This window comes from Solanum pennellii, chromosome 12 (assembly GCF_001406875.1).
Source record: "Solanum pennellii chromosome 12, SPENNV200".
NCBI lineage: Eukaryota > Viridiplantae > Streptophyta > Magnoliopsida > Solanales > Solanaceae > Solanum > Solanum pennellii.
In genome coordinates, this window is record NC_028648.1 from 11838616 (window position 1) to 11910704 (window position 72089).

Below are 72089 nucleotides of genomic sequence, written 5' to 3' on the forward strand. Positions count from 1 at the left end.
ATTTGGCTATGGAGAAAAAGATTGTTGAGCTATCTAGCCAAGCCAAAGAATCACGGGCTAGGGAAAGGCGGTTGAAATTACAGTTTGCGGGTCTTAAGGCTCAATTCGATGCTTTACTTGCTTCAGGAGGGATTCCCCCTTGTTCTGGTGATGTCACTTTCCCTGCTCGACCTCCTCAATCTCAACCTACTCAATATCCAATGTATGGTCAACAAAGAAATATTACACATGATGAAGAAAGTGATGATTATGTGGCAAACACACTACCACATTAGTGAAGTTTAGACTTGTGATAGTTAACTTATGGATCATTTTGTTAACTTTATAATTTTGTGATGGGAATTATTTGTTTTGTGAATACATGATAACGTTGCAATGTATTATATAACTTATGGATATCATGGTTTTTGTTTAATATATAATTTTGTTGAAGTGAGTTGCAATTGAGTTGATAAGAGAATATTTAGTAAATGTATTGCTTCAATTGATTTTTTGAAGCTCTTTGAGTTTGATTTGGGTACTGAATTAAAATGACAGGTGATGAGAAGCCGCAGAAATAATAATTAGCTGCCAGTTTTTTTCCAGAAAAAGAGACCTCATGAGGTCTCTTTTTTGCATTAGTTTTTCCACATATTTCATAATAGAGACCTCATAAGGTCTCTTTTTTGCATTAATTTTTCCAGATATTTCATAATAGAGACCTCATGAGGTCTCAACTTAACATTTTCTATTTTATAAATGCAGAAAAGAGACCTCATGAGGTCTCTTTTTTGCATTAGTTTTTCCACATATTTCATAATAGAGACCTCATAAGGTCTCTTTTTTGCATTAATTTTTCTAGATATTTCATAATAGAGACCTCATGAGGTCTCAACTTAACATTTTCTATTTTATAAATGCAGAAAAGAGACCTCATGAGGTCTCTTTTTTGCATTAGTTTTTCCACATATTTCATAATAGAGACCTCATAAGGTCTCTTTTTTGCATTAATTTTTCTAGATATTTCATAATAGAGACCTCATGAGGTCTCAACTTAACATTTTCTATTTTATAAATGCAGAAAAGAGACCTCATGAGGTCTCTTTTTTGCATTAGTTTTTCCACATATTTCATAATAGAGACCTCATAAGGTCTCTTTTTTGCATTAATTTTTCTAGATATTTCATAATAGAGACCTCATGAGGTCTCAACTTAACATTTTCTATTTTATAAATGCAGAAAAGAGACCTCATGAGGTCTCTTTTTTGCATTAGTTTTTCCACATATTTCATAATAGAGACCTCATAAGGTCTCTTTTTTGCATTAATTTTTCTAGATATTTCATAATAGAGACCTCATGAGGTCTCAACTTAACATTTTCTATTTTATAAATGCAGAAAAGAGACCTCATGAGGTCTCTTTTTTGCATTAGTTTTTCCACATATTTCATAATAGAGACCTCATAAGGTCTCTTTTTTGCATTAATTTTTCTAGATATTTCATAATAGAGACCTCATGAGGTCTCAACTTAACATTTTCTATTTTATAAATGCAGAAAAGAGACCTCATGAGGTCTCTTTTTTGCATTAGTTTTTCCACATATTTCATAATAGAGACCTCATAAGGTCTCTTTTTTGCATTAATTTTTCTAGATATTTCATAATAGAGACCTCATGAGGTCTCAACTTAACATTTTCTATTTTATAAATGCAGAAAAGAGACCTCATGAGGTCTCTTTTTTGCATTAGTTTTTCCACATATTTCATAATAGAGACCTCATAAGGTCTCTTTTTTGCATTAATTTTTCTAGATATTTCATAATAGAGACCTCATGAGGTCTCAACTTAACATTTTCTATTTTATAAATGCAGAAAAGAGACCTCATGAGGTCTCTTTTTTGCATTAGTTTTTCCACATATTTCATAATAGAGACCTCATAAGGTCTCTTTTTTGCATTAATTTTTCTAGATATTTCATAATAGAGACCTCATGAGGTCTCAACTTAACATTTTCTATTTTATAAATGCAGAAAAGAGACCTCATGAGGTCTCTTTTTTGCATTAGTTTTTCCACATATTTCATAATAGAGACCTCATAAGGTCTCTTTTTTGCATTAATTTTTCTAGATATTTCATAATAGAGACCTCATGAGGTCTCAACTTAACATTTTCTATTTTATAAATGCAGAAAAGAGACCTCATGAGGTCTCTTTTTTGCATTAGTTTTTCCACATATTTCATAATAGAGACCTCATAAGGTCTCTTTTTTGCATTAATTTTTCTAGATATTTCATAATAGAGACCTCATGAGGTCTCAACTTAACATTTTCTATTTTATAAATGCAGAAAAGAGACCTCATGAGGTCTCTTTTTTGCATTAGTTTTTCCACATATTTCATAATAGAGACCTCATAAGGTCTCTTTTTTGCATTAATTTTTCTAGATATTTCATAATAGAGACCTCATGAGGTCTCAACTTAACATTTTCTATTTTATAAATGCAGAAAAGAGACCTCATGAGGTCTCTTTTTTGCATTAGTTTTTCCACATATTTCATAATAGAGACCTCATAAGGTCTCTTTTTTGCATTAATTTTTCCAGATATTTCATAATAGAGACCTCATGAGGTCTCAACTTAACATTTTCTATTTTATAAATGCAGAAAAGAGACCTCATGAGGTCTCTTTTTTGCATTAATTTTTCCAGATATTTCATAATAGAGATCTCATGAGGTCTCTTTTCTGCATTATATTTTCCGTAAATTTTATTATAGAGACCTCACGAGGTCGCTAAAAATAAATACAGAAAAGAGACCTTATGAGGTCTCTCCTTTAAAATAATATAAAATTAAATTAAATAATATCTTAGCGACCTAATGAGGTCTCTTTATTAAAATATAAAATTAAATAATATAACAAAATGGTGACATCATGAGGTCTCTATATAAAAAATATAAAATTAAATTAAATAATTCAATAGTGACCTCATGAGGTCTCTTTTTTTAAAAAAAATCAGATAATTTGTTGGTGACCTCGTGAGGTCTCCGTTTGGCGACCTCATGAGGTGTCTTTAAAAAAGTGACCTGCATTTTACTGACCTACCGTTGAGGTCTCTTTTTCGATCTCTTTTTTCCCGAAAAGAGACCTCGTGAGGTATCTTTTCTAGGTCTCTTTTTGGCCTTTTTTTAGTAGTGGTATGAGTTGAACCTTTCACGCTTAAGTATCAGATATTGACAAAGTGGCAACCGAGGATCATACCTCTCCCGAGAATTATGTGTTGGGAATTAAACACACAACACACACAAATAATCTAGAGAAAAGAGAAACAGAACACAAACGGGACACACAAGAATTTAACGTGGTTCGGTTTCCCTACTCCACGACTGTAACAGGAGGATTTTATTTCACTTGTGCTACTCTTGGAATTACAAATACAAGGATCATATTTATAGGAAAACCAAATGGTTAACCTAGGGTTTCAGTAATGGGTCGGGCCGGCTCACAAGCCTCCACAAAGCCCAACAATCTCCCACTTGGAGGCTTGAAGAATTTCAACTGTCATCCACTTAGAACACTTGTATGTCTAGTAATCTTTTTCAACTCTCTCCTGCTACAGCGGCCTTCTCATCAGTCAACTGAAAGGCCCGTTGAAGCTCCCCGAAGCTTCAACACATCAGTCACGGCTGAAACTGCCCTTGACTCGTCCTCGGTCCCTACCGGCTCCCACTTGAGACACGAACTGCCGGATCCTAGAACTCCCTGAGAACAAACACTCTCCATACTCAGCAAGAAATTTTCTGGAGACGTATCAACAGCTGGAATACTGGTTCTCTTGACCCACTGTCTTCTAGGAGCCTTGGCTGAAGCACGGCCGGTGCTCCCACTGCCACGAACGCCTCTGACTGGTCTTCCTGAACCTTTCCTTGCTCGTTCATCCTGAATCTGACCTGTGGCTCTGGGTTTCTTTCTTGCAAAGACAACCTTCTTCTGCCCACGAGATTCTGTGAACCGGACTTTGTTTTTCTTCTGAACTGGGACGGTCACTCCCTCAGACGGTAATCCGACAATATACAACGATCCTCTTTTTGTTCCACGAGCCATGACAAGATTGCCCCTCACGACCTTCCACTGCCCATTTCCGAACTTCACATGATGTCCCTGTTCATCCAACTGCCTAACAGAAATCAAACTTTTCGTCAAGCTTGGAACAACTCTGACATCCTTCAAGGTCCAGAAACCGACTGGCGTCTTCAGCACCATGTCACCCATGCCCGTAACATCAAGAGCTCTATCGTCTGCAAGCCTTACCTTTCCAAAGTCTCCAATAACCAGATTCTGCAATGCTTCACTGCTGTGGGTAGCGTGAAAAGAAGCACCAGAATCCATGACCCAGGAATCCACATTGCTCTCCGCGCAACAGATAAACAAATCCTCGTTGACGCTGTCTTCTGCAATGTTGACTTGTTTGTCTTTCTGGCATTGATTCCTGAAATGCCCCACCTCCTTGCAGTTCCAACATGTTACACCTGAGCCATCCCGAGCCTTTGACTGACTCCTTCTTCGGTTCCTGCTCCCACTACCTCTGTTATTTCCTCTGCCTCTGACGACGTTTAGCATATCACCTGATGATTCTCCAGAACTCCTTCTTCTGACATCCTCGCCAAGAACGAGATCACGAATCTTCTCAAAGGTGAATCCATTAGGTCCCACTGAACTGGCAACTGCTGTAACCGTTCCGGACCAACTGTCAGGCAATGATGATAACAGTAGTAAAGCTTGAACTTCATCATCGAACTTAATGCCAACTGACAAAAGTCTGGCTAAGATCGAATTCAATGAGTTGATGTGCTCGGTAACTGAACTGCCTTCCTTCATCTTTGTGTTCACCAACTCTCTAATCAGAAAAATTTTGTTTGCTGCAGATGGCTTCTCGTACATGTTAGACAAGGCTTCCAAGATGCCTTTCGCTGTCTTCTCCTTAAGAATGTTGAACGCAACATTCTTGGTCAACGAGAGTCGGATAACTGACATAGCTTTCCGATCCAAAACTGCCCACTCTGCATCAGACAATTTTCCTTGCTTGTCACCCAACACTACGTCCAAATCTTTCTGAACCAGCAAATCTTCAATCTGCATCTTCCACCAACTGAAATCTGTACCATCGAACTTCTCAATTCGGAACTTCCCATCTTCTGCCATCTCAAAGGACTTCGGCAATTCCCTTAACGGCGTCTACAGACAGCGGGCGGCGATTTGGACGATGCTCACGATCTGGACGCTCGCGGCTGGATCTGAGGCTCCTCGACGCGGCGGCCACTGGAACGGCGCGACGGACAGCACACGGACGACGGCTGTTCGCACCCTGCGCGGTTCTCCTAGCCGGCTGCTGCTTGAGGTTACCCACACGGTAACGGCGGCTACTCCTCCCTGCACACAGTTCTTCACACAAGAACCCTAGGTGACAATTTCTCACAGTTTGTGTTACAATGTTGTTGAAACCTCGCTCTGATACCAATTGTTGGGAATTAAACACACAACACACACAAATAATCTAGAGAAAAGAGAAACGGAACACAAACGGGACACACAAGAATTTAACGTGGTTCGGTTTCCCTACTCCACGACTGTAACAGGAGGATTTTATTTCACTTGTGCTACTCCATAATTACAAATACAAGGATCATATTTATAGGAAAGCCAAATGGTTAACCTAGGGTTTCAGTAATGGGTCGGGCCGGCTCACAAGCCTCCACAAAGCCCAACATTATGAAGGGATCTTAAGCTTGTCAATCTTCATCATCCTTTCAGTGAGTGGTTCAGAAATTCAAGTATCACATGTATGTTGTACATTAACAATGAAAACAAAAATGCAAAAATTAAATATTGTTTATTTTTCTTGAATTCACATATTTTATTTAATCAACAAACTCAAACCAAGAATTTCGAACACTTTTAATACCTCTTACATGACATTCATTTGTTGGATAAAATTAATGTGCAATTTCTTAAAGTTATTCATTTACTTTTATTTACAGGATATAGAGCTCAAGAATTCATTAGAGGAATAATGATTATAACAACAATTATAGTAAGGATGAGATGAAGGTTGCAATGCGGATGTATTACGAGATCATGGATGAGTGATGAAGAGAAGAGCTTATGACCTTGCGTCTCAAGGTAACACATGTTAAGACCTTAGGTTATACTTCTAATCGTGATGAATTTCACTCTCAAGCACCATATAAGTTAGCTTTGTTTGATATAACTCTACTTTGTTAGTTGAAAAATGATTATGAACATTGTTCAAGCTTTGGAAGATATGTAATTTTTGTTCTACTTGTTAATCTAATGTTATTATTATATAAAATTAGGTTTTTCTTATGCTAATTCAATCTATAACTTTTCATTTAATTGTTCTATTGGAATTTTAGATGATATTAGTAAAAAATAATGATGATTATTTTGCAGCTAAATATAAAATAAAAAATAATTTAAAAATAACATTTTAGAATTGCGACGGAATAACTACGGAATATTTGAATCTAATATTTATAGACAAATTCAATAAATACAGTAGTGATGGATATTTTATGTATTAACTTCGAAAATGTTTTGTCGCTAAATATAGCGACATTTTGGTTTGTCGCTAATTCGTAGCAAAAGTACCGACAAATTTCAGTATTTCATCGCTAAAGGCTTACCTACGCGCATTGTAGCGACTGATGATAATCTATCGCTAATCTGTCGCTAAATGGCTTTAGCGACGGATTTGTATTGTTTAGCGACAAATTTCGTCTGTCGCTAAATCCAAATTTTTTTGTAGTGAGTATAAATGTGTCTCTGAAATTTCAGGCATATGTTGAGGAGGTACTGTGCGTTTTTTCTATTACTTTTATTTGGAGTGAGTTTTGTTTCATATTCTTCAAAGTAAGTTTGTCAAAAATAGTCATAACTCACAAAAAAAATATTTAGAAGAGCTGAATGAGAAAGAAAAAAAGAAAATCATTAAAAGAACAAAAAAGTTGTCCAAGTGAGATAATATATAGACCAAAGAAAATCATTAAAAGAACAAAAAAATTTGTCCAACTGAGATAATATATAGACCAAACGAAAAATAATTAATATAATTTTAAGGAACAAAAAAATTGCGAGAAAAATATATATTAAAGGGAATAAACTATGAGATATCCAATCATGATAACAAATCATTCTAACCAGAAAAGTTTCTACGTTTTGAAATAGCATACCACAAAAAATTAACGAACAGTTCAATCAACTTTCAATCCTTCATGTACTCATAATATTCGCTGATAAAATTTTATGATCATAGATAGCAACAACATAAAAACAAAAAACATATGTGCATGTAAAGTTATTAACATCCAGAGAATTTTTTAAAGAACACCAAAGCGCATCCTTATATGTGAAGAAATGACGTTGCTGATGAAATTATACATTTGTAAGTTTTTTTAATTGTTCCTTCAACAATTTCAGTAGAGAAAAAACTTGCTTGAATACCCAATTAACGTTTGTTATTTAATATGTACTAACAAATAATTATAAGAATAACTTTTCATAAACATAAACAACAAAGTTTAAAGCATGTACTTAAAAATAATAATTTATAATATAAGCATATATTAATGATCGTAAAAAACAAACCAGGATCCTCAAAATTAGAATGAAACAGAATGGAAAAATTCGAGCCCATTGAATGCACAATGTCCCCTTAAGGAAATTATTCCCTTCTAGTACCCAATGTCTAAAGGAATAGATCCTCTCAAGATAAAACAATTCTATTCACCGGTGTATTGATACAAAAATAATGGTGTCGGTGATTCATTCAATAGGAACAAATACATAAATATTTAATTGTCCAGAAAGAAGCAGAAGAAGAATGTTGTTTTAAATGAGAGGAAAATCCTATATTTATAGATAACAAAGGGTAGTACGAATAAATGATTATTGTGTCTTACCAAAAAGGTTACAACTCTTTGGAAAAGTTACAACCCTTCAAAAAGGTTACAACCTTTCATAAAAGTTACATTAGTTCATAAAAGTGACAACTCATCATAAAAGTCACAACTTTTCGAAAAGATTTTACTCTTTCGAAAAGTTATAACCCGTCGGAAAGATTACAACATTTCACAAAAGGCACAACTTTTCATAAAAGTTACAACTCTTTATAAAAGTAACATTTTTTTCATAATTCACAACTTTTCATGAAAGGAGAAAACTAATTTTGGAAATAAATTAAATTAAAAGAGAATTTTGGTATGTGGTGGGGCCACGTAGGCGTGTTTAGCTAGGTTTCTTATATATATATATATATATATATATGCACACCTTATACCTAACACCAAAAGACTCTTGATGATATTTTCGTTATTTCAGCTTACCAAAGTGATTATCCTTTCCCATTCGCCTATGTCGTATACCTGTCTTTTGGTCTAAAGTTGAACAAACATGTAGGGATAGTCTGATAGGGTGTATAAGAATAATATTAAATAAAATGTATCAAAATAATGTTTGTATTAATTATGTTTGCATTAAGGGAAAAGACATAATTAAATTTCCCCCTGAAGTTGCAGCGAAAAGTCAGTTACACGTTTCAACTATTAGAACGACTTATTACACACATCTATACTACTCAAAAGTGTGTTTATTTATCTAGTATGTCACCCACTCTCAGACACGTTTCAATCGATATATTAGAGCATGTCAACACATTAATAAACCCAATTTTTTTTATTTAATTAAAAATGCCCCAATGGTTGTTTCTCTTATAACACACCCACTCGACCCGTATTATCATCAAAGCTAACTCAAGAACTCTAAATTTTCACCCAAAAATCTGAAGCCCCAAATTCAATTTCAAACTTGATTTTTTTTTAAAAAAAATAAAAAATTATGTAACTCTTTTCATTATCATTCATTCATCTTTTTTCCATTTTGATTTGTTTCTCGCTTTTTCATTTTGATTTCTTTCTCTCATTTTCGTTTTTTTTTTTTAATTCTTTTTAATTGAGTTATTTGATTAATCAAGTCACTATAATTATTATAGAGCTTCTTAATGGCTTCTTGACTAGGCTCTGTATGCGAGATGAAGATCATGAATTAGAAAAGGTGCAATGCAAACATGAACCTGTTTTGTATTTACTGACCTCTTGGACCCCAAGAAATTCTAGCAAAAGATATTGAGGTTGTCGTTACTATGGGGTAAGTTAAATATTTCTTTTAAGGATTGATCTTCAAGAGGAATAGATTGATTCGTTTTGTTATTTTTAGTATGCTAGATAATGCCATTTTTGGCATTGGAATGATTATTATATTGATTCAAGATCCAAATTTGTGATTCCTAAGTTATTGGGAAGAATTGTTGTTGAATAAAAAGTTGAATCTTTTGAAATAGTTGAAACTTTTTAGAAAAGGTTGAAAACAAGCCTACTAGGTCGATCAACTATGTGAAAAGTAAAATAGGTACAAACAAGAAAGAGTTGAGGATGGACAATTTTGATGATGATTTTTGAAGAAGATAAAAATAATTGAAACGAAATAAAAAAAAATAAATTGGCTTTGTCCGAAAAAAGAGAGAAGCAACTTTGATTACTCTCGTGTGTTTGTATTTTAGATTTAAGTTTTTGTATTTAAAAAAAAAAATATTGTTTCTGTTAGGAGATTCAAGAAACTTGCCATGATATTTTTTCCTTGCTTTCCATATGTTTCTCCTTCATGTGATAGTTTATTACTTATGCCTCTTGGTTTTGAGCTGTAGGTTCGGCTTACCTACTAATAGGACGTTAGTAGGTGTCATTATAATCTACCTACTAATAGGACGTTAGTAGGTGTCATTATAATCTAAAACTTCGGATCATGACAATTGTTCTTGAAAGTGATTCGCTCGTGGTAACTAAAATAATAAATAAAAGGAAGAACTACCTTAGCATGGAATCATTAAACAATGTGATGATGGATGTTAGGAACCTTACTGAGCTTTCTTTTTAGTTTAATATCTGAATATTGGAAGTGTACATTTTATCATAATTAACAATAATTTATCAAACTTTTGTTATAGTGGAAATGTTTTTCCACTTGAAGTATGCCAAAAGACACAATTTTTAAACAAAAGATAGTGAGTAGTATACATACCATCATATATTAGCCGAGCGGGTTTCGCTCAATATTGAGCGAGTTTACATATGTTCTGTTTTTTGATAATGCACAAGTACTCTTTTAATTTATGCTTGAAATCTTAGAAATATACTTATACTATACTAAGGTTCTATTACCCCTGAATTTACTTTATTAATAATTTTCAACCCATTTTTGGCCTACGTGACACTATCTTGAGGGTCCAACGCTGATTGACTTTTTATTTTAAGATAGTGGCACGTAGGCCGAAAGGGATAGAAAATTACTTATAAGATAAGTTCAGGAAGGTAAAAGGACCTTAATATAGTATAATTGTGTCTCTTGAAATTTCGGGCATAAATTGAGAGATACTTGTGCATTTTTCCTTTTTTTTTACCCTTTAAGGGTTTAACTCTTCTTTTTTTTGGGCCAAATTCATTTTCCAAGCAGAATTCAAGTTTTAAACTAAAGATAAGCAATAAAGCAAATAGGCGTAATAAATAAATATGATCTTTAACTTAGTTTCAAATTACATTTATGACCTTCAACTTTGGGTGTGCACAAGTAGACACGTAAACTTGTATAAAATTGAAAAAATAGACACATTTGTCCTACATGGTATCCTACATGTATTATGCCACGTAGAATTTATATGTTTATTTGTTCTACTTTATACAAATTTAAGTGTTTATTTGCGCATATTCAAAATTAGAGGACATAAACATAAAACAAAACTAAGTTAAAGGACACATTTATGTACTATATCATTATATTCATATGATTACATATATTTGTAGTTTATAACCACGTGAAGCACATAAGAAATTGGTGTTACGAAATGAAACGAAACGGAGAGAATATTCTAAAATTATCCATTTGATTTTTATTTTGAATGGTTTAGGGTATTTTGTAGGCTTTGGAGTAGATAGAAATCGAATGGATAAGGCTGTTGGGGTCCACCAAAAAAGAAGTTATCAAGAAGCAACCAATAACATTTCAAAGCCAAATACTTACTATTATCCCTAAAACCACATAAGAACATTTCTTGTTTTTTCGTGGTATATGTTCTTGACTTATAGAAATGTCCAATTCATTTAGACCAAGCAAATGCACACACATACCAAAATCATGGCTCAGTCAGTATCCCCTACAGCAGCAACTACACTAACCTCACTATCAACCAAGAAGAATTCCCGTTTGAGCTCTTTTAAAGTCTTGGCTTTTCATCAAGGCGAATTGGCCGCAAAGATTAATGTCACTCGCAGGTTATCTATCTATATGTTTAATTTATTTAAATATAACATTTGTTTTGATTGTTATTTAAATTTTATTATATCGTATCGTTTAAATCTATAGTTAGGTAAGTAACGATGTCAGTCTTGTTTTTGTGTGGCCACTGATTTGTTCATTGATGTCATTATCTTAATATTTTCTTCTCTTATTATTATTAAATTATCATTTATTTTACTATTTACCCAACATTTTCATAAGAACTCTTCTCCCCAAGGCCTATACATTTTTTATCGCGTAGGCTTATGATTCAAATTGTTGATGTGACACGTTATATAAATGGAGAATGATACTCAATACTATATATTATAAACCATAGGTAATTACAATCATCAAAAAGAAAGTTGGAAGGTATAAATATGAAATGAGACAAAGAAAGTTGGAAGGTATAAATATGAAATGAGACAAGTTAAACGAACATATTTATGTATTATGCTGATATTCTTGAAAATATATGGCATTTATGGATGCAGGACTTTGTCATTGAGCTTGGCTGGAGTTGCGGTGGCGCTGAATGCAGGTAACAACAATGCAAATGCCGCAGCAAGAAGGCCTCCACCACCTCCGCCAACGGAGAAAAAAGATCCAAATGTGAGTGGTGTGTTGGCTAAAGTATTAGCTAGCAAGAGGAGAAAGGAGGCTATGAAAGAGTCTATAGCCAAGCTAAGAGAGAAAGGGAAGCCTGTCAAAGAAGTACCATCTGAATAGTTTGTATGTTTGTTCACCATGTATATTAAGACAATTTATTGCGCTTGCTCCTCTTTAATTTACATAGTTGAGTTAATAAGGTTTGCAAAATTACAAGTCAATTGTATCAATGATAATGAGATCAATGGTGAAAAACCAATCATAAAAGCTACTCCATCCGTCTCATTTTATATGTCATTCATTTTTATAAATAGTTAGATCATAATACTTGTCATTTTATAAAATTTATGCATGAATTACTATATTTTGTCTATTATACCCTTGATAAAATAGTAAATTAATCTTGAAAATATATTCATCATTTATTATAAAGTTGACTTAAGAAAATTTTAAATAAGGGTAGAAGGGTAAAGTTACATCATTTTTAATAGAAGTGCAAAGTAAAAATGTGACATATAAAATAGAACACAAAGAGTAATCATTTATTTATATTTTTTGAACTTCCATGGGTGTATGTAGGGGTGTCAAAAATAAACTCAAACATAGGTAACTCGTCCAACCTGCCAGAATTTTAAGGTTGGGCTCAAAATATTTTGAATTCGTTTCAATCTCAACCCATTCAAGCTTAACCCATTAGAAGAGAATTCTGAATTGAGCCAAATTCAATCTCTAATTTCAACCCGTTTTAAAACCTTTTATTAAGATATGTTCCTATATTGAAGATATGAATTATTAACTATTTAACATCTTTTAAGATTTATCTCCTCATTTCTTACTTTTTTAACAAAAAAATTTTGAGCGGAAATTCACATTGTGATTATAAAAGTTAAATATTAATATGTTAAGTTACTGAGAGTAATCGGGTCAAATTGGGCAGGTCAAGATCCAACCCGTGTTTTAGCCCATTTGAGCCCAACACATTTGAATCCAAAGTAAACTTGGGCGGGTCAAGACTCAACCCAATTTTTATTTAACCCGTTTTAATATTTTCAATTTTAATCCAACCCAATCCGTCCATTTGACACCCTTAGGTGTATGTGTTTGATTTAGGAAAGAGTCTCTAGGTTTAAAAGGAAGGATATGAACAAGTCACATACAACTTTGTTTGTCTGAAAAATCATGTAGGTACAAATGAAGTTAGATTATAAAAATAGAGTAAAAAGACAGTGATCTAGGTTTGATCGAGCTTTCTTTCTTTTTCAAAAGCTTTTGGTGAAATAAATAAACAGATTCCTAAACTTGTTGAGTTTTTTCCCTCAGGTACCTCAACTATGTAATTTTCCTATTGAATAATTGAACCAACCATAATTTGATCCTTTAAAACATTGTTGGTTGATTTTGATCGATTTTTCTATTGTAAATGCCTTCAATTGTGTTCGATTGTAATGATTTTGATTGAAGGAATAAAGACAAATCATGTTAGTCTCATTTATTTTCTTATGTGTTCAAATGACTCAAGTAAAATACAATTATTCTCGAACATTTTCACTATCAATTGGACTAATGAGTTCTGGAACAACATATGTATCCTTTATAAATACCCCTCACAAATCTGGTTCCACACCAGGCAACAGTGTTTGTTTAAACGGAAGAATTATGGGTGATTCAATAGGAAAATGACATAGTTGAGGCACCTGAAGGAAAAACTCAACAAGTTTAGGGATCTGTTAATGTATTTGGACAAAGCTTTTTGATTCAGATTGACATCTCTTCGCATTAAATGTTTACAATCACCATGTCAAGTCATATTGTCATCATCACTCTTTCGTACTAATTTCCTTCTTCTTTGAGGCCCCTATTTATCGCATAACTCTCTTCATTTAGTAGGCGTTTTGTCATGTGATATTATCACGATATAAAATTGTGAGATAGAATCAACAGTTGGATATGCAATTTTAGGTTGATTTCATATTCTTCAAAAATCCTGATATGAGAATTTTATATCATGATTTTTCTCATATCATGATTTAAGATATTTTTAATACAAAAATTGATCCACAAGTTAATATTATGTTAAAACAACCCATATTTATATCTACACCATTTATTTCATATGTGAAAAAATTATAATCACATCATTACTTTTTTCACCGACATAAAATTTATTCTCATCAACATAGAGTCATTTTGATTCACACCAACCAATTGTTGATAAATTTGTTCTCTTTTTTATTTTTTGTTCTCTTCATTTACTCCAACACCTAATTTATTACTTTAACAATTTTGAATTTTTTACAACTTATAGTTATATCTATTTGAACAACGTAAATAGCAGATCAAATTGATATGAGCATATCAACTAGTGTTAGTGAGTCTGATAGCCACATTTCAGATGTTATTTTCTGTGTTGCAGTAATTGAACATATCGAACAAGTCAGACGAGAACAAAAGTTGTTATGTCGAACACAATAACATATCTAGGCCTGATATGGTATGAAAATTGTCATATCTTGTGAAATGTTGCATAATTATTTGCGAGAATATCAAAGGAGTGATGAAATTTTTTATGGTCTATGAATATAAAAATATTTGCGGATGATATTGACTAACAAATAACTCAAAGAAACAATGTTGGTTCATATTTTTTGTCACATGATCGAGAAATACAAGTTCACCATGAGAAAATTGTCATTATTATGTGAGAGGATTATGTTAAGACTAGTTCGCTATAATGTATGTTCAATTTTTTTTAATTAAATTAAAATTCGATAAAACATAATCAAACAATTATTTAAGTGGGAAATAAATAGCTTTGTAATAATTTATTATGCGATTTTATAATTTTTTGTTTGTTTGGTTAGATTAAATAAATAATTGAGGCTATTCTAATAGTTTTACAGCTTATGAGATTCATATATTTATGAAAAAAATATACAACACAAACATTTCATAAAATTTTGATTTTATCTCATAATTCCATATTATAGTACCATATCATGATTTCATATCACGATACTATATCGCATGACCAAACGAGCCCTTAGAGCAATAACTTTAAAGAACTTGGCAAGAAACAATAAAATTTAAAAATTATTTTCAAAACTAAAAACTTAAAGCCAGTTAAGAAAGTAACATCAAGGATCAAATAATCTCAACCATCGGAGGCTCCGACCATTTTAATCATTTTATTTTAAAAAAATTGAGTAGTTGACATAAAAGTGGGTGGTGGTAGAGTGATAAACTTATAGGACCTGATCACATTTAATAGAAGTTATGAGGATATGTCTGTAATTTCAGAAAATACAATTCCTCACAAGTCAAAATTTCCTAGTTTCGAGAAACTCGTAATAATAAATGCTAGTAAGAGTATAGTACTCAAAACCAGAAAGTGCACAAGGTTTTGCAGGGGAAAATGGATGGAGGAAAACTGATTTTGGTGTTGAGTTATCTACAATATGTGTATCCTCTATTTATCATTTACCTCTTTTTTCTTCCAGTGCACAGAACTCCATCTCCACACTTTGATGTATCAACTTCTTCAGTCAAGTATTTGCCTGGCTTCGGTTTTCTTCCTTTTCAACTAGATACTGGGTAATGTTTTTTTTTTTTTTTTTGTACAGAATGTTGTTTATTTCTAATTTGTTTGTGTTGTTACTGTATATATGATAGATATATAGGAGTTGGTGAAGGTGAAGAAGTGCAGCTGTTTTATTATTTTGTGAAGTCAGAGTCGGATCCTGAAACCGACCCGCTTATACTATGGATAACCGGTGGACCTGGTTGCTCTTCACTTGAAGGATTGACTATGGAATTTGGTAACATACTTTATCATAATATGTATTAGTAATAGTTGTAGTATTCACTTTTTAATTTTATTTACTCTGGAATTTTTTTTTAGCCCTTTTCTTCAGTGTGGTCCGAGAGGTTTGATTTTTTAATCCGTTATGAGGTTTGGAGGATATGAATTAAGATTAAAAAGTAGTAGGTAAGAGTGTGTCCGTGCTAGTAGCTAGGAGTGCATTGTGTTGGTGCTTCTTATTAGTAGTCTTAGTGCTATGCTTGTAGTTTCTTCTTCTTCGATTTGTTGATATCTGTTGTTTTCGGTAGTTCGTTGGTAGTAGTATTTGGTTGTAGTACGGTTCTGCTACTATTTGTTGTTACGTTTACTACCTATTGTCTCTTGTACTTTTTAGTTTATTTTTGTCTTGAGCCGAAAGTCTATTAAAAACAGCCTCTTTACCTCATGTGTGAGGTAAAGATAAGGTCTGCATACATTCTATCCTCCGCAGTCCCAATTCTGTGGAAATACACTGGTTATGTTGTTGTTGTCTCTTTCTAGAACTAAAAGATGTGTTTATTTTAATGCATGAGACATATTATGTTAATAATTGAAAAACTAGAGCTGCGAGGACTAATCAATCCAATTTGGTAAACCATCCAGGTCCTCTGCACTTTGATGATATGGAGTATAATGGTAGTTTACCTACTCTATCATTGAATACCCATTCATGGACCAAGGTGAACACTTACCTTACTCTTTAAGAAAGTACATATAAATTTTTGAATGATTCTATATTGTTGAAATGACAACAAATGAAATGGTTTAGGTGGCAAGCATAATCTTCCTAGATTTGCCAGTGAAGACAGGATTCTCTTATGCAACAACTAAAAAGGCAAATCAAACAGATAATTTACAAACTGGTGAACATGCTTACCAATTTCTTCAGAAGGTAATTTCTTTCATTTCCTTTTTGTTTCTTTCTGCTCTTGAATTTGGAGTTTTAGTCGTTCTACTACTTCTCTATCAGTGAGATGAATGACAATTTGGTTTCTAAAAAATTCCATTATAGTTGAAATTAAATAGCTTTTGCTTTTAATCATGCACGATTTGATTTTATAACAATTTCCATCTTTTTGTTCTACGTTAGTGTTTTTCTACATTTTGCATTAATTTGCTAATATTTGTATTGAAATGCTGTAGTGGTTGGCTAATCATTCAGAGTTCCTTCAAAATCCAATATATATTGGGGGTGACTCGTACTCTGGGACAACTGTTCCAATTGTTGTTCAAACTATATCAAATGGTAAGTTTCTGATGGTTGAACACTTGACTTCACAATCAAGAATTTAATTTAACTTTATTCTTTTCTTTATTGATCTAGTTTCATTTCTAGATTTGATTTTGTATAATAATTATATGCTACAACATTTCTCCTCAAATTTTGAAGTTCAAAACTAAATAAAGTCTTACAGTTATGAACTAAATTTGTCTAAATGCTACTCTAGGATTTGTATGTTAGTTTGGACCTATATAAAAAGGGATCTATGTATTTGGATCAATTGTTTTATTTCCTGAGTTTATATATCTGATACTAAGAAGTAAGATGTGGATAGTATTTAGTTCATGTGTGATCTATTGTAGTTTCATTCATGTGCTAGTCAATTGTTTGTGAAACAAAGTAGAAGTTTTGATCAATGCATGGATAATCATATTTCTCCTGTTTTAGTTCCTGTCGTAATAGTAAATTTCATCAGATAAAAATTCCATCAAAATTTATTTTCTCAATTTGTCGTTATCATCAAAAGTAACAGATAAATTACGAACCCTTGGGCTAACAAAATGCATAGTTATCTTTTATTTATTGCTTGACCGAGATATTTATCGTATCAGTAAATTTTGCTACTTCAAATGTTTTAAGGTAAATAATAGGAATGACAAAAATCATAGAGTTGTCACAAAATATTATTGTTGCTGCATTACATTTGCAGTTGTGGTGTTATACTTTAAATTCACAGCGTTCATGAATTTTAGCTTTTACAGCATTTAACTTATAAAAGTTATAGTAGTGACAGTAAGCGGTGGAATCAATATGTGATCTCTTAGTTTTCTTTTATTTAACATCGATGTAGGTTCTTCATCCCAAAAATTTTGCACAATGGATTGCTATAAAAAAATTATACTCCTTTCAAATGTTTGTCTATGTATATGCATGTATTATAAAGAGCTCAATGTTCCCTCCTCTACACAAAATTCTACTTTTGACATTCATTAAAAGTTTTTATCATGCAGGGAATGATGCGAAGACCAAGCCAATGATTAATCTCAAGGTTTGTGATTTTGAAGTCTTTCGCTACTGCATTAGACATATGTTGTGTGTGTACACATGTACATTGACGAGGGGGTGCCACTAAGTGACTTAGATAGGCATATTTTCCTACCACATGAATGTGGCTGATTAAAAACCTTTTTTTTGCCAAATTTTCTCACTCAACTTGTGCAATCAAACAAGCTTGAACACTAGAGTTATAGTCAGGAAATAGACAGGGAGCAAATCATGGGCCAAAAGAAGAACAAAATGAAAATTGAATCTTATGAACAAGAAAAACAAAATTTATGTGGTTTGCCAATATGCCTGTTAAGAATGTTGTAAATGAGACTATTATTTAGGATTAGTCTGAATTAATTAGATTGATTCTTTCCTTGTGTAAGTTAAAATACTTATTTCCTATTTTTGCACTTCGATATTCACTATCTAAACCAGTAGCTTGAGGGTAGAAGTCCAACATTAACAAAAGGGATCTTACGACATGTTTGGAGGAAGAACCAGCCACGGAGGAATGGTTTGTTTGCAGCATATCAAAGATACCGTTTAGATGAGTTGAATTAGTCAAGTGGACGATCAACAAAGATGCTTTAGTTTGGAGCAACTCACTCTTCAATCGTTCATTCTCAGCAATTGACTCAACTTCTTTAGCCTTAAAAGATAGATGCATCGCAGCAACTGTAGCAGTATGTGACACTCTGAGAGCTTCTATTTCCTTTTCCTTGTCAGCTAGCTGAGACCTCAACCTTGCAAAGGACCATTTGCACCTCTTTAAAGAGCAAGAACAACAACCTGATTAAGATCACCAAGAACATCCGAGATGGTTTGCTCTTGCCATGCTTTATCTGGAACATCCTAACCCTCAAATAATTCATCCAACCAAAACCCATAACCTAGACCATGCAACTTATGATCTTAATACAGATATGATGCATATGACACAACATAAGCTGAGGTAAATTAATGGGATGTCTAGAAAGTAATAGTTCCATGATTGTAACATCTAAGTCTTTGTAAAAAAATGATTGTAAGATCTAAGTAAGAAGCTTCTGTTTTTTTCTCCTTTCTAGGCAGAATGATCTTGTGAACCACATCAAAAAGAAGCTAGTGCAAAGGTTGCATAACACTCTTATAAACACGACAATGTACCTTGAGAGTAGGATCATTAGAAAACTTTCGAAAATGTCAAGAGCACTTGGTAGACCATCCAGTGGTGGTCATTCTCTATTCACATAGTGACACCAAGCTAAGTTAGGAATGCCCAAAATCTGAGAAATAACATCAGGCTTGAGAACCATAGTCTTTCCATTCACAAAACTAAAGATTGAGTTAGTTGTGCCTGATGCATGTGTAGAATTGTCTTGTTTCTGCCCTACCCATTTTCTTTCTGTTTTTCCCTGAAGAAACAGGTTTGTCCAACCCTGCACTTGCAGGATAAGCAATAATTCTTTCATTTCATCACCACCAAACCCAGAGATTACACGACCCCTTATGACCCTTCTTTAGCAAAGTTTATGACCCTACTTGTATGTACATCCAGACATTCTTCAATAAGGTCAGTATTTCCCCCTAAATCTGTTGTTCCCCTGTTTGTTTCAGTCTTTTGATTTCCAACTTCATCATAATTTTCATCTACTAAACCCCTATATTCAGAAGCCCTTCTTTTTACCTTAGGTCTAGCCTGTCTCTTATTTGATGAGTCAACCCTCTTATGCTTACCCTTACGAGTTTTCTTTGAGTGAGACAACTCATCAATTATAATGGGATCTATAGGAGGCGAAAAGTTACCTTTTACGGAGCGAGGAGTTTTAGCGACTAAGAGTTCAAGGCCTCTGTGAGGAATCTTCTGAGTGGAGCGAGTAACACGTACATACACCGCAACAGAAGGATGCACTTTTTCTGGTGATTCATCCATGGGAGTAACAACTGGTTTACCTGGCACTTTCTTAAGTCGTGACCTTGAACTTTTGGGAATTAGTGTGACAATGGGAGTGTCATCGTCGTTCTGAGTACAAGATATGTCAACTTACCCCTGTCCCCTAGCACCTATTTCAAGATTTGTGTCATCCCTACTACGCGAACCCACTTTGTCACCAAAGATTTCTGCTACAGTAGAGACTAGAGATCCCCCCTAAGTGATAGTGATCTCATCAATTGGATATGCACAATGGGAGACCCCTGTGTCATCGACATATAACATTTGGGGCTTGTAAAGAATTTCTGGGGAATACTCAAAGAGAACCTTGGCAAGTTGGTTGTTGTTGATTGGTGATGATGGTGGAGGAGGAGAGTCGATGATATTTTTTGTGAAGATGGTTTTCAAGAAGGGTTTGGGACTGGATATTCTGGAATTTCTCTTTCTGGCCTATTTCCTATATCTATCGTGATGATATTGTCCATTCATGAAGAATCTCTCTAGCTCTAGGACTTCAAGGTTTGGTCCAAAAGAAAATTTCAAAAACCTCATGTTTGCTCGAAGAGAAATTACTTGTGACTGACAAAACTGTTGAAGCATGCGCACGGGAGCATATGGCTCCATATGGCGGGAGACCTTTCAACCCAATAAGTTTGATATAGTAAAACCTTCTGCATCTTATATAGGTAGGGAAATGTGAAAGTAATGAATATTTCTACTGAATTCGGTCATTAGTGCGGTAGACCAGGTAACTCTCACTAGTCATTAGTACCAATCAGAGACAAATCGTCTCATCCTGTCGTGAAAAATCTTAATCTAATTTGTGTTACGAAAGCATATGTCATCCATGTTTTTACGTTGGTAAAAATGTTCCATTGCCCACAGTTGTAAAAGAAGATTGCACCCTTCAAAGAAGTTTGCGTTTCCTCTTTTACATTTTCCAAGAGCTCAAAATATTTATACTGAAATCATGGGAACCAAAGTGAGTTGTACGCCATCTACTCCTTCGGAAAGTACTCCAGCCACAAAATATATTCAAGTGCTAATATATCCATGTTCTCGTAGAAATACCAAAATCCCTAGTAAAGCTACAACAAATACAATACGACACCTAGTTTACCAATGAACATAAGTGCAATAGAATTCTCCTGAACAATTTATAACTATTCGGGCATCCATACCTTTCATATAAGTAATCTAAAGAAACCTAATTTATGTTCGAAGCATCAAAGTTTTTTGTCGTTATTCAGTCCTAGCGAAGGATTTTCTTTCCTTATTGACTATGTGGAATAATTTGACATCTTCTTTGATATTTCAAACTGGTGAAATATCGGATATCCTCCAATGTAGGTGTTAGTTCAAAGTCTTGAAATGCGAACACAACACAATCTGGATCCCAAAATTGAATTAATGTTCCAATCACATGTTTGTCTGGGGTAATCTTGAATAACATAGGGAGGAACCCCAACCTTCTTGCGATCGCTAGTTTTTTACTTGGATTAAAATTTTCCCACCATGTCCTCAATTTGTGCGGGAAACCTTCGATCATATGAATTTTGGGCGCTTGGGGTACTGAATCAATCCCGTAATACAAATCAAAATAAAATGAACACATAATTTTCCAAACTCACTATGTCAACATTAGGCTTGGATGTCTATCGTTATCACGTTGCACAATTATGTGCTCATTTTGTTTTGATTTGTATTGTAGGATAGAATTAGTGCCCTCAAGTGCCCAAAATTAGGATGGTTGAGGGTTTCCCCTTGAGGACATGGTGGAAAAATTTCAATCCAAGTGAAAAACTAGCGATTGCAAGAAGGTCGGGGTTCCTTCTTATGCTATTTAAGATCACCCCCGACAAACAATGTGATTAGATCATTTATTCAGTTTTGAGATCCAGACCGTGTTGTGTTCGCATTCAAAGAGTTTGAAGTAACACCTATATTGGAGGAAATCCGCTATTTCACCAGTTTGAAACATCAAGGAAGATGTCATATTATTCCACACAGTCAATTGGGGAAGAAATTCCTTCGCTACTTGGGATTGAATAGCAACAAGAAACTACGATGCTTCAAACATAATTGGGTTTCTTTGGATTACTTATATGAAAGCTCAAATAGTTATAAATTGTTCAGGAAAAAATTAACCTGCACTTATGTTGATTGGCAAGGTAGGCGTCCTATTGCCTTTGCTGTGGTTGTACTAGAGATTTTGGTATTTCCACGAGAATATGGATATATTAGCACGTGCATATGGTGCATATGTTCTGTGGCTCGAGTACTTTTCAAAGGTGTAGATGGCGAAGAACTCACTTTGGTTCCTATGATTTTAGGAGAAACATTTCGATCTCTTGAAAAATGTAAAAGAGGGGAAACACATTTCTTTGAAGGTTGCAATCTTCTTTTATAAATGTGGGCAATGGAACATTTTTACCAACGTAAAAACGTGGATGACATGCTTTAGTAACACAATCAAATTAACATTTTTTACGACAAGATGAGACAATTTGTGTCTCCAATTGGTACCAATGGCTGGTGTGAGTTCCTAGCCTTCCGCACTAGTGACCTAATTCATTGGAAATATGCATTAATCTCACGTTCCCCTGCCTATATAAGATGCGTAAAGTTTTATTATATCGAACTTATTGGGTTGAAAGGTGTTCAACCATATGCTCGGTGCACGTGCAATAACAGTTTTGCCAGGCATAACCCTCTTCGAGCAAACATGATTTCTGCAATTGTCTTTTGGATGAAACTTTGAAGTCCATAGAGCTAGAGAGATTCTTCATGAACGAGACAATATCATCATGATAGATATAGAAAATGGACTAGAAAGAGAATTTCCAGAATATCAAGTATGGCTTCGAGAAGATCGCAATAACATAAGTCCAGAAGGTGAGCAAGGTTTTGAGGATGTTGGGACGACGATTTGGTGAAGAAACTTTCATCTTGGAACCAAAATAGTTACTCTAGAAATGTGGGCTCGAATGGAAAATATAATGCAATATTTGAACAATGTGGGAGCAAGGCCTAGCAACGTTGGAGTTTCATCTTCACTTCCTCCACCAACGTGATTGAGTGCAAGATTTAGGCCAAGTTTTAGATTTTTCTTTATATTATGTCATCTTTTTATGTATTTTTCGTTTATTCCCTCTTCGTTGTAATCTTTTATTCGTATTGAATGAAAACTTGGTATTTTGTTTTCCAAACTGGAGTTGTCACAAATTAATGGCTCGAATTAATCTAATCATAATTCCGTTATGTTTGACATTTAGGCCCACCTCTGGCAAAAAAGAGGTCCCTGGCATATTAGGATACATTTTCTTTTGTTTTGTGATTTACTTGCTACATGATACATGTTTCTTCTTTATTTATTTGCCCAATTATTAGTGTTAGTGAAGCAACAATTACCTACTTTATAATGATATTTCTCTCTTTTTGAAGGTTTTCTTCCTTTTGATGTGTTTCCCCCCAAAGGTTGATTTGCATTGACTATGAATTGACGAATCACCCATACTTCACGAGATCAAAAGCACGTGCATCCACATACATAAATGATTCGGGTGCATCTGATCAAAATGGTTTGGGACTTGTCACTTTCCTGAGAGATGAACCTTAGGCTTAGAAAGGAAGAGATCCAATCCTTTATGATGAACACATTGCCTATTTGATGCAAAAAATGGCCAATATGCAAAGTGAGATTGATCGACTTTGAAACATCACCAATTTGTACATCACCTTGACCACACCGCTTTTCGAGCATGGAACAAACACAACTATTCTCCTTTATTTCCACATGTTGACTCTTACTCCTCAATACTTTTCACCAAACCTCTCCCTTCACAAGACCAATCCAACTACTTCCAAACAATCCACCAACCCTCAACAACCTAACTTTCCACAAAACTATTCGCAACAAGCCAACCCTTTACCCTTCACTACCTTAGATGGCATCCCAAACTTCACTTACCTAAACTCTAGCCATCCAAACTAACTCACTGAACCAAACTACTCCACTAACCCAAACCACCTCGCTTACCCAAAAATACCAAGCGGCCCAACATATACCAGCGGCAATGCTGCAATCTCTAACATGCAATATATGCCTCAAGTATATGTAGCGGAAGCTCAACCTTTAATAAACGAGGTCCTTGATGATTGCAGCCTTCTCAGCCACTAGTTTCTGCATTTTTCAGTGTATGCTTCTTATACAACAACATACTTAGTGAAATTCTATAAGTGGGGTCTCGCAAACCTTACCCACTACCTTGTGGAGGTAGAGAAACTATTCTCGAAAGACCCTTGACTCATGTAGCAAATTAAGGTACAAAGGAGACACTGAAGAAAATATAGCAAGTAACAAGAAAATAGTGCGATAAGTGAAATACAATAAACAACATACGAGGATAGATTATTGAATAAAATAATAAGCAATGATAAATGTACAAAACAATAAGTATAATATTACCACTAGTACAATGGCAAACACCAATCACCCTAAGCAAGACAATACTACACTACTTACTAACCTTCTACCCAAATACATGGCCTCCACATCCTCCCATACAAGGTCATGTCCTAACCTCTCCCTGATACAGTGTTGTGAAAAGCGCGCTTCAAAGCGAGGCGACCCTTGTGCGCTTTTTTATCTTGAGGCGAGGCGATCTGAAAAAAGCTCTTGCTTTAGATGAAGAAGCGAGAAGCGACCCTAAGGCAAAAGTGCAATAAAGCGCGCTTTTTATAAAAAAAAGCGACAATTAGGTTTTTTTTTTTTTAAAAAATAGGTTTTTTTTGAAAAAAATAATCTGAAATATAACCTTCTCTCTCCTCACGACTCTTCTTTCACGTCTCTTTCCCTTCTTTCTCTCCTCGCGACTTTTCGTTCACAATACTTCTTTCCCTTCTTTCTCTCCTGACGATCTCGACTGAGGCTGCCTCTCTCTTCAAGCTCGACCGCGACTGCAGGTAACTTTTTGTTCATCTCTTTTTTAGCTAATGTTTATTAGTTCATCTCTATGAGTTTCTTTTCTCCTGAAATATACAATCTTCGCCTGTGCTTCATCTCTTCATCTCTCTGAGTTTCGACTACTCTAGTTTTTTCTTCTTCTTCTCTTCTTTTCTTCATCTCTGCTGCCTGCTCTGTTTCTAATTACTGACTGCTGCCTCCTCTGTTTTTTTTTCAATTCTTTTGCTTTTTTTTTTATTGTGATCAGTCTAGCAGCCTTGTTGAAGAATAGGAGTTTGAATCTTTGTGATTTAATTATGTTTTTGATTTTTTGCTTTATATGTTATGACTTATGAGTATTTTTGCCTATGTAATTTCTTTCAATCTAAGACTATATTACCTCTATTTAGTTATTTAATATTTTTTTATTTTTATACTAAATGTCGCTTTTTTTAAAAAAAGCGCGCGCTTCGCTTCACGCTTCTCGCTTCTGTGAAGCAAGCCCTCGTCGCTTTTTTCCGCTTCTCGCTTCCCAAAACACTGCCCTGATACTTCTTCGACCTACCTCTGCTTCCTTATTTTGTTGTCACATTAGTAAGAGAAGGAACTTACTTTTTTAATAACGTCTTCATGTTATGCGGTTACGCAATTTGATTTGGATGTAGCACCGCGAAACTAAGTTGCTCGAACTCTTCACTTTGGGTGCAGCACTCGTGTCGACACGATGTGGGTGTGGAATCCATACCCGATCTGGTCAATTAGTTTTGGGTACTTTGACCGAATTCGATGGAGAAATATCAGACAGTTTTGATGAATTCTATATTCAAAACAAGAAGTAAGGTGAAACTGAAGAAAATGAAATACCTTGTATTTATGAATTTCTATTGCCACTTTCTTTCCTTTTATATCCATTCGGGGTTCTCTTGATCATTGTCGGCTTTATGCATTAAATAATAAGGCCTTCGCCTTAGGCCCCCAAATTTCGGGGGCCTCAAATTTTTGTTAAGAATAAATTATGTGTTTAAAATTTTTATAAAAAAATTAATTATTTATAATAAAAAGTATAATTTATTTAAAAATAAATTATTTTTTCCACTTTAATATCTTTTGTACTTTGTTAAAAATGAGAACTAACAGTGAAAAGTGTTACAAAGTACAATTTTTTTTCTTCAAATTTTAGTTTCAAGCATTACTCTAAGCATATTAAAATGAGGTTATACCAAGTCATCAACTTTTTGAGTCAAATTCTATGGTTCTAACTCTTATCTTTATTTAATATTTATCAACTTATTACTTGTATCATTATGTTAACAATACATATAATAATTGTTTCACTTAAAGATGTTTTCAATGTTGATTTTAATAAAATCTTACCTAAAACTAGTAACTGAAAAAATAATATTAAGTACTAATAATTTTCATCTTAATAGTAAATTTTTTAAAAATAAATACGTAAATGAAGTATATTTATATTTAGGCCGCGAATTGAAATTTCACTTTAGGCCTCCAATTACATTGAGCCGCCCCTGCTCTTGATCAATATTTCTCCTCAAGTTTTTCATATAATATCTCATAATTAGGTTTTATAACTCTATTTTAGATTGAAATTATTTTAAGATGAACCCCACACCCGTATCCATACATGAATTCATATTCCCGAATCTTAAAATTTAGATCATAGAGGATCCGACCTCTGGATTCATACCCGAGTCCGAGCAACTTAGCCCTGAAATTCACATGAGATAAGCAAACTACTCCCTTGCATGCATACAACATTACAACTAACTATTTCCAAGCCAAGCTTACGTGCATATGACAAGGCAATGAAGTAAGAAAATATCAAGGACGTTAGAATTGTATGTGCGGGACTCTCTGTCTATGTTAACCACAAATGGACATGTTATTTGTGAATTGCACTTAACCACAATGGGTACGCTATCTGTAAATTGCACTATATGCTATTTTTATAAAGCATATAACATGAGATGAGTTGTATTATTGATGCCAATTCATACTTGAAATAAATTGTAGGGTTACATACTTGGAAATCCTTTGACAATTAATCCAGATGAATTGAACTATAGGATCCCATTTGCGCATGGTATGGGACTTTTATCGGATGACCTGTACAAGGTAAACCTATACCTATTTTTGCTTTGAACTTCACACGACAATTTCTTCATCACTTTCTTTCTTGTTATTGCATTTCCATTCAACTTTTTGATTTTGTGTGTTCTTTGTAGGCGTTAGTGTCCAACTGTAAAGGAGAATATCAGAATATAGCTACGAACAATTCAGCTTGTTCTAATAACGTTCGGACATTCAATAAGGTTCACACTGTTTCATTTTTCATGCAGCCCACAATTTTCCTCATTTCAAATGAAAATTAATACAAGCCATGAACTTACAGTTATGCGAGGGAATAAATAAAGAACACATTCTAGAGCCTCTTTGTGACAGTGTTTCGCTAAAGAGATACAGATCAGTTGGCCGCAAAACATCTCTTTATGCGAAGCTCCACAAACTCGAGAATTCAATGGTGCTTCCCGGAGTTAAATGTCTTGTAAGTGTTCATTATCCGTAGTTTCATTTTGATATTAAACTACATTCTAAAATCTTTTTCTATAGTTTTAGATATATATATATATTTTTTGGTTTGGTTCCTTGTATATTCAATATTGCATACAAATGTAGTGGAGGTATACAAATCTTCCATATGAATATTTTATGCGTACAATAATAACTTGAATCAGATTTGTTTATGTAGGAGGATTGGCGCAAGCTTTCTGTTCATTGGGCCAATGATGATAGTGTTCAAGAGGCTCTTCATGTTCGAAAGGTTTATCAACTGTCTTGATAAAAGCATACACGTTAAACGAAGTGATTAGTAATTCAAAAGTTCAATTTTAGGGAACCATTGAAAATTGGACACGATGCAGGGGAGACTTATCTTTCACATACAATGTCTACAATGTTGTACCATATCACGCCAATCTTAGCGCCAAAGGTTATAGGTCACTTATATACAGGTATCACAACTACATTGTGTTATATTTGCAAAAAAACAAATCTCATGATCTTATCTATTGCTGGGCATTTCCATGTCATTATCATGTACTGAATCACATACATATGGAATTGCAGTGGTGATCATGATTTGACTATTCCTTTTATTTCAACTGAAGCATGGATTGAATCACTAAACTACTCAGTTATTGATAATTGGCGAAAATGGATTGTAAATGGCCAAGTTGCTGGGTAGGTAACCAAATGTTTTTCCTTTGTTTGTCACGTAAAGGTTTAAGTTGTTTCATCTTCTTTTCCAATGTTCTGTAGCTACACGAAGACTTACTCTAATAATTTGACATTTGCTACCGTGAAGGTATGTTACTTTACTTCACTTTCACTTCAATTCTTCTCATAAACTCTCTTTTAATCTTCCAATTACGAGTTCCTTCATGGTTGTCGGTGGATTAAGTGTGTGAAGTTGTACTGTATGCCTTCTTTATCAGGGATCGGGCCATGTCGCTCCTCTTTGGAAACCTTTAGAATGTCTAACCATGCTTACAAAATGGATATCTTACAAACAACTATAGGTCTTCTCAAGAATACTGATAACTGAAATAGATTATGCTGGTTAGTTGCTGGATCTTCTTCTTCCCTTTCTTGTCTTATTGAAATATTTGATGTTTTTGAGCTTTTTGACTCACCAACCTATGTATGTTTACCCAGTTTCTAGGAAGCTTGTTTCACCATTGGATCACAAGGAGGCAACTTCTTTGTTATAGACTCTTGGGCTCGTCTGGTAAAGTGTATTAGAAGAAATAATCCATGTGTTATATGAGGTATTATTTAGTATATGAAATTAGTATATGTAACGGCTAAAACATCACAACCAATATGACTAGGAAATCTTTTTGCAACAAATTTATAAATCACACTACACCTATGTATTTCACAATTATCATAATACAAAAATTTTTACAAAATCTTGATAATATTCCATCTAGCTATTTTTTTCTCAATTTTTTTTAGGAAACACTATCCATCACCTTCGTAAACAAAATATGCTATGCTACATGATTTGTATAACAGGCCTTTATTCATTCTTTGCAAACTCTTTTCTAAACTGATAAGTTTTTTGTCAACGAATCTAGATTGTGACTCTATCCTTTAGGCTTCAATTTCATAATTCAGCATTGTAATCACTGAGTCATTATATTTGCAAACTGAATTCAAAAGGAAAAAATGCATTAAATTTGAATTGAAAAATCAGTATATCTTGTTAACTTTGAAATATGAATTTAAACTATATGATTACATTTATATAAATACACACACATATGCTCTACATAATAAAAATATTTTCACCTTATTTCTTGATGACATAAAAATTTCATTTGCAATATTCTTTTGCCAGATTTTTAGCAATTGATTTCCACCTCAAATTTCTAGGAATAGAATTCGAAACACAAACAACTATATCTGCGTAACTCTTGAATAACAAAGGAATCCTCCTAATTTTTACTCTGCGACATATTTTGAATTTCGAGATTCAAACAAGACTTTTTGACCATTATTATTACACATCTTTCAAATGTTTTGAATCGTCACTTATCTCGACTTATAGCACCTTTTATTAGTTTACAAATATATAAATTTTAGCTTAAACATTTTGAAAATTTCATGTGAAAATCTCGATCTAGCTTAAACTATTTGACTCTCGGAAAAACGAAATATGTTAGATAAATTAGGATAGAGGGAGTAATATTTAGGAAAAATTATGCGGCTAAGCAAACTTATACTATTTAATTACTCATCATAGCTATAGTTTGCTATAATTACCACTCGTGATTAACATTATACATTAATTACGTGGGCTGACTTCGAGTTTGTATAATTAGTCATGTTTGTATATGTATAATTCACAAGGATATACAAATATGTATAATATACAATTTTTTAACCTATATACATGTACAATTCACTTCTCTTCCACTCTCTCGCTCGCCTCTCTCCTCCCTCTCTCAATCTCGCTCGCCTCTTTCCTCCCTCTCCCAATCTCGCTTGCCATTTATACAAATGTGTATGTATAATATACATTTATATACAATTATATACATATACAATTCACCTCTCTCCTATTCTCTGCTCTCTCTCGTCTCTCTCTCCCCTCTCTCGATCTCGCTCGCCTCTCTCCTTTCTCTCTCTCCTCCCTCTCCCAAAATTTTTCAATATATACAAATACATATATATAATATACAATTATCTAACCAATATACATATACAATTCACCTTTCTTCCACTCTTTTCCCTCTGTCTCTCGCCTCTCTCCTCTTTCTCCCAGTCTCGCTCGCCTCTCTCCTCCATATAACATGTAGCTACAAATTGTAATTATCAAATTATAGCTATTGAGAGTAAAATTATTTTTAAGTGGCTACATATGAAAGTTTCCCTAATATATATTAGGTAACTTAAATATTTTCAAGCAACTTATTATGGTAAACATCTAATCTCCAAGACCAAGGATATAAATTGAATTGTCCATTCTCAACAATATAAAAACTGTTCTTACTGATTTGTTGTTCATATTTTTTTATAAGAAAACAAACTCATTAATGATAAACAATATAGTCAAAGCCGTTATCAATATCATTTTCACTTAAATAATTTAAACTAGTAATTGGAAGGATTTCTCTAAGATAAAAAAATCAGCATGTTTTCATTTAATTCAACAATAAACACATTATTTGGAATGTGTTTCAACTCCTTATTCAAGTTGTTTTCTTATTTCGACTCATTTTATATGTTACCTTTTTATTTTGCACTCGCATTAAGAAATAATGTAACTTTATCCTTTCATATTTATTTATTGTTTTCTTAAGTCAACTTTATAATAAATGATGAGTACATTTTCAAGATTAATTAACTACTCTATCAAGGGTATAATAGACAAAATATGATAACTTATGTATAAATTTTATAAAATGACAATTATTATGGTCCAGCTATGTATAGAAAGGAATGACATATAAAATGAGATTAAATAAGAAATGTTTAATTAAAAAAGTCATAATTGGTGTATGATGTCACCTACTTGTAAATAAAAAACATTGATATGTTTCCAAAATTTACAATCATGCACATAAATAAAAACTAAATTTCAACTTCTTAATTCAACAAACAACTTAAAACTCAACTCATCAGACCTCAAAAATATCTGACATCCACTATTATATATATTTTTGTGTATTAAAAATGATATTGTAAATGTAAAATTAAAAATTAATCTTCTTTTTGCTTTCTAGAACAACCTTATTTTTCAGATTATTTTACTTAATTACATGAGGTTCTTGGTCAAAATCATCATGACTATAATAACAACCCTTTTAGAGCTAGATTAGGCCTCTACCAATCTCTGTTTTGATTTATTTCGAACATTCTCAATATGGCTTCTTGAAGCCTGATTCTTTTTTATGGGTCAAACACGTGAAAATTCTTTGTAATTTGGGTGGTCCAGAACCTTTGTTTGCTTGGTTATCAAATTGAAGTTTGTGACCATCTCATCTAAAAATTTAAGTTGTTAGAGAGAACATACATTTTTATTAGTTAATTATATCCTCAACAATAACGATGTAGAAATTTAGGAATTGTGGGGAATAGAATAGAGGATGAAGAAGACAATGACTTAAAAACTCTAAGAAAAGCATAGAAGAAAAGAACGAGACTAAAAAAGTATTTCAAAAACAATACTAATATGAATATCTTATAAAGTATCAAAACTGCTATAGATGAAAATAAGTAAAAATATATTTAAAAGTATTATAAAACTAAACTGAAATAAGACGAGGAATATAAAAGATGAAAGCAATAGAAATAGGGAGACAAAATATGAGAGCATTTCTTAATCTTCAAATGTATTCATCAAATCTTAAGTGTGTACAATATGAACCTTTATGCCTTTGTTTAATAGAGGTATACAAAATGTTAGTCATAAACATGACATTAACATGAAAATAATGGAGGAGGTTATGAAAATGGAAAGTTACAAGAATAATGGTTATAAAGTTGGAGGTTATGATTATCTTCATAATGGAAGAAAGTAATGGAGATAATGGGTGTAACTTCTTGGTGTAGTGTATTTTGTAACACCCTTCCCTTGGATGTCCATAGATAATGTGTCTTGTTAACTAGGAAAAAACCTCGTGGGAAAAAATTATAGTGAAGGAAAAAGAATACACAAATCTTTTAATACGCTTTGAATGTTGCCTCGTTAAAAACCTTACTAGGAAAACCCTATTGGGATAAACCATGGTTAAGAAAAAGAGTACAACACATATTTTTCTTCCCTTGATAAAACTTTACTTGATATCTCAAAGACGATGCATTTCAATCTTATATCACGACTTTCCAAATATTAATGTTGACAATTCATAGTGAATAAGTTTATAAGATTATCACTTGAACGAGTCTTTTGAACGTCTATCCACCATTTTGTTGAAGATCATTTGTGAAAAAGACTATTGGTTAAATATACTTTATCCGATCTCCTTTGATTGTATCCTCCTTCAGTATTATTCTCGTATATGGTGGCTGAAATATCCTTTGCCAAAGGAAAATCACATTTCTTTGATATGATAGATCATAATTCCAACCAAACACAGTCCCGATTTACTTCATAGATCATTATAATTTCTGCATGATTTGAAGAAGTGGTTATCAATGTTTGATTTTATGAACGTGATGATATTGTTGCGCTTTCATATGTAAACAAACAGTCTATTTGCGATCGAACTTTATGCGAATCAAATAAATATTCTGCAACTACATAATCAAATCATTTATGTTTCAGAGATTGATAATTTCAAATTTATTGAAGCTCATATTTTCTTCTCAAAGAAAATCACATATTTACTATGTGCTGAGTCACTTGTTTTGTTAGTTTCTTGTCATAACTTGAATGATAACATGACAATCCTTTCACATAACTTTTGTTATGTATATTAAATAATCTTCTAGCATTTGCATAACCAACAATCTGTAAGTTCACCAATTGCACTAATACATGACATTTTAAAATATTTTGATGAGAAAAACTCTTAATCCATGTTAAGCAGTCTCAAAATCATTGGGTACTCAATGAAATTGCTTTCAGGCCTGTTAAATTCTTCAAGGATTTTCATATAACCTACATGTCTAGTTAGACATAGTAATCATTCATTATGCATATTCAAATATTTCATCTATTACCAGACTGAAACAAGTCTCATTACATCCACTACTGAAGAATATATCTCCATTTAATAATGTCAGGATTTTAGCGAAAACCCTTTCTGTCCAGAGGCACAAATCACACTTTATATTTTACAATTATAGTTTCACACAATGATTCATTTGTACCACACTGACATTACATTTTGATCCATGAACTATAAAATCAAAAATCACTTTTCTAAGTTAATCAAAATATACTTGAATAGTGCCAATAATTTATCTGTCCACATTATATGACATATTTGAATTTAAGATCCCCGTAACCATTTATAGTATTGAGTGCTACTTCATATAAAATTTACCGTTGATGACCATTTTGATATCAATTCCAATACGACATAACTTATTGAGATCTCTTCATTTTTCATCATTTTCAGGTACCTAAATCTTTGCTAAGGTTTTATGAAATGTTATGTCATAGTGCTCTTTCAAAGCACTTACCTCATTAGCAATGACCATTTTGATAATCTGCTCCTCTCATTCCCTGTAATACCTGAAAAATTTATAGGTGAAACTTGAGTCTAAAGTATGAAGCGTACACGTTTATGTATAAATTAGAGATATAAAAAGGTCCAAAAGTTTGTCTTAGTATAAGTTTATGGGGGGGTTAAAAGAAGACACATCAATTCAAGGGCCTTGACCTTGGACTTTGCCTTAGTTTTATTTGGCAAGTCCTTGTGGGCAAGGGGTGTTTTCGTAAATATTATTTTTAAGTTAATTTAAGAAGAAAGTATATTTTATATTATTTATAAATAATTATTTTATATTATAATACACCCAAAAAAATCACTTTCACAAACTCTGTGACATCTCGCAAATTGAAATAGCTATGAAGAAGCTTAAAAGTTGAAATAATCAGTTATGGAAAGAATTAAAATCTAAAAATTTTCTTAAGTTAGGAAAAAATGAGTTTTTAGTCAACTTGAAATGACCATAACTCCTAGGCCAGGATGAGTTAAAGGTAGTTCTTCATGTGGTTGGAGATTCCTTGGAAAGATATTTTTAACGCCGCCGAGTTTGCGCGATTTCGATATCATATGAGGGAGTTATGCCTTTCAAAAGTTGGGTTGTTGGATTAAGGATATTCCAATTCGTATTTGGGAAGACATATTTGTCTTTCCCTTATCCAATTATTTTATGCCATTTTTGGGTAATAAATTGGGGTCTAAACTCATCTTCTTCAGTTTACACTTTTAGAAAAATAAATTAAAGTTTTGAGAGAAGAGAAAAGAAGAGGAGAAAAGAGGAGAAAGGAGAAGAGGAAGCAACAACGTTCAAGATCGTTGAAGGTCAGCTTGTGAATTTCATTGGGGGGATCCCTGAAAAGGTAAGTGAGATATTTTCGTGTTGGATTAGTTCACCCACACACCAACATGTTTAAATTCAGTGATTTTCAGTAGGTTGAATGATAAAAAGTGAAGTTCTTGAAGAACATTGTTGAATTCTTGTTGGTTGAGTTGTTGGATGCCTACTGTTGATTTGATTCGTGTCTCCGTGTTGTTTTTAGAGTAAAATCTATTTGATATTGTGGGTACTAATGATCCTAAGTGTTTGGAAAAAAACCATAAAAGTTTAGAGGGTTTAGAGATAAAAACAGAGGAGAAGAGTCGAGAATGCTTGTCTGTAGGGCCTTGGGGTGCCACGCCTCTCATAGCCCCACAGAACAATCTCTGTCCGTAGGGCCTTGAGGTGGAGCCATAAAAGAGCACCAACTTGGCCTCTGAAATTTGGGGCCTGGCGCCCCACGCCTCTCAGAGAGCGAAGGATGCCAGATTACCCCATACTAGGGGTGGGCATAAACACCGAAAACCCGAAACACCGAACCGAATCGAAATTTTTCGGTATTTCAGTTTCGTTATTTTGGTTTTAGGTTTATATTTTTGTATTTTTTGGTATTTCGATTCGGTTTTCGATACGTATTTTTTTGTTTTTCGATATTTCGGTTTAAATCAAAATATTATATTATATTATATATTTATATTATATTAATTATTTAGGTTAAATAATTTTTTTAAAAAAAGAAAACAAAACCTAAAAAGTGAAAAGTGAAAGCTACTTTAACTTTTTTAACTTTTTGTCTTTTATACCTTACTACTTTTACTTTATACTACTTATAGAAAGTAGAAAATCTAATCGGAAAAGTGAAAATAATTCATCTTCCTCAATTTATTCTTCCAAGTTTTATATTAGTTCGATACTACGAAGTTCCTTTCATGTTTCTTCATTCTTCATTCTTCCGAGAAGGTTCAGCTAATTCAGACGAGCAGCGAGTTCAGATGACCAGCCGCCAGCGAGTTCATAGTCTTCAGATGGCCAGCAACCGGCAACCGACGACCAGCGATCGACGGCCAGCCGACCACCAATCAGGTTTGTTTTTCTTCTTTGTTCTTTCATTTATTTCTTTTTGATTTTTGCTTAGTGTGAATTTATTGTGAAATAATTTTTTTTATATAGATGGCTGAACAAAATTAATTTAATATAGGTGTAGCTAATGTAACTACAATGCACTTCTTTGATGCAACTATTGTCTATTTTTAGCCCATTAAGTTGAAAAATCAAACAAAAAATTGTTAAGTTTAAAATTTTAAAAATCCCACTAAGCAGGGCATTAAAAAATCGAAATAAAAAACCGAATCGAAAAATAATGTAACGACCCACTAGGTCGTTTTGAGAACTAGGACTATTTTGACTCTTTTTGAAAAATTTAAAGGGGGTATTTTAACTATTGATAACTGCAAGTACCTAGTTGATGAAACTTTTATTAAATAAGTAATATAGATAATAGGTTAGTGGTGTTTCACGGTTAATAAACTATTGTTTAGAAAAGAAAGAAAACAAGGGCTCAAGAACTTACAGGCAAGAAGCGTGCGACTCGATCAAAATTTGCAGGTGAGTTGATGCAAATTATATTTAAGTGTTGCATGCCTAATTGCTAAGCGTTAAAAAAAATATTCTTATATTATTAACATTGTTAAGGAATTGGAAATTCAATATTGGCAGTACTGTCGGATGGGGTTCTTAGTAGGAAAAAAATATTGATAATGATGCATCATGATTTCCTAATGATTGGTATAATGATTGCTTATGATTGACAAGGTGGTAATGGCGTAGAATTTAGAGTTATTGCAGGGCATAAAATTGGAAATTTGCAGGTTCTGCAATTTGAGGCAGTAAAATTTTCCTTTTGTTTTTTTTTATTTTTTTGTTTTACTAAAATAAATGGTGGGGACAAGAATTAAATGTCAATCATCAGGCAATCACATTCCAATGACTGGCATATGGTAACATATTTGGGAATTTGACAAACTGCAGAAAAGGTTTAAGAAAAAAAAAGTCACGTTCTGGTGTTCTGTCAAGGGGTGGACAATTAGTTCTTATTTTATTTATTTATCAAATTAAGATACTAATTTTGATGTATTGAGATAGTAATTAATTATTAGGTGTATATTATATGATTTAACATTGAATTCAAGGGTATTTGGAGATGTTAAAGTTAAGTTCTTGGCTTGAAATTTAGCAAGTATGAAAAATTTGGCATACCAATATATATCAAGATTTGGAGTTTGGTTGGAAATATGAGTGAGTTTTAGCGTGTATGATAGACATATAATAATTTGAATGTCTACAAAAAATTGCTTACTTACGAATATTGCATAATTGGTAGATTGGAAACGTTCCGAAACTTTGCGAAAAGGGAAGAAACTATCTTGAAGATTCGTGGTACGAGGTTCGGCTCTTAAGGTATGTTAAGACTTTTAAACTTGTTGAAGGACGTTTTCCTAATTAAAGATTAAAAAAATGAAATAGACAAAGGGGTAAGGGCGAAAGATGGGGGTCTCGTATCAATGGTGTGACGGGCATTGGTACGAGTACCGGTGTTATAAAAAGGAAGATTACTACTATAGAATATGGATTGTAATTTGAGAATGCCAAGCATATGGGCATTAGGTGATACATTATTGACTTGAAATCCTTGTGTGATTGTGCTTTCTTTATTACATCCGTATAGTTGTGATAATCGAGGTGGTTATGTAGTATGTCGATATTTGACTGATTCAGGTGCATCATCATCCCCTTTATTGAAATAATATTGAGTACATGCATTGACATGAGATTGAGTATAAGTTGGGCACGTGGAGATCGTCCGTGCTGGGGATGTGAGATGTTAAGATTGTAATTTGCGCACGTGGAGACCGCATGTGTGAAAATTGTTTGATATTAAGATAGTGCGTTGAGATCGTCCGCACAGACACATGGAGATCGTCCGTGTCGGTATATGGACCGCGCGAGTCCCCCATGGGTCATGAGCTCTCGATGTATTTCTGAGGAGTATCATGTATATACGGATTAGTGAGTACTGGGTATTCTGAGACAATTCATTACATGGTATCATATTGCATTGCATTTCATCACATCATTCATTTTTGATGATTATGTGTTTTTTTGGTGTTTGGAAAGTACTTGATGTTTGATTACCTTTATTGATGAAACTTAAATAGTGAGTGTAATATATATATATACTTATATAATTTAAGAATTTATTTTTTTACATAAACTCCCGTCATTACTTCTTCGTTGTCGGTCAATGAGACATACAGGTACACGTGGTTTCGTACTCATACTACACTTGTTGCACTCATTGTGGTGCAGATTCGATTCCGAGTAGGAGCACATCTCGTGGAGCAAATTGAGTCCGAGCTTGAAGTTCTTGGAGTTGTGGTGAGCTGCTTGGCTATTCTGTGGCCCACACCTCCCTCTATCTTTTATTTATTCTGTTATTAGTATTCAGACAGGATATCCCTTATGTTAGATTTGTCATTTAGTTTCAGACTTGCATCAGATTTTAGAAGCTCTTGTACTAAAGACATCAATTCTTGGGGGATATATTTTTCTAGTTTCCGCATTTCGTACTTTAAGGAACACAATGTTGGAGATTCGTGCCAAGTTTTTTTTTGCCCTTTTTTTGTTTTACCCATTTGTTGGTTGCGTTTGGTTAATATGTTGGGTTGACTTACCTATTGGTTGGGAACATAGGTGCCATCACGACTCGTGTTTATTTTTGGGTCGTGATAAATTTGGTATCGGAGCCCTAGGTTTATCGGTCTCACGAGTACAAGAGCAATGTCTTGTAGAGTCTTGTGGATCGGTATGAAGACGTCCATACCTATCTTCGAGAGGCTATAGGAAATATAGGAAATATTTTGTTCTTTCATTCATTATCGTGCACAGTTGACCTTGTTGAAATTCTAATCTTGATATCTCATTCTCTCAGATGGCGAGAACTCGTACACCGGCAAGTGGTGGTCAGAATCCTATTCCTGCGCCTGCTTCTTGGAACACTATCCGAGGTAGAGGCATGAGACGAGCTCAAGGTCGGGGTAGGGGCCGTATTGCAGCACCTTTGGAAGGTCAAGTACCAATAGTTACCCATAGTTGTGATAGGACCGTACCTCCTGATGCAGAGGATATTCATGGGGATGTGCAAGATCGTGTCGATGGGGATGAGCCGGCTCAGGCTCCACCCAGTACTATTGTCACCCCAGTGCTTCAAGATACCTTGGCTCGTATGTTAGGACTCCTATAAGGGATGGCTCATGCAGGAGCTTTGCCTGTCACTTCTGATGGCTCACAAACCCGTGTCGGAGGTCAGACTCCAGATCCGATAGTTGCTCCAGATTCTCAGACTCCCAGGACTCAGCCAGCTGCTGCTGTGGCTCCTCGTTTGGATAGTATGGAGTTTCCAGATATTGCATCACATTTGGCGAACAGACCTTCTATGACCATTGATGAGCAAAAGATGTTTGGGAGGTTCAGACTAATGAATCCTCCTACTTATACTAGTGACTTAACTGAAGAAGCATATGAATTTATAGTTAGTTGTCATGAGAGGTTGCAAAATCTTGGATTAGTGGAGTCTCATGGAGTTGACTACACAGCGTTTCAGATGACTGGCTCCGCCTAGCAGAGGTGGAGGGATTATATTAGTAGTAGGCCAACTGGATCTCCTCCACTGTCCTGGACTCAGTTTACTCAGGTATTTCTATCAAAATTTGTTCCACGCAGTGAGAGGGAGCACAAGAGGGACGAGTTTGAGGGTTTGCAGCAAAATGGTATGTCAGTTGCAGAGTATGAGGGTAAATTTCATGCCTTGGTTAGGCATGCTTTGATGATACTTCCTACAGAGGCTGAGAGAGTGAGGAGGTTTGTTAAGGGGATGATTATTCCGATTCGTCTAGGAGTTTCTCAAGTTGCTGCTTCTGGTGATCCGTTCCAGAAAGTGGTGGATGCTGCTAAGGAATTGGAGATGATTCGACGTGAGGGATTTGAGCAGCGTGAGGGCATGAGGACCCGTTATTCAGGTGATTTTGGTGGTGCTCCACCTAGGAGTCGAGGTTATGTAGGGAGAGGTTATCACTCTCAGTCCAGCAGACCCATTCATGCTGCTATACCTGCGTCAAAGGCTGGTTACACTAGGCATAGTTCTTCGAGCTCAGTGCATACTTCACAGGGTTCATCTTCTAGGCCTATGGTTCGGGGAGGGCATTCTGGTCAGTCAGGGTCCTCTCATCAGCCTGCGTCTCGTAGGGGCTATTTTGAGTGTGGTGATATGGGACACTTTGTGAGAGACTGCCCTAGGACCAGACGTGGTGGCTTACATTAGGGTTCTCAGGCTTCGACTTCCAGGGCTGCACAACCTCAATCTAGGGGTGGTGCACAGAATGGTAGAGGTGGTCCTCATTCAGGTAGAGGTGGTTCTCCTTCTGGTCGAGGTGGTGGTCGTGGAGGTTCACAATCTAATGGAGGTCGTTCTCACTGTTATGCTTTACCAGGTAGGCCAGAGGCTGAGGCTTCAGATGCTGTTATCACAGGTATTATTCCGTTTTATCATCGATCATCTACTGTATTATTTGATCCAGGCTCTACTTATTCTTATGTGTCCACATATTTTGCTCCTAGTCTAGATATATTATGTGAGTCTCTTGATTTGCCGATACGTGTTTCTACTCCTGTCGGGGATTCTATAGTTGTAGATCGGGTGTATCGATTATGTACAGTTACCTTGATGGGGTATGACACTCACGCAGATTTAAAGGTCTTAGATATGATAGATTTTGATGTAATTCTCGATATGGATTGGTTATCTTCTTACCACGCAATTTTAAATTGTCATGCCAAGACAATCACTTTAGCTATGCCTGGAATTCCTATAGTAGAATGGAGAGCTTCTCTTAGTCACCCTTCTAAGGGTGTGATATCATTTCTTAAGGCTCGTCAGTTGGTACAGAGAGGAGTTTGGCTTACTTGGCCCACATTCTAGATACTAGTATTGAGACTCCTATGCTTGAGTCTATTCCAGTAGTGAGTGAATTTTCAGAAGTATTTCCGACCGATTTGCCAGGTCTTCCACTAGATCGTGATATTGATTTTTGTATTGATGTGGAGCCAGGCACTCGGCCTATTTCCATTCCTCCTTATCGTATGGCACCCAATGAATTGAAAGAGTTGAAGGAGCAGTTGCAGGATTTGTTGAGCAAAGGTTTTATTAGACCGACTGTATCTCCTTGGGGTGCTCCAGTGTTATTTGTGTAGAAGAAATGTGGATCTATGCGTATGTGTATTGACTATCGACAGTTGAACAAGGTGACCATCAGAAATAAGTACCCGATACCTCGTATTGATGACTTATTTGGTAAGTTGCAGGGTGCTTCAGTTTTCTCCAAGATTGATTTGAGATCTGGCTATCATCAGCTGAAGGTTAAGGCGGAGGATATCCCTAATACAGCTTTTCGAACACGTTATGGCCATTACGAGTTTTTGGTGATGTCTTTTGGATTGACTAATGCCCCTGCAACTTTTATGGACTTGATGAATGGAGTTTTCAGACCGTATTTGGATTCCTTTGTTATTGTCTTCATAGATGATATATTGATATACTCACACACCAAGGAGGAACATGAACATCATTTGAGGATCGTGCTTGGGATTCTAAAGGAGAAGAAGCTTTATGCAAAGTTTTCAAAGTGTGAGTTTTGGCTTAGTTCGGTAGCATTCTTAGGACATGTAGTGTCCAAGGAGGGTATCATGGTAGATCCTAAGAAGATTGAGGCAGATTGGGTTAGACCTGCTTCAGTTACTGAGATGCAGAGTTTCTTAGGCCTTGCCTGTTATTATCGACGATTTGTTGAGGGTTTATCATCCATTGCATCTCCATTAACTAGATTGACACAGAAGGAGGTGACTTTTCAGTGGTCTGACGAGTGTGAGGTTAGTTTCCAAAATTTCAAGACTTTATTAACTACTGCTCCGATTTTGACCCTACCCGTGGAGGGAGAGGGTTTTGTTGTATATTGTGATGCTTCTCGGATTGTTCTTGGTTGTGTTTTAATGCAGAAGGGAAAAGTGATAGCTTATGCTTCGAGACAGTTGAAGGTTAATGAGAAGAATTATCCTATTCATGATTTAGAGTTGGCGGCTGTTGTGTTTGCATTGAAAATTTGGAGGCATTATCTTTATGGTGTGCATTGTGAGGTGTTCACGGATCATCGTAGCCTCCAATATATATTCAATCAGAGAGATCTGAATTTGAGGCAGCGGAGATGGTTGGAATTGGTGAAGGACTACGACATGACTATTCTTTATCATCCAGGAAGGCAAATGTTGTAGCAGATGCCTTGAGTTGAAAGGCGGTAAGTATGGGTAGTCTAGCCATGTTACAGGCCGACAGGCGTCTTTTAGCTAGGGATGTCCAATCCTTGGCCAATATCTTTGTGAGACTTGATATTTCAGAACCTCGTAAGGTGTTGGCTTATATGGAGGCTAGATCATCCTTGTTGGAACAGATTCAGGCTCAACAGTTTGATGATGGTGATTTATGTAAGATTAGAGACAAGGTGTTAAAAGGAGAAGCCAAGGCTGCGATTCTTGATAGTGAGGGAGTTTTGAGGATTAAAGGTCGTATATATGTTCCTCGTATAGGTGATTTGACTAGATTAATCATGGAGGAGGCCCATAGTTCGAGGTACTCGATTCATTCAGGGGCTACTAAGATGTATCATGACTTGAAACAACATTATTGGTGGTGTCGTATGAAGAGGGACATAATAGATTTTGTATCCCGTTGTTTAAATTGTCAGCAAGTGAAGTATGAACACCGAAAGCCTGGAGGTGTGACATAAAGGATGCCTATACCTGAGTGGAAGTGGGAGAGTATTGCTATGGACTTTGTGGTAGGATTGCCACGCACCTTGGGTCAGTTCGATGCTATATGGGTCATTATGGATCGACTGACTAAGAGTGCACACTTTGTACCAGTTCACACTACCTATAACTCAGAAAGGTTAGCCAAGATTTATATTCGAGAGATAGTTCGGTTGCATGGGGTTCCTATATCTATTATTTCAGATCGTGGCACCCAATTTACATCTCATTTCTGGCGGTCTATGCAGAAAGAGTTGGGCACTCGGGTGGATCTTAGTACAGCCTTTCACCCTCAGACTGATGGTCAGTCTGAGCAAACTATTTAGGTTCTTGAAGACATGTTGCGGGCGTGTGTGATTGACTTTGGTGGTCAGTGGGATCAGTTCTTGCCTTTAGCGGAGTTTTCTTACAATAATAGTTATCATTCGAGCATTGAGATGGCACCATTTGAGGCTCTGTATGGTAGGAGATGTCGATCTCCAATTGGCTGGTTTGATGCATTTGAGGTTAGACCATGGGGTACAGATTTGTTGAGGGAGTCCTTGGACAAGTTAAAGTTGATCCAAGATAGACTTCTCATGGCTCAGAGTAGGCAAAAGAGTTATGCAGATCGAAAGATTCGTGATTTAGAGTTTATGGTTGGAGAGAGGGTTTTATTGAAGGTTTCACCCATAAAGGGTGTGATGAGGTTCGGAAAGAAGGGCAAGTTGATCCCAAGGTATATTGGTCCTTTCGAGATTGTTGAGCGTTTTGGTGAGGTGGCGTATCAGCTGGCTTTGCCACCTGGTTTGTCAGGTGCCCGTCCTGTATTTCATATTTAAATGCTTAAGAAGTATCATCAGGGTGGTGATCATGTGATTCAATGGGATTCAGTGTTACTTGATCAGAATTTGACTTTTGAGGAAGAGCCGACGAGTTCATAATCTTCAGACGGCCAGCAACCGGCGACCGACGACCAGCCTACCACCAATCAGGTTTGTTTTTCTTCTTTGCTCTTTCATTTATTTCTATTTGATTTTTGCTTAATGTGAATTTATTGTGAAATAATTTTTTTATATAGATGGCTGAACAAAATCAATTTAATATGGGTGTAGCTGATGTAACTACAATGCACTTCTTTGATGCAACTATTGTCTATTTTTAGCCAATTAAGTTGAAAAATCAAACAAAAAATTGTAAAGTTTAAAATTTTAAAAAGCCCACTAAGCAGGGCATTAAAAAATCGAAATAAAAAAACCGAATCGAAAAAATAATGTAACGACCCGCTAGGTCATTTTGAGAACTAGGACTATTTTGACTCTTTCTGAAAAATTTAAAGGGGTTATTTTAACTATTGATAACTACAAGCACCTAGTTGATGAAACTTTTATTAAATAAGTAATATAGATAATAGGTTGGTGGTGTTTCACGGTTAATAAACTATTGTTTAGAAAAGAAAGAAAACAAGGGCTCAAGAACTTACAGGCAAGAAGCGGGCGACTCGATCAAAAGTTGCAGGTGAGTTGATGCAAATTATATTTAAGTGTTGCATGCCTAATTGCTAAGCGTTAAAAAAAATATTGTTATATTATTAATATTGTTAAGGAATTGGAAATTCGATATTGGCAATACTGTCGGATGGGATTCTTAGTAGAAAAAAAATATTGATAATGATGCATCATGATTTCCTAATGATTGGTATAATGATTGTTTAATGATTGCTTATGATTGCCAAGGTGGTAATGGCGTAGAATTTAGAGTTATTGCAGGGCATAAAATTGGAAATTTGCAGGTTCTGCAATTTGGAGCAGTAAAATTTTCCTTCTGTTTTTTTTATTGTTTTGTTTTACTAAAATAAATGGTGGGGACAAGAATTAAATGTCAATCATCAGGCAATCAAATTCCAATGATTGGCATATGGTAACATATTTGGGAATTTGACAAATTGGAGAAAAGGTTTGAGAAAAAAAAAGTCACATTCTGGTGTTCTTTCAAGGGGTGGACAATTAGTTCTTATTTTATTTATTTATCAAATAAAGATACTAATTTTGATATATTGAGATAGGTAATTAATTATTAGGTGTATATTATATGATTTAACATTGAATTCAAGGGTATTTGGAGATGTTAAAGTTAAGTTCTTGGCTTGAAATTTAGCAAGTATGAAAAATTTGGCATACCAATATATATCAAGATTTGGAGTTTGGTTGGAAATATGAGTGAGTTTTAGCGTCTATGATAGACATATAATAATTTGAATGTCCACGTTCCAAAACTTTGCGAAAAGGGAAGGAACTATCTTGAAGATTCGTGGCACGAGGTTCGGCTCTTAAGGTATGTTAAGACTTTTAGACTTGTCGAAGGACGTTTTCCTAATTAAAGATTAAAAAAAATGAAATAGACAAAGGGGTGAGGGCGAAAGATTGGGGTCTCGTATCAATAGTGTGACGGGCATTGGTACGAGTACCGGTGTTATAAAACGGAAAATTACTACTATAGAATGTGGATTGTAATTTGAGAATGCCAGGCATATGGGCATTAGGTGATATATTATTGACTTGAAATCCTTGTGTGATTGTAATTTCTTTATTACACCCGTATAGTTGTGAAAATCGAGGTGGTTATGTAGTATGTCGATATTTGACTGATTCAGGTGCATCATCATCCCCTTTATTGAAATAATATTGAGTACATGCATTGACATGAGATTGAGTATAAGTTGGGCACGTGGAGATCGTTCGTGCTGGGGATGGTGAGATGTTAAGATTGTAATTTGGGCACGTCGAGACCGTCCATACGTGGAGATCGTCCATGTCGGTATATGGACCTCGCGAGTCCCCCATGGGTCATGAGCTCTCGATGTATTTCCGAGGAGTATCATGTATATACGGATTAGTGAGTACTGGGTATTCTGAGACAATTCATTACATGGTATCATATTGCATTGCATTTCATCACATCATTCATTTTTGATGATTATGTGTTTTTTTGGTGTTTGGAAAGTACTTGATGTTTGATTACCTTTATTGATGAAACATAAATAGTGAGTGTAATATATATATACTTATATAATTTAAGAATTTATTTATTTTATATGAACTCCCGTCATTACTTCTTCGTTGTCGGTCAATGAGACATACTGGGTACATGTGGTTTCGTACTCATACTACACTTGTTGCACTCATTGTGGTGCAGATTCAATTCCGAGTAGGAGCACATCTCGTGGAGCAAATTGAGTCCGAGCTTGAAGTTCTTGGAGTTGTGGTGAGCTGCTTGGCTATTCTGTGGCCCACACCTCCCTCTATCTTTTATTTATTCTGTTATTAGTATTCTGACAGGATATCCCTTATGTTAGATTTTTATTTAGTTTCAGACTTGCATCGGATTTTAGAAGCTCTTGTACTTAAGACACCAATTCTTGGGGGATATATTTTTCTAGTTTTCACATTTCGTACTTTAAGGAACTCAATGTTGGAGATTCTTGCCAAGTTTTTTTTTTTGCCCTTTTTTTGTTTTACCCATTTGTTGGTTGCGTTTGGTTAATATGTTGGGTTGGCTTACCTATTGGTTGGGAACATAGGTGCCATCACGACTCGTTTTTCTTTTTGGGTCGTGACCATAAAAATCAAACCGAACGGAAATATTTCGGTTCCGTATTCGGTACACATTTTACAAGAACCAAAAATCGAAAAAACCAAAACCGAACCAAAATAGTGAATGCCCACCCCTACCCCATTCATTCCCCACTCTTTTGTACTAGTTTCTAAGTGATGTACCCATGTTTCTTAGTTGATTCCAACACTATAAGGTACATCTAAACATCAAGAAATAATCCATAGACATGAGATCATGAATCTTTAATTCATAATCCAATTCAAGGAAAGTTAAGATTAAAGTCAAATAAGATAAGAGTTAAGTCAAAGCAAAGTTTCTTAAAGTTTCAAGAGTCTTTAATAAACGTTTTAACTTTGTTTTAAGAATCAAGTTTCAAGTTAAGTAAAGAGTTGAAGTTCTTTTTCAAAGAATTATAAGGGAACTAAGTATTCCCCGAAAATGGATTCAAGACTCAAGTTTCAAGTTAAGTATAGAGTAAGAGTTGAAGTTCTTTCTTCAAAGAATTATAAGGGAACTAAGTATTCCCTAAGAGTTGATTTAATACTTAAGTTTCAAGCTAAGAAAAGAGTAAAGAGTTGAAGTTCTTCCTTAAAAGATATATATGGGGACTATTTATTCTCAAAGAAGTTTAAAAGAAATGTTTTTCATATTTGAACAAGATTGGAAACTATGTTTTTCAAAGATCATTCAGGCTAGTTTTCAAAAAAGAGTTATAACTTTATAAAATGAAGAAAGCAAGGATACTGAGATTTCCAAGATAGCTTTGAGCTAAGTATTTGAGCACTAATCTCAAATCACATGAAAAGTGGTTTTCAAAACATATAAGATAAGTATATTTTTTGGACTAGTATTGAGCACCGATGTGGGGATGCGAGTTTCATATTAACTCAAGTCTCCATGAAAACCATGTAGCCATAATTGGTATATTAGGGTCATACTTTTAGATGAATCCTTTTCACAATAGACTAGTGGATCCATTCGGCAGTTCAGGTCCTATACTCTGGCAACGTTAGGATGGCCGGGCAACGTGGGCTGAGTAACGCTATATCATCACTATATCTATTAAGTGATGGTTGTCGGTTAGAGAAACTCCCACACCAGTAATTGCATGGTTCGTCAAGAGGTTCTTCTTAGTATGAATGGGTGTATGAGACTTTATTCATGTGTTGCACAAGTAGAGTTTGAGAGGAAGCATGATATGTATTTTATTAAGATTATGAGTTAACATCAGTTTATTTTGTATTTTACATATATCTCAGAGTTAATGGTATCTTTGCATACACACAATTGAAAACCATGTTTTAAAAAAACTGTTCTTTATATTGCACATGTCTTTAAATAGCTATATAATGAAATGAGTTAGTTATATTGAGTTATGTTATTCATGAGTTGAGCAGAGCCAATTAAGTGTTCCTTCTTACTCTTTTTCAAGCTTAAGTTGTTGTAATTGCAATCCAACTCGCATACTCGTATATTTAATGTATTGATGCCAATTGGACTGCATCATATCATGATGCAGACGCAGGTAACTAGGATCGGCATTTGGCGCACCGTTGATCCTGTGAGCAGCTCAGAGTCAATTGGTGAGCCTCTCTTCATTCCAGAGGACATCTTTAACATTCAGTTATTTTTCTTTCAACTTTCAGTTGTTAGGATGATTGGGGGTCCTGTCCCAACATCCATCTTTACTTTAGAGGCTTCATAGACAACTTTTGTCTTATTCATTTCAGTTGTATACATTTAATACTTAACTTGCCGTTTTGGCTAACTTAATACTTTAAACTTATTCTGTTACGTTTAAGTCTTCCACTGAGTTAAGAAAGCCAGGACAAGGGTTCGCTTGGGGCCAACAATGGTCTTCCACTGCTGGCCATGTCCAGGGTGTAGGCTTGGGGCATGCCAAACACCTACTTCTAAAATTCAAATCCTCTCTTCACCAATATTTCTCTCTCTAAAGTTCCTCCATTGAAGAACACCAACAACTTGAAGATTAGGGTTCAAGCTTGAAGTTTTCACTCCAATTTCATGGGAAAGCTTGAACTAAAGGTATGGGAACCTCGATTCATGGATAATTTCCTCCATGAAGCCCTTATACTCTAATTTTCAGAAACAGGTTTAAGATTCAAAATTAGGATTTTCATTCTAGTCATGTGTTCTTTCTAAAAACGTGTTTGATGTATATTATGAATGGTGTGAAGTTTTATTGGTGATTTATAGTAAAACTACCCATGAACCCATGAACCCATGAACTACCCCATGACCCCAATTTCATGAATTTTAAGGAAGTTATTGATGCAATGTGATTACAATTGTGTATTGTGGTTAGGTCAAATTGGTTATGAAACCGTTCTTATTCATGGTGATGATAGTATATCTAAAATGTGAGTGTGAGACTTGATTCATGACCTTGTAAGGGGTAAAGTGTGAAGGATTGCTTATGGTTGTTGATAGTTATTGATGAACTTGTGAACTCATTAAAAAGTGAGAATTCCTATGACTATTATGAGAATCGAGGTGTTGTTGGAAGGCTAATTTTCTATATCCTTACTCATGTTTATGTATGAATTGTCAAGGTAATGTTGATGTTGTTGTGTTGATTGAATGGCTACTTCTCATGAAAACACTATGAATAATGAGGTGAAAGATACCCACCTTAAAATGACGATTCTAAGGTGAAAGGTAGTTCTCACTTAAATGAATCTATGAGATATTTAGTGAGTTGTATTGAATGAAGGGTAAAGTATGCCTTCAGACATGTAGGTACAATTCCATCCATACTAATTATGTATAATTTGGAAGAAATGCTTTGTATCGAGTGAATACGAAAATGAGGAATATGCCCCTCCGCTAGTGCAATAGGATGGGTCATCTATAGTAAACTCATGATATGGAAGCTCCTCCGCTAATGAAATAGGTTGAGTTTCTGATGTACCGTAAGTTCACGGTATTTTTAATGCATTTCACTTAAGAGTTGTGTGTGTCTAAAGCCTTTTTATATTGGTTTTAACAAGTTTTGTGTCTTTTTCTGTAAGAAAGATGTTCAGGAATAAAACAATGGAGACAATTGAAAAAGTGCAGAAAAAGGACCTATGGAGGCAATCGACGACCCGTTGTTTGATCAATGCCCAATAGATGATGATCGTAGATGAGTAGCCCAAGCATTTGAAGAAATTAGGAAATTTTGACCAAGTGTGTAACCACAATTAATATCGATCAATGGAACGTACTGGTTCCAGTACCTCATATTTGAAGATTCTAAGTGTGGAGTCACCGAGGAGCATGACGGACTGTAGATGGAATGATGGACAATGCTATTGGTCTGTCTTTTTATTAAAAGAAGGTGCAATATGGAGATTGAAATATTTCTTTAAATCCTGGTAGACGGAAGCAATCCACGGACCGTCGATCGATCAATGGCTCACTGGAAGCCGCGTGCCTGAACAAAACTTTTCTTATTTGAATTCTTTTTTAATTAGGATTATGTTTTTTATAAGTAAGTCATAAAACCTCGTTTTTGGGGTTAGATACTACTACCTTTGTTCTAGTTTATGTTTTTGGAGATTAGTTTTTGCAACTTTGACAAATAATTGATTTTCGGATTTGTTTTTGAAGCTTTTGGTTTGAAATTCAAGTGCAATTTCTGGGTTTACTATTCTTATTACTTAAGTTCATGATTTCTTCATCTACAACCATGAATTGTGATCTTGCTAATATGGGTAACTAAATGCACAACTAGGGCTGTGGGAACCATGAGCAGTTAACAAAGTATGAATAACAATCAAGCAATTTTTGAATAGTGTTTTTCATGCATCGATAGTTCTTTCGTTTAGAAGTCTTTTTAATGAGTGCACGCGTTAGAACTCACCTTGCTACTTGTCGGACCAAGGAGGTAGTTAATTAGAAAAAAATTATCAACATCGATTTAGTGTGATATTGTCTAATAGGCTAGTTTATATTGGTGTGAAGTAATAACTAAGACATACATCGTTTATGATTTCTAATATAAATTAAAGGTATGGGTTTGTAAATTATACACTGGTAGCCATAACAAGGTGCGAGGTGATATTCTCTGAATGCCGAACCAAATATTTAGAGATACATAACTTATCACTTTGCATGTAATACACTAGGAAGGGATTGCTATTGCTAGGATTATCTTGTTATGAGCTTGTGGGAACACATATATCCTAGTTTTTCTCTCATCTTGATAACAAGCAACATTATCTTTTACTTATTCAACACTTGCATGATATCTGGAATTTGTTTCAAAACCCCCCCCTTTACTTAATTGTTTCAGAATTATCTTGACTAAAAAGATATAATCATGAGTTGAAGTTAAGTCTAAACCATATTCCTCGTGGTATCAACTCCAACCTACCCGTTGAGATCTTTACTTGATAACGATTGCTTATAGTTCTTTAGAGAGGTGTAATATGAGCATATCAAATTTTGGCGCCTCTGCCGGGTAATTTGGCTTTTATATTAATTTTATCTACATTATTTAACTTTAGTCAACTATTTCAGAATTTTGCATTTTATGTGTTTTGGTCTCTCTCAGGTCTAGCTCTAGTGTTTGGCAAGTACACAGAGCCAAGGAGAACCACTCACTCCTTACGATCTTGAATTGAATCAAACTTTTGCGAAGGATGCAAAGTGAAGGGGTCTGAGGTAACCCAAACAGAGGGAATGTATGTGATGGAGCAGGCATGAAACATCCAATACCAGGCGATGCAAACAACTAGGTGCCCATTGAGAATAAGATAGGATATTCCTTGAGAGTACAACCTCCAATAGCCCCACAACTACATGAGTATTATAGGGGCAACAGGAACATTGCAGACTCTGATGGACCTCTTGTTCTACCCTTTTTGCCTCCGGGGTACATATTCTTGGTGACAAGTAGCTTGATGCAATTGCTCACTGCGAGTTTTTTCCGAGAGTTCCATCGGAAAACCCACATGCTCATATAGCTAAACTGAGGGCGATTTGCAAAAGTTGCGTGGGCATACCATATTTGGACATGGATGTCGTCGAATTGCGAGTGTCTCTATCACTAACAACAGATGCTACTATATGGTTCATTGATCTTCCCTACTACTCAATCTATCCTTGGGATTAATTTAAAGATGTGTTCTTAGCAAGGTACTTTCCAGTGTCCAAGAAGCTCAACCACAAGGATAAGGTGAACAACTTTGTGACATTACCCAGAGAGTCGGTGAGTAGCTCTTGGGAAAAATTCAATGCGTTTGTGAGGGGCGTCCCAAATCATCGCATTGATGATGAGTCACTGAAGGAGTATTTTAATAAAGGTCAAGATGACAACAATAAAGAAGTGCTTGATACTATTGCTGGTGGTTCCCATGGAGAATGCACCTATCATGAGATTGCGGAGAAGTTGGAGAAAATATCTTGCGACAACAAATCTTGGAGCTCTAGAAAGTCAGACACTGGGCGAAACACCTTTGCTGTTCAAGCTACAAATAATCCAGCTACAGATGAGATTCATGAAGAGATGACGCAGATGAGAACCGAGTTGGGGTTGGTCTTGAAGCATGTGAGTAGGGGCGCAGAGAAGGTGAATGTGGTAAACTATCTATCTAAATCCCCACCACTAAAAGAAAAGTATTACCATGAAGAGGATGCATATGTAGTTAATGATTAGACAGGGGGTTTCAACCAAACGCTCAAGGTTCCAATCCGGATAATTGGCGCCAAGGTCAAGGAAATCAAGGTTGGAACTATGGTAACTACAACCGAGAGGGTTACTATATCCAAGATAGGAACGACAATCGCGACAACAACTACAATCGTGACAACAACTTCAACTGGAGCAACTATGGTAATATGAACGATCAGTTTGGGCCATATATCCTTCCTCAAAATTGGGAAGATCCCCTTAGAAAAGGTGGAAGTAGTATGGCACGTATTGAGGATATGCTACAGAAGATGATGAAAAGGTTTGATACAACTAATTAGAATGTCAAGGAGATGAGAGGCGACGTCTCTGGAATTGCATTGGATTAAAGATGGATGCACATGCGGTCTCGATAAAGCATCTTGAGCTATAGATGACTCAGTCATCTACTATAGTGAATCCGCGCCAATGTGGCACTCTTCCAAGCAACACTATCCAGAACCCAAAGAATGATGGGCATTGCATGACAGTCACTACTCGAGGGGGTAAGTAGACCATTGATCCAGATATGCCGTCTATAGTAAAAGGTGACATGAGAAAGAACGATGATGTAGCAGAAGCTAGTGGAGAGTTGGTTGTTGCAACATTAAAGAAGTAGAGTTATCTTAGAAAGTGGTCCCTATACCTAGACCTCCACCACCATTTCCACAGAGATAAGTGAACAAAATGGAAGATGGTAAATATCGCCAATTTATCACTATGTTTAAGCAACTTTCCATCAATGTTCCGTTGATGGAAGCTTTAAAGCAAATGCCTGAATATGATAAGTTTATGAAGGATATGGTGACGAAGAAGAGGTCAGTTAGTTTAGATGATGATGACAGAATGCAACATTGTAGTGAGATTTCTACAAGGTCTCTTGTATAGAAGAAAGAGGATCCGAGTGCCTTCATTATTCCATGCACTATAGGATTACTACATTTATGAAGGCACTGTGTGATCTTGGTGTGAGCATAGATCTCATGCTACTGTTCGTTGATAAATATTTAGGCTTGGGGGACCCAAAGCCTACCACGATGCAGTTACTGATGGCTGATCTAACTGTGAAGAGTCCCATAGGTGTACTCTATGATGTGCTTGTGAAAGTGAAGTCATTTATCTTTCTAACCGACTTTATGATTCTTGATTGTGAGGTTGATTTTGAGGTTTCCATTATCCTAGGGAGACCATTCCTTCCAACTGGCATGCATTAGTCGATATGGAAAAAGCGCAGATGAAGTTTAGGTTGAATAATAAAGAAGCAACTTTCAATATTTGTAGGTCCATGAAGGAGAGTAGTGAGATCCAAACGGTATCTACAATCACCTATGTAGTTGAGAGTGTCTCAGAAGTGCAGATTGACGAGTGATTAGGTGTTGAGGCACTAACAAGTATTATCATGAATTTTGACAGTGATGGTATTGAAGAGTATGGTTTTTTGGTGGCCGCATTTGAACGAAACGAATATCGGTCAAAGCCAAAAAAGTTAGAGTTAGACATGAAGCATCGTGAGTCTCCATCTGCGACACCATCTATTGTGGAGGCACCAAAATTAGAGATTAAGGCTCTACTAATGAATTTGAGGTATGTGTTTCTGGGTAAAGATGACACTTCACCGGTGATTATTGCAGCAAATCTAAATGGGCAACAAGTAAAGTACTTAGTGACGGTGTTAAAGAGGTTCAAGCGATCTATTGCATGGACTATTGCAGATATTATTAGGATCCATCCCGGTATTTGTTCCCACAAAATCCAACTACTGCTAGATCACAAATCGAGTATTGAGCACCAAAGAAGGTTGAATCCATCTATACAAGAAGAAGTTAAAAAAGAGATCATCAAATGATTGGATGCTGAGGTCATTTATCCTATTGCAGATAGCAGTTGGGTGTGCCATATTCAGTGCATGCCTAAAAAGGGTGGGATGACCATGGTACCTAATGAAAGGAACGAGCTTGTCTCGATGCGGCCCGTAACCGGATGGAGAGTTTGCATGGACTCCTCGAAGTTGATTGCGTGAACAGAAAATGACCATTTTCCCATGCCCTTCATGGACCAGATATTAGACAGACTTGAAGGCACGAGTTGGTATTGTCTTCTTAATGGTTATTTGGGGTTACAATCAAATCTCTATCGCCTCAGAAGACCAAGAAAAGACTACCTTCACTTGTACTTATGGGACTTTTGCATTCAAAAGGATGCCATTTGGGTTGTGTAATGCACCAGCGACCTTCCAATATTGTATGGTGTCGATATTTTCTGATATGGTGGAGGACAGTATTGAAGTGTTCATGGATTATTTTTATGGTTGGCGAATCCTTTAATCGGTGTTTAAATAATCTGCCCGAGGTGATCAAGAGATGTGAAGATTGCAATTTGATGCTACATTGGGAGAAATTCCACTTTATGGTGAAAGTAGGTATAATGTTGGGCAATCAAATCATAGAAAAGGGGATAGAGGTTAATTGGGCCAAAGTCGAGGTGATAGAGAAGCTTCCACCACCCATATCTATCAAGAGGGTGAGAAGTTTCCTTGGGTGTGCTGGTTTTTATCGGAGGTTTGTCAAGGATTTTTCGGAAATTGCACACCCTTTGTGCAAACTTCTAGAGAAGGACTGTAAGTTCTATTTCAATAAATCCTGTGTGTATGCATTTGGAGAGTTGAAAGGGAAGTTAGTATCTGCTCCCATCGTTATTTCACCAAATTGGGGTGAGCCATTTGAGGTGATGTGTGATGCGAACGGGTGGTACATGGTGTGGTATTGTGATAGAGAATAGATAAAATCATTAACCCTATTTGTTATGGGAGTAAAGCCCTAAATGAAGTCCAAAAAAACTACACAGTAACTGAATAGGAATTTCTAGCAGTGGTGTTTTCATTCGAGAAATTTTGATCCAATTTTCTTGGCACGAGGGTCATAGTGCATACCAACCATTCTGCATTGAGGTTTTTGATGGCGAAAAAGGATGCGAAGACAAGGTTGATCAACTGGATATCATTGCTTCAAGAGCTTGATTGTGAGGTGAAGGATAGAAAGGGGATCAAAAATCAAGTGGCCGACCACTTGTCTAGATTGGAGGATGAAGCTATGTGTGAATTGGGGGAAGAGGTTGAAATTGATGATGTATTTCTAGATGAGCATGTATTGTCTGCTTCACAAGATCTGATCCCATGGTTTGCAGACCTTGCAAACTATTTGGCAAGCGGTTTGGTCGCGTCAGATTTGAGTTTCAACTAAAGGAAGAAGTTACTCCATGATATGAAAAAGTTCTTTTGGTATGAGCCTTACTTATATTGGAGTTGTGCCGACGGAATTATTCGTCACTGTGTGCCTGAGGTTGAAATGTTGAGTGTTCTTGAGGCGTGTCATTCATTTCCTTTTGGTGGGCACCATAGTGGTATTCAAACTGCGCATAAGATCTTGTAGTATGGGTAATATTGTCCCACCATCATCAAGATGCTCATGATTTTTCCAAATCATGTGATCATTGCCAACGAGATGGTAGGATTTCAATGAGGTCAATACAATAACTTCCCATGAATCCAATTTTAGGTGATTGAGCAATTTGATGTATAGGGAATTAACTTCATGGGCCGATTTGTGAGTTCTCATGGGATGAAGTATATTTTTGTGGTGGTAGACTATGTGTCAAAATGGGTTGAAGCAATGGCGCTCCCCAACAAAGAAGGGAATAGTGTCCCTGTATTCCTGAAGAAGAATATCTTCTCCAGATTTGGTATACCTAGGGCCATTATTAGTGACACGAGTTCTAACTTTTGTAATAAGTTGTTCAAAATGTTGCTGGAAAAATATGATGTGCACCATAATGTGGCTACTCCCTACCACCCACAGACTAGCGGGCAAGTTAAAGTGTCCAATCGTGAGATCAAACAGATTTTGCCAAAAATTGTAAATGCCAATAGAATGGATTGGTCGAGGAATCTTGATGATACTCTTTGGGCCTACCACACTGCATACAAGACTTCTATTGGTATGTCTCCATACTAATTTGTATTTGGGAAGGCTTGTCACTTTAGAGCATAAGGCGATGTGGGCAATGAAGATATTGAACTTGTATTGGATAGGAGCGTCAAAACAGAGGCTAAATGAGTTGAATGTGCTTGATGAGTTTTGCCTAAAAGCCTATGAATGTTCATCCATCTACAAAGATAATACGAAGAGGTATCATGACCAAAGAATTGAAAAGCGAGAATTTGCGGTTGGTGATGTTGTGCTTCTATTCAACTCTAGGCTGCGCTTGTTTCTGGGCAAACTCAAGTACAAATGGACAGGGCATTCCTCATTACCAAAGTGTTTCCACATGGAGCGGTTGAGCAGGAGAACAAGGAAGACACAAGGTTCACAGTCAATGGACAAAGGATTAAGTTCTATCTGGGGCATGCGAAAAGTGTTCACAAAGTGGTTGAGGCCTACAATCGTGATGAATTCTGAGTACTCAAGGGGCATGCGTGTGCCGCATCCTAAAATCAAGTGTTCCTTGGGAGTCAACCCAAGGTGTACACTCTAGCCAACGTAGGTTTTGTTTCCCGTGAAGAAAGAGTTTTTGTTTTTATTTAGCTTCTCTAGGTTTTTAATTTTCTTTGTCTTTGTGTGATAGTGTTGGCTAGAGATTAGGATAGTTTAAGTGTCTAAAAAGTGTCTATAAAACACAAAAAGAATGGTCTAATTGTTGTTGTGTGTGCAGGAGGCCAAAATGGAATCTGCTGAAAATAGTGTGGTGCAGAGGTCTACGGACCCATCTATGGTCCATCGTTCAAATGATGGACGGTGAATGGTGTTTGTAGATCCCATGTAAGGTTCCAAACATGTCTAAGTATAAGAGTGATCGACGGTCCTAATTGACGGACTTTCGATCAATCAACGGATCGCCAATGGGGTCTCGTGGATCCAGTCTACCAGTGAACCGACCCAACTGCTTATATTTAAAACACACCTTTCAAATTCTTCCCCCGTTTCCATTTTCTTCCAACCTTCTTATCATAACCTTCCCCCCATTAATTTCCTCCCAAAATCACTCCCTAAATCATTAACATATTTCCCAGAATTATCTGCCTTCTCACTTTCCCCAAATCCCAACCATCTCTCCCCACAATTCTTTTTCCTTTCATTCCAACTAAGTTTGATGATCGGGTTCGGCGAGCATTGGCTTTTTCTTTGTGTCACACATCATTGTAGAGAGACAATCACACCACTCTTCATCGCTTAAAAGGTAATTTGACTTCCCTCAATCTGAATTTGCGTTCATAGTTGATAATAGGAAGTCGGGGTGGGATCTTAACCTTGGGACTAAATTAACTAACATTGCATGCAAATAGTTAAGTAATAACTACGCTAGGTATGATGGACAGTGTTTGTGTAACATCTTAACAACCCTAATTATGTGTGTCTAAGTCAATATGTTAGTTCCGACCTAGAGTTTCGTTCTTTAGACAAATGAGGGATTGGAAATTGTCCGATATTGGAACCCTAGGAACGACGAACTAGCATATGTTATGTTGAAAAGCATGCATAGACTTGATTTCTCATAAAATTAGTCACTAAAGAAACTCGGAAGTTGAATTGAAGGAGGCTTTAAATCTTGCACAAGCCTCAGCCACGAGACCCTGTCTACGGATCGTCGTTCAATTGACGGACCGTTGATTGGATCTGTACATGCCCAAAATAAGCACAAGTGTCAAATGATGAATGTGGACTACGGTCCATCAATTGGCGACGGGCCATTCTATACATCCGTCGTTTCTATCAGAGAGTATGTTTTAACCCACCCAATTGGCGGAAGGGTTTCACAGATAGATCAATCTATAGACAGTAGATGGGGCCTGTCAACCGAAATTGCAGCCTGTGATTTTTTTTATTTTGTTGTCTTATGTGTCCTGAAGCTATTGTGGCACTAACCAATTCTCCACAGGTACCATGGTACCCAAAAAGCAAGTGGTCTACTCAAAGAAAGGAAAATCTAAATCTGTCGCCACATCCTATTGGTTAATCAATGAAGACACTGACTCGGAAAGGGACCCATCCTATGTTCCTCCGGGCACAAGACCATCGACCACAACATCCCGAGTCACTAGGGGCACTGCGGAAGGTGAACCCTGACATAGTCGCTGCCTCCCAATCTGATGAGGAGGGTACACTGATAGACTCACCAACTGGGGTTGCTTCCACTTTTGAAGGGGGATCAACATCTGTCTTCGAGTTCTCCACAACTTTAGGATTTGGGTGTACCCAGTCTTCAGGGTCCAAGTCGGCCATCATTTCCGCTCCAACTCATAGGGTGCCGTCGGATTAGGGGGACAAGAACAACATACGTCATTTGATGAGGCCACTAGCTCAGGAGTTGCACCTACACACTGAACAGATGACCCCACCCCGGTAGCAGATGAACTAAAAAGGTGGTGTGTTGACAGACCATGAATCTATAGGGATGCCAAGATGATAAACGAATAGGGGGTGATGTCCCGACTGATCGCTGAGGAATGATGAGTCCTCACAGGGAGCCTACATACAGTGCCAAAGGTGCATTGCTATTTAACCTCTACAAGTGTATCTGGATGACTCAGGACTTGGGTAGATATAGAGAGGAGATTGTGCGAGAATTCTATGCTTCCTATGCTGCTACTCTCTGAGGGTCCATCGACAAGCAGTTATAACACCCCAAAATGGACCTTCTCACTTATACATTGGTGCGAGGTTGTCGGGTCAACATCTCTCAAGCCACTATCCACCGATTTCTGTATGGACCCACCGCTGGTCTAGATTGGATCCTTAATACTGTGAAATTTGATTACCATTCGGACATTGTTTGGGGAGGTGATTTTTAGAGGAGTTCCAAGAAGAGAGGGGCGGTGAAAATATTGCTGGCCCAATACAATGCGGTAGATGGTGAGCGGGCTAACTGGGTCTACAAAGACCCTCAAAACAAACCAAGGTATCTAGAGCCTCAAATGTACCTTAAAGAGTTAATAGTATGTAGATAAAGTGTGTCACATCTTGTGTAGTTGATTTTAAGAGGTTTGGAAGTCAAATGTAAAGGAACGACCAAGATGTTTGGAGATTAGTCATTTGTATGCTAGTGTGCCTTCGTCTGTTTGCCTTTTGTTTAAGAGGTAATGTTTTGAGTCTAAGATGATAGCGGAGTATCCTAACATGTATATGTTCATGTTTAGGGTAGAAATTGCCGGGTATGACTCCCCAAGGACCACCCTAAGGGTCCTTTATGAGGATTCAAAAGTTGGCAAAACACTGCCTAGGCAGTGTCAAACGACGCCTAGCAAACAATACTTAGTTGATTGATCAACGCCCTATTGATTAGGGGTGTTGATACACACTTAGACGTGGGAGCTCATCCCCCAAATAATGGTGTCTCAATCACAAACGACGGAGTGCAAGATGGTCCCGTCATTCCATCAACGGTCCATTATTAGGGATGTCGTTTAGACTTGCAATGTTACTGTCTAGACACAACCGAGATAGGGGTAAATTGGGATGGTCCAATTAAACAGTGTACGGTTATTTTAGGTTAATTAAGTTATTTTAAGTAGGATAAAAACATGAAAACTCAACTAAGAATTCATTGTTCAAATCAAACCCTTCCCACCAAAATATGAAACTCCCAATACCTCTATTAGAGACCAAGCGCAAGAACAAGCTATGAGGATGTATTCCAAGTGCTTTATTCTTCAAAATTTTGGTGGCTTATATTGTGTTAAGGTATGTTAACCGTTTATCCTTAATTAATCTTTCATCTAATGAGTTCTTTCAAAGGTTTTTTAATGTGATTCAAAGGTAAAAAATCCTATATTTTAATCTAGCCATGAGTTTATTGTCAAATTGATTTCAAATTTATTCTAATGGTGAATTTATGCTTAAGAAATACTTTTAAGATGAACTTCAATACAATTCCATGGAAGAACCCATGATCCTCCTATTTATCAAATCGTCCTGTAATGTGGGTCTTGTTATCTTGATTTTATGTTGATTGAATTTTCGCTAGATTATATTAAATTGCTTATTTTTATTGCTATCTATATCAATTGAATATGAATTGTGGAGTAATGATCTAAGGTGATCATGGCTTGGAAGTATTGTTGAGTTGACCTAATTCCTAGTCTTTAGTAATGAAGTTGATGATTGTGTGGTATGGTCGATTTATGATAGCAATGTTTACATTCTAGTCTTATCTATATGCATGTTGTGATCATGGCCTTGAGGGAAAAATATGTAGAGTGAATCAATCTGATCCTTATTAATATTATAAAGGAGTTGTTTAGTCTTCCATTCTAGTATTTTGTTCTAAGGTTGTTGATGATGTTATGCATATGTTGATGATTATGTTAGGGTTTGGAATGGTTTACAAGATTGATGATGATGAATATTCTTGTGTAGAATGACTCCTTACTTATGTAACCCGATATGAATGTGTGGTCTTATGCATGTTAGGATTCTTCTATTCAAATGTTAAATATGTTCTTGTCTCATATGATGTAATATGGGTGTGTGGTCTATAAGTCCTAATACTCTATGTGTGAGTTTGTATGACTTGACGGATATGAATATATGTTGTGATCCTATGAAGGGTGGTATCCTAAGTTACTAGGTTTTTATTCTTAGGTGATCATGATGACGAATATGTACACACACACACATCTCATGCATAAATACAAATGTGATATGTTCATGATGTCAAATGAATGAATGAAAGTAAAAATATACAGCTTAACTAGGATGACTTGAGAGGTGTACTAGTGTAGGTAAGGTTATGAGAATTTACCTATACATTGCACATGTGTACCTTGATAAGATAGTTCCTAGGGTGGTTTTTTTATGTACATGATTTATCAATGCATGATTGAACTATGAACATGATGTGTATGAGTTGATGACAAGCATATGATTATGAGGGATTAGAAGTGATCCTCTTATGCGTCTTAATACTATGTTATGCTGTAATGTATATGACTAATGAAGTATGATCAAGTCGTGTCTAAATGTGTTTATATGAAAGGTTTTCTTAAATATGTACACCTACACACATGAATGTATGAGTGAAGCATGTTATGATAATCTAGTATAAGAGGGTCTCTTGAAAGGTGTTACTTAATTTTGCTCAAACTAGACTATATTATGAATATGTTATGACTATGTGAACGGATATTCTCACATGATGTAGGCTTTATTAAAGGATGTTCTCATCATTTACCTATGAGCTATGACCATGTATATGAGGGGTTAATCTCCTAAAGTCTATCTTATGAATAAATGTTTTAATAAGGACTTAAAGGCTTTTCAAAAAGGGAAAGTTAGTTTAGAATCAAATGAACTTTCAATGACAGGTGTCCCTTCCCAAAGGAAGGTATGTTCATAAATGTGGTGTCCCTTCCCAAATAGAATGTCGGTTCACCAATGTTCTCATGAGGTGGAAACTACAATGTTGTTTAGCATAAAAAGGTTTCTAGTAACAACCTCCTAGTACATTATCTATGTAGACCCCATAGAACCTTAGCAAGTTTATCCACCTAGATTTTAAATGAATAGTAATGTCTTACCTTGGAAAGTAAGATGCCCTCCTTTCGGTGTGAGGGGATGACACCAGATTCCATATTTAGCTCACATGGTCTAATGTCGGTTAAGACAAAGTTTTCCAAATGTAAAATGAACAATGGAAGAAAGATGATGAACCCAAACTAGGACTACCTAAGGGATGTTGCTTAGTGTATTACTTATACATTGAACGAGTAGCTCTTGAGGGAGTTCTAGGAAGGAATTCTATATGTATATGTATATGCCTATTATACATGACATTGTAGTATTGACCTATTTTTATTATTATATGCATGATGTTGGTCTTATTGACTATATGGTGAAGGTTTACTTAATGTGCATGCTATTGGCTATACTTGTTATGTTGATGTAATGACTATATATGCAATGTTGTCTATTACTTCATTATGATGATATCGGTATTATTGACTTGCATGTTGTCTTGAGATGTGTATAAAGACTTAATGGGTTATAAGTATGATATAATGAAAGAATAAGTCCTTATGTGAGGTCTATGAAATATGTTGGGTGTTGTGTGAATGTTGTGTTGATGATAGGTTATGTCTTAACGTATGCATGTGATTGAATTGATGAAGGTTGTATGAATGTTCGCCTCGGTGACCATAAGGTGATACTTGAGTGTGGATGGTGGAATGAGACACTATTCATGCATTGCACCAAGTATTACTAAAGGGTTACATTAGGTAAAAGAGTTAAGGTAAAGGAAAATAAATATTATGGAGAAGATGAATGAGCCTTGAATGTGATATGTGGCTTTATGTGATGTTATGAATAATGTCCCTGTCTATATGAAATATGTGAACTATATTGTGCTTAATGTGTCAAATATTCATGAAGTTTTACTGAAAGACATGATGCATGATTTCTAACTAGATGTCCTGTTTAAATGCATGTTTTTGCATGGTTAACATACTTGGTGCATTCTTGTGCAAATGCCATTCTTTTCATCTTTTACACAATGTGTAGGTGGTGATGGCTAGAGGACGTTTCTTAAAGTGTTGAGGTTGGTTTGATTTTTCCCAAGTTCAACAAGGGTCTTTAATATTCAAGGATTTCCATGTCAAGATGTTATTCAAAATTATGTAATAGTCTAGATTATGTTTTTATGTTTTTAATGGCCGTGTCCCTATTCTATTCTATTGATGTCAAGTTTAGGATGATAAAAGATACTTAGAGTCTAACTATGTACTTATGATTTTATATATATGAAACGGTATTCTATCATTATGTTATGCTACGAAAAGTTTTAAATTTTCCGCTAAATTTCTATGACAATGCGATTCATTATGTCTAGGGCTTGTATAAGACCTACGAGAGATCAAGTACGCCATGTTACTTCTAGGAAGTGCTCCCCAATCGTGATAAATTGCTATCAGAGCATGTGGTTTTCGGATCCAAAGTCTCATAATGCCACGTCTAGTAGAGTCTTGTTCATCGGTGTGAGTCGCGACACATCTATGAGCGAGAGACTATAAGACGATAGAGTTTCACTTTCTTTATTACTCTTGTGTCGTGCCATAGATCTTGACTCTATATGATTTCTCTCTTATATTTCCCTTTTCGGTGTTGTTTTAGATGTGATTGTTTGGAAGGGATGATGTCTCAAGGCTTGAGGGAGAAAATATGAGTTTTGATGCTTACTATGGTTATTGTGATGAGTATATGTGAAGGTGAATTTGGAATATTTTGATGTGATGCCATTTATGCCTGTAGGTGATCTATAAACAATGAGATGTTATGTTGGGAAGTTATGTTATGATATGGTTCTAACTTGTTAAGAGTTGTTATGGTTGAATGAATTCTTTTATGGGATAATGAGTTGCTTTATGATCATGTATAATTATAGTATAATGTTATGATATAGCCTTGAAAGGTTTTGGAGAAATGTGGTATATAGTGAGAGATGAATGTTGGCCTTGTATATGAGTAATGTCTCATAGTTGTTCTTATGTGGATTGGGGGAGATAGTGTGTTGAACCTTGTAAGGTGATTGTGAAGTATGCTAGTTAATGGAAGAACCCTTATGACTAATTGATTAGTCCCTATATGAACCTATTCTAAGAGTGGGAAAAAGGGAAGAAAGGGTTTTGTTCTATAAGTTGGAATCATGTTCTACTCCAAGGTTGACTTAGAGGGAGTTATGTACCCCTTAGTCCATAGGGAGAATAAGAAAATTGATGTTGACCAACTTGAATATTGGTTGAAATGAACTAGAATTTACCTTGCCCTAGTGTTTGAATGAAAGAAAGAGGCCTCTATGGCCAAATATTTTCAATGTTCCCCTAAAGAAGCACCTAAAAAGGATGGTTTACCCTAAGTCTCTAGAAAAGTTGTAGAAGAACTTAAGGTTACCAATATGTGATTTATGATTGGTTAGAATCTGGGATTTCTATAGCCCTAAGTTTGAGGAAAGTTCTCTAAAGGATGTAGATGAACTACCTAAGGTGATGAACCTTGTAGGATTAAATCTGGAACTACTTACTTTGTTATGACTTGGTGGTAGAATGTGATGAGATATGGAATTACCCTTGGTATTCATGGTTTTAAGGCTTCACGTGGTTGGGTAGTATGGCCTAACTTGATTGTTATGAGTTTCTTTTAGGTGTTAGACTTAGAGGGATGATGATGCTCGAGTAGTACCTTTTGATGATTGAGTTAGTAGGCTCTTTGGTATTAGATTAGGAGCGGAAACCCTCAATGATATCAAACCTCTTATGTAAGGAATATGTAGGTTTGGTCTTAACTTGCCTATACATTGGTGTTTTAAGGGCATGATGTGATGAGCATGTGATTAGGCTTACCCTATATAGGGGATAATGTGCCTAGATGGTATGGTTTTTTAAATGCCCATAATGTTCCTATGTTGAATTCCTTTGAACTTCTTTATGTTGAGAATCACTTTGAGGTGATGTTAAGAAGGGTGTGCGTAAGCTTAGATCCCATGAGAGGGATGATGTGCTTAGTTATTAAGGTCGTAAGATACAGTTCTCTTAAGTTGAGGTAAGTTGCTCTTAAATGGGTTTACCCTAAGTGAGGGATGATGATGTGATTAGTAAGGTTGTTGATATCCCTATCTTTTCCTTCTATTCCTACTCAAACTTGAAACCAAAGAGTTCCTAGTAGCTTGTTCATGTAAGGGAGTCTTGCATATGATTACAAGTGCATCTTCTTCATATGCTATGCATGTCTTAAATGACACTATGTTAAGCATGTTTTTATAGATTCTTATTGCACGAAAATGGATTTTTGATCATGTTCATATTTCTTATGTTGTTATTCATCTTGATATGATGAGTGTGCTCTTGACTTCATGAGATGGGTTTATGAACATGCTTGAATTCACTTTTGATGTGAGGGTATTTTGTCTCCATAATGAGGTGTTGAGTTTTCTTTAAATAAGAAATGACGTTTCCCTTTAAAAATGTGTGACTTTTGTAATTTGGTAAGTGTTAATATAGGCTCACTCTTGAGAAGTGATGGTATATCAAGCTAACGTCATTAATGTGTGCCTATGAATTTTAAGAATTTCCTTGAATAGTGCATGTTTATAAAAGCTAGTGTCATGGTAGAAACTGAATTCTTATGAAATAACTTCCTAATGTTGTGATGTGTTTTGTGTGATCTGCCATTTTGACTTCATTAGGAAGAAAGTATGAGCATGCTTTGGTTAGAAGTCAAGAAATTCTCCTAAAATGAATTGACCTTGGTTAAATGCTTTCATATGAACTTTATGATGATATGTAAGTATGTTAAGGAAAAGGACATTCCTCCTTAAACATTACTAAACATGATGATGTTATGTATGGCCTTGATGGCATTACGTCTAAGTGATAAAGATTTTGTTGATCTACATTACTCATAATATATGTGAATTTAGTATGAGTTAATTATTTGCCTCTTGAATGATAATGATGAACCTACCTACGTATGATTTAAAGGTTGTCACATGTTGAGCTTTTGATGAAATTAAAAGTAAATACCATGTCATGATTAGGAGAAGGATGCTCCTCCTATGAAGATGAAAAATGTCTATCTGTTTTAATGCATTAGGGTTGAGTGAATTAAGGCTTTACTCGTTTATGTTGCATTGAGTGCATAATGGTATGAAGTTGGCGTTCCTTGTAAGTTTGGTGCATTTACTAATGTGTTATACCATGTTGAATGTTTTGATCTGCTATAGGGGTCATTGAGTCCTTGAAAGTGTTTCAAATGTTCCAAGTTTCATTCGAGGACGAATGTTCCCAAGTAAAGGATATTGTTAAAACCCTCAAAATGAACTAAGGTATCTAGAGCATCACATGTGTCTTAAAGAGTTAATAACATGTAAATAAAGTGTGTCACATCTTGTGTAGTTGATTTTAAGAGGTTTGTAAGTCAAACGTCAAGGAACGACCAAGACATTTGGAAACTAGTCGTTTGTGTGCTAGTGTGCCTTCATATTTTTGCCTTGTGTTTAAGTGACGTTTGGAGTCTAAAATGATAAGGAAGTATCCTAACATGTATATGGTCTTGTTTAGGGTCGAATCTCCTGGGTAAGACTCCCCGAGAACCACCCTAAGGGTCCTTGAGAAGGACCCAAAAGTTCGCAAAACACTGCCTACGCAGTGACAAACGATGTCTAGCAAACGATGCTCTGTTGATTGATCGATACCCCGTCGATTGGGAGAGTTTCTCAACACTCACGGGTGGGATCCCATTCTTCAAATGCTTCTGTCTCATCCATAAATGACAGATTTCAGGATGGCCCTGTCATTCCATCGACGGTCCATCATTAGAGACGCCGTTTGGACATGCAATGTTACTGTCTAGACACGACCAAGGTAGGGGCGAATTGGGAAATTCACCCCAAGTTCCAAATAAAGTGTGGACGGTTATTTTAGGTTGATTAGGGTATTTTAAGTTGGTTAAAAACATGAAAACCCAATTAGAATCATTTTCAAGTCAAACCCTTTCCTCGCAAATATAAAACTCCCAAAACCTCCATTAGAGACCAAGCTCAAGAACAAGCTTGGGAGATGGACTCCAAGTGCTTTATTCACCAAATTTTCGTGGATTCTATTGTATTAAGTATGGTAACCCTTGATCCGTAGTTAATCTTTCATGTAAGGAGTTCTTTCAATGGTTTTTAAATGTGATTCAAAGGTCAAAAATCCTATCTTTCAATCTAGCCATGGATTCATTGTCAAATTGATTTCATAGTTATTATAATGGTTAATTGATGCTTAAAAAATGATTTTAAGATGAACTTCAATAAAATTCCATGGAGAACCCATGATCGTCCTATTTCTCAGATTTGCCTATAATGTGGGTCTTGTGATCTTGATTTCATGTTAATTAAGTTGTGTCTAGATTGTATTGAATTTCTTATTGCTATTGCTATATATATCAATTGAATATGAATTGTGAAGGAATTATATAAGGTGATGATGGCTTAGGAGTATTGGTGACTTGACCTAATTCCTAGTCTTTAGTAATGAAGTTGATGATTGTGTGGTATAGTCCACTTACAGTGGCGGTGTTTACATTCTAGCCTATCTATATGTATGTTGTGATCATGGCCTTGAGGGAAATATATGTTGAGTGAATCAATGTGATGCTTATTTTGATTATGAAGGAGTTGTTTAGTCTTCCATTCTAGTATTATGATCTAGGGTTGTATATGATGTCATGTATATGTGAATGATTATATTAGGATTAGGAATGGTCTACATGATTGATGATGATGAATATTCTTGTGTAGAATGACCCCCTACCTATGTAACCCTATATGAATGTTAGGAGTCTTCTATTCAAATGTTGGATATGTTCTTTTCTCCTATGATGTAATGTGGGTGTGTGGTCTATATTCCCTATAGTCTATGTGTGAGTTTTTATGACTTGAGGGATATGAATATGTGCTGTGATCCTATGAAAGGTGGTATCCTAAGTAACTAGGTTGTTTCTCTAGGTGATCATGATGACCAATATGTACACACACACATATCATGCATAAATACAAATGTAATATGTTCATGATGTCAAATGAATGAAAGTAAAAAGATGCATCTTAACTAGGATAACTTGAGAGGTGTACTAGTGTAGGTAAGGGTGTGGTACTTTACCTATTACATTGCACATGTGTACCTTGATAGGATAGTTCCTAGGGTGGTTTCTTTATGTACATGAGTAATGAATGCATGATTAAGCTATGAACATCATGTATATGAGATGATGACAAGTATATGATTTTGAGAGATTAGAAGTGATCCTCTTATGCGTCTTAATACTATGTTATGCTGTAGTGTATGTGACTAATGAAATATGATCAAGTAGTGTCTAAATGTGTTTATATGAAATGTTTTATCATATATATACACCTACAGTAACATGAATGTATGAATGAAGCATGTTATGATAATCTAGTAAAAGAGGGTCTCTTGAAAGGTATTACTCAATTGTACTCTATACTAGACTATATTTTGAATATGTTATGATTATGTGAAAGGATATTCTCACATGATGTAGGCTTGACGAAAATACATTCTCATCATTAACCTATGAGCTATGTACATGTATATGAGGGGTTAATCTCCTAAAGCCTATCTTATGAACAAATGTTTTGATATGGACTTAAAGTCTTTTAAAAAAGGGAAAGTTAGCTTAGCACCGAGTGAACTTGACAATGAGATGTGTCCCTTCTTAAAAGTAAGGTAGGTTCACCAATATTGTGTCCCTTCCCAAAAGGAAGGTAGGTTCACCGATTTCTCATGAGGTGGAGACTACAATGCTATTTAGGAAGAAGAGGGTTTCTAGTAATAACCTCCTAGTTCCTTAACTATATTTCCCCCATAGGAACCTTAACAAGTGGATCCACCAAGATTCTATATGAATACTAATGTATTACCTTGGTAAATAAGATGCCCTCTTTTCGGTGTGAGGGCATGAAACCAGATTCCGTGTTTAGCTCACATGGTCTAATGTAGGTTAAGGGAAAGTTTCCTTAATGTAAAATGAATAATGGAAGAAAGATGATGAACCCTAACTAGAACTACCTAAGGTATGTTGCTTAGTGTAGGTGAGGGAATGAGACTTTTACCTTACATTTCACAAGTAGCTCTTGAGGGGAATCCTAGGAAGGAGTTTTATATGTATATGTATATGTATATGCCTATTATGCATGACATTGTAGTATTGACCTATTTGTATGATGACATGCATGATGTTGGTCTTATTGATAATATGGTGAAGGTCTTACTTAATATGCATGCTATTGGCTATACTTGTTATTCTGATGAAATGAACTCCCTATATATGCAAAGTTTTCTATTATTTCATTATGATGATATTGGTAGTATTGAATTACATGTTGTCTTAAGATGTATAAAGACTAAATGGGTTATAAGTATGATATGATGAAAGAAGAAGTACTTAATTGAGGTCTATGAAATATGTTGGGTGTTATGTTCATGATAGGTTATGTGTTAATGTATGCATGTTATTGCATTGATGAAGGTTGTATGAATGTTCGCCTTGGTGACCTTAAGGTGATACTTTTTTGTGGATGGTGGAATGGGACACTATTCATGCATTACACCAAGTATTACTAAAGGGTTACTTGGGGTAAAGGAGTTAAGGTAAATGAAAAGAAATGTTATGAAGATGATGAATGTGCCTTAAATGTGATATATGGCTTTATGTGATGTTATGACTAATGTCCATGTCTATATGAAATATGTGAACTATATTGTGCATGATGTGTCAAATATTCATGAAGTTTTACTCAAAGAAATGATGTATGATTTCTAACTAAATGTCCTCTTTAAATTACATGTTTTTGCCTGGTTATCATACTTAGTGCATTCTTGTACTAATATCATTTATCTTCATCTTCTACACAAAGTACAGGTAATGATGGCTAGAGGATATTTCTTAAAGTTATGAGCTAGGATAGATGTTTCCCAAGTCAAAAAGGGTTCCTTAAGATTAAAGGATTTCCATGTCAAGATGATATTCAAAAATATGTAATAGTCTAGATTATGTTTTTATGTTGTTAAGGGTCGTGTCCCTATTCTATTCGATGTACTTACAATTTTATATATATTAAATGATGTTCTAACATTATGTTATGCTATGAAAACTTTTAAATTTTCAACTTAATTTGTATGACAATGCAATGAATGATGTCTATGGGCTTGTATAAGACCTCCGAGAGGTCATGTACAACATATTACTTCTAGGAGGTCCTCCCCTGTCATGACAAGGTCATAGTACCCCCAATGAGCATGAGGAATGCCACACTGAAATTTGTGGCCGAACTCTTATGGCTGCTGGTCCGAACCACAGTATCACCTACACAGGCTGACAACGTACTCACGAGGGATAGGGTAGTCATGGTGGTAGCGCTAGGAGCAGGGCTAGAGATTGACTTCGTCAGATGATGTTTGCAGAGATACACGAGGGGCGTTCAAGACCTCCACTACTTACCCCTTCCTATGTTTTATCTTTCCGATGTGCATGGATGCTGGAGTGAAAATCTGGAACTGTGATACACTCCTCCGACTGATCGACACATTGGATATAGGTCACAACAAAGATGAGGCTAATGTGGCAGCAGCCCGCAGAGAGACCCCGCTCGACATACCTCCTTTGATAAAAAATCTTGCAGATATGGTAGAGCTAGCTCAAGGAGATAACCTTTCTGCACCAGAGCATGCCGACCCAACCCTGGCCTCCTATTCACATGCAGCCAGCCAGGCTCCCAGCTCGTCTAGGTCCACAGCACCACCCACAACAGTGATTCCTTTGGCTGGAGTCCAGAAACTACACATGCAGATGGACACCTTGCTTCATCATATTCAACCGTGGATGCAGAAGTCCATAGCGTAGGTAGAGGACCGCATAGAAAAATGGGTAGACAAGCAAATGGAGTAGAAGCTTTTGGCGGTTCATAAACGCCTTGACGCACTTGAGCTGCGAGTGCTGGAAATAGCATCCCCTACCATAGATCTCACTACCATTTAAATGGAGTTGGCGAGCCTACAGGTGGATTTTGATTCTATCTTTGAGATGCGGAAGGCTGAGCCAGAGAATGTCCCTTTAGAGCTGACGAAAGATACTGTCCCTGAGACCTTGTTCAAGGCACCTACTGAGATACAACCCGAACTTCGTGTTCGTGGAAATAGGCATCGTTCTTGTAACACCTTGAAAATCAAGGACACATTGTAAAGCCTAACATAGGGTCATAAAGTCTAAACGCTGTTTCTAAGTCCATTTTAATGAATATAGGTCATTTAGGAGGTTTAAGAATCAAAACATCTAAAACATCTGGGAAGTTGGTTGAAAGGGATGTTAGTGTGCCTTAGCTTTTTTGACTAACTTTTAGGAGTCGGAAATGTACGAAAATTGGTGAAAAGGTAGCTAATAGGTGTTTGACTTATTCCATGGTTGAAACGTCCGGGTACCACTCCCTAGGACCAACCAAGGGCCCTTGAGGAGGACCTCTATAGTTTGATGCATCACTACCTAGCAATGTGCATCGACGGCCCGTGTGTGGATTGACGGGGCGCCGATGACACCGTCAGCCCACACTTAGGTTGGTGGAGAAGGTCCGTTCACCTGAATAGTCTCTGGACTCATCGACGGAGTGTAGAGGTGCAGGCTACGGTCCGTGTGTGGATCGATGAGGCATCGATGCCACTGTCATCCCACACTTACAAAAATTTGAGGAAGTCCTCCCCTGAAAAGTCTCTGACCGAGAAGATGGAGTGCAGGACGGGGGGTGGGGGGTTGTCCGTCAACTCACAAACGGACCGTCAATCGGGGTCTTATCTGTGAGGGTCGAGTTTCACTGCAAAATTTTAAATGATTTCATTTAATTAATTAAGTGGTTTAGGGGTTAGTTGGGGATAAAAGGGAGACTAATTAAGTTGATTAAGCCTCACTATAAATACCCTCAACCCTTATTAATCTAAACACAACTCTCAAAAAAAATCTCTTCCTTCTCTCTTATTTCTCTCTCTACATGAACTCACCGTTGAAGACTAGAAAGGACTAGGGTTTGGGGGCTGGAAAGCGATGAATTCACCATTAATTTGTTGACAAACATTAAGGTATGGGTTCTATTCACCTTTGAGATTCTTTCCTCAAAGGGTTCCTTCAAAATAGATTTCAAAAAGTTGAGTTTTCTTATGGCTTTCATTCAATTACGAAATTAAAGTTATGGATTGAGTTTTTAATGAATTTTTAGGGTTATATTTGTTATATTAACATGTTATTCAACTTGTTTATGGTAATTATTGATGGTTTTGTCTAAATTGAAGAATATGATCCTCTATCCCTAACCCTAGGTAGTGATCTTGACCTATATTGCATTGTGATCATTCAATTCACTTGGTTGATTATATTACTATCCTATGGTGTTATTATGATTAAATTAAGATAAATTATAGGCCTATCATTCTAGTTATTGAGATGTGATTTAGGTTATGAGTTATAATGTGAAATTAGCCTATGTACCTTCTCTCAAGTTGTGATCTAAAGATGAATTGTGTTATAGAGATGCAATTGGCCTTGTTATTCTATTGATTATCATTGTGTGATGATGTTACTCCCTAAGTTGGGTTGAGTTATGGGTTGATCATAAGATCTTGATGATAGACTATGAGGAAGGCTTGGTAAGTCTTAGAATCTATATCTTTACTTCCAATTGTGATTAATTGTTGTAAAGTCATGATATTACATTAGAGTATTCCTTATACTAGGATTATAGGGTGGTATAATGTTGAATTGAAATGTCTTGACTATGTTGTAAGGTTGATTAAGGTTTATGTGATATAT

General features: G+C 35.7%; 2 protein-coding genes across 6 annotated transcripts; both read left to right on the forward strand.

The window, feature by feature from the left end:
- Window positions 1-11144: 11144 nt before the first annotated feature.
- On the forward strand, window positions 11145-12283 carry LOC107007224. Its single transcript, XM_015205749.2, has 2 exons — window positions 11145-11373; window positions 11872-12283. Exons 1-2 carry the CDS (start codon window positions 11216-11218, stop codon window positions 12104-12106), a joined length of 393 nt encoding a protein of 130 aa, XP_015061235.1. The 5' UTR covers window positions 11145-11215; the 3' UTR covers window positions 12107-12283.
- A 3046-nt stretch (window positions 12284-15329) lies between these two features.
- LOC107007223 (serine carboxypeptidase-like 7) lies at window positions 15330-28939 on the forward strand. Of its 5 annotated transcripts, none has more exons than XM_027913373.1 (15): window positions 15330-15577; window positions 15656-15801; window positions 16428-16504; window positions 16594-16716; window positions 16968-17070; window positions 18057-18094; window positions 26982-27083; window positions 27194-27280; window positions 27361-27513; window positions 27704-27789; window positions 27890-27979; window positions 28095-28208; window positions 28287-28332; window positions 28463-28586; window positions 28683-28939. In XM_027913373.1, the coding sequence occupies exons 1-14, from the start codon at window positions 15399-15401 to the stop codon at window positions 28544-28546; spliced, it is 1428 nt and encodes a 475-aa protein (XP_027769174.1). In that variant the 5' UTR covers window positions 15330-15398; the 3' UTR covers window positions 28547-28586; window positions 28683-28939. The 5 variants fall into 5 exon arrangements, 2 of the variants coding, with proteins under 2 accessions (XP_027769174.1, XP_015061233.1); XM_015205747.2 differs by having other exon boundaries at window positions 15332-15577; window positions 27718-27789; window positions 27861-27979; XR_003575467.1 differs by lacking the exon at window positions 28287-28332 and having other exon boundaries at window positions 15331-15577; window positions 27718-27789; window positions 27861-27979.
- Window positions 28940-72089: the final 43150 nt, after the last annotated feature.

Excerpts from the sequence above, each read along its gene's own strand:
- LOC107007224 (XM_015205749.2), top strand. The coding sequence starts at position 11,216 with ATGCACACACATACCAAAATCATGGCTCAGTCAGTATCCCCTACAGCA. Across the intron at positions 11,374-11,871 it reads AAGATTAATGTCACTCGCAG|GACTTTGTCATTGAGCTTGG; the intron begins GTTATCTATCTA and ends TTATGGATGCAG.
- LOC107007223 (XM_015205747.2), top strand. The coding sequence starts at position 15,399 with ATGGATGGAGGAAAACTGATTTTGGTGTTGAGTTATCTACAATATGTG. Across the intron at positions 15,578-15,655 it reads CCTTTTCAACTAGATACTGG|ATATATAGGAGTTGGTGAAG; the intron begins GTAATGTTTTTT and ends TATATATGATAG. Across the intron at positions 18,095-26,981 it reads AGCCAATGATTAATCTCAAG|GGTTACATACTTGGAAATCC; the intron begins GTTTGTGATTTT and ends AATAAATTGTAG.